We start from the raw sequence: 72,089 nt of genomic DNA, 5'->3' as shown, positions 1-72,089 counted from the left end.
GTACCAAGGAAGTGACACTTGTGGGCGTGGGGTGTCCCTTGTGTCCCCGACATTAGTGGAGGTCTAATGTTCTGATGGATGGTGTTGTTTCCTGATATCGGTCGAGGGCTAAGTTGGAACCCAGTAATAAAATATAAATTGTGTGTTAAGCTATCCTGGGAACCTACTTGACCTCGGAGATTATACCCGTTTGGTGTATCCGCGGGCCACGGTAATTAAAAAGAGGAATTTAAAGATGTGTGCATTTAATAGGGCATGCATATGAAAAGATGGAACTTAAATGAAAGATAACAAAAAAGGAATTATGCATTGCACATAATCATGCTTTTTTTTTTATGCATTAGATCATGCATGTTTGAATTATTCTTGATATCATGACATGATTTGTTGGTAGCATATGATATACTTCTTGAAATCACGCTGCAAGAATTGGCTATTTAGTTCCTGATATATGTGTATTGTTTTACTGTTCTTGACTGGTGAGCATATGTAATTATTGGTAGTTATGGATATTTGAATGTTGCAAATTTTATATCTGCACTCACTCAAATCACTACATAAAATCTTATCCATGTTCTTTCTCTCACCTGGTTTCTTTAGAAGTAGTTGTGCTCAGAATTTCGGTTCTGACACCCTACTTTGTTGGTTTTTCACAGGAAATGGTGAACAGTGAAGTTGGACATGCATCTGGGGATGGATAAGAGTCATACTTGAGCTTGACGGCTTCAGCAGAGGACATAGTGGCTCTATTTTTGCTTCTTTTAGTTCTTTTAATTTCTGTAATTGTTACTTTACTTTCAGTTGAAGAAAACCTTGTCTTTGAAATTTTCTTACTCATTAATAAAAGAGTTTTAGTTGGTTGATATGAATGATGATTGCAACTTCGTTTGTGGTGGTTGGGCTATCCAATGGAAAGTGGAACTGTGAGGAGCCCAGATCTCTGGGAAGGTTTCTGCAAATTTTAGAAAAAAAATAAATATATATATTTCGCATTTTTAAAGGGTCTGGATTGGGGTCGTTACAGGAAGGGTCATGGCCCTCCTACTATCATGTCAGATTATTGGGATGCAATGTGCGACAAGTGGGCGGGCCATGAATTTTGAAACTGCTCAGCAAAGGCTGCACAAAATCGAGCAAAGATGTCTGATGCCCATCTACACACAGGTGGATCTAGGACTTTTGGGAGCCACCAGAAGAAAATGGTAACTCATCAATATATATTGTCAAATTTATAAGTATTGTTGCATACTTTTTAATTGATTTTTTTATCATTTAACCTCGCAAGAACCAGAAAAAGGAGGCATTGTGCCTTACAAGGATGTGTTTGTTGAAACACATAATTGTAAGAGCACGAGAGAGTTTGTATCAGAAAATGCGAGAGCGACAGCAGTATGTATTTATTGTATTAATAAACATTATAATAGACAAGTTATCATGAACATTAAAATTCTTAATTATAAATTCATACTGTAATCATTACTTTGTAGGAGTCATACGAGCAGCAGATGGTAGAGCGATATGACGATGACTCCACTCAGCATCTGCCTTTTGATCCTGCAGCATGGGTCACTGCAATCGGTGAACCAAAAAAGAGTTGTGTTCAGGTTTGGGAGTAATATGAACACCACACCAGTCGTTGTGTCCTCCAGCTAGGGCTCTCAGAGTTCTCCCACCAACATCAACTCCCAGCGTCCGATTGACCCTGCTAATTCTTGGGATGGTGTCTGCCAGCTTGTTAAGGATACAGTGCGTGACTTTTTACATGAAGTCATTTCCAACATTGTCTGTAATGAGTTGTGCAGTTTTTTGGGGGACAGGGGAACTTCGTCTACAGATGCCCGTCAGGTATGAAAGTTTCATGTCATTTGTTTCATGTCGTTAGATTTCAAGCTAGTATATGCATAATTTCATCACATATGATCATGATTTCATCACTATGAAATTGTTTGACTATCTTATAACACATATATGCATGATTCAATCACTATGAGAGTTTTTTGACAACCTTAAAACACATATAAGCATGATTTCATCACTATGAAAGTTTTTTTACTGCCTTATAACACATATATACACGATTGAATCACTATGAAAGTTTTTTGACAACCTTAGAATATATATATGTATGATTGAATTACTATGAAAGTTTTTTGACAACCTTAGAACACATATATAAGCATGATTTCATCACTATGAAATTGTTTGACTGCCTTATAACACATATATGCATGATTGAATCACTATGGAAGTTTTTCGACAACCTTAGAACACATATAAGCATGATTTCATCACTATGAAAGTTTTTTTATTGTCTTATAACACCATATATGCATTATTGTGATACATAACACATTTATTTGACAGCCTTATAAACCATATATGCATACTTGAATCACTATGACATTTTTTTGACAACCTTAGAACACATATTTGCATGATTGAATCACTATGAATTTTTTTTGTCAGCCTTAAAACACATCTGAATTCTGTTAATGTCCTTCACTTTATTGTTAGTCTATGTGTCATTCATCTATGTTACTTTGCTTGCCTTAGATTAGGTGCATTGCATATAATTTATTTCATTATATTTTATTTATCAATACTAAACTTTCAGTTCTCTTGTAGGATGCTGGAGATAATCATCCTAGAAGAGCTGATGGGGGCATGGATGAAGGGGCAGATCGAGACAATGAAGAGGATGATTCTCTGAATCTTGGCGACGATTAGATTCATGTGTTGAATTTGTTGCACCTTCTTGTTGTTTCAAACGAAACTCTTTGTATATGTTCACTTGTAAATAATTAGAACTTGATGAGGATTATAGTGGATCGATAATTTTTTTCCCCTTGCAACTTGTGTTAAATTTGTTTCACCTGCTTTGTATATGTATTTTTTATGTGTACTTTGTTTTTTATACACAAGATATATAAATTGTATAACAAGGAAATTTTTCTCGATATTTATATTTCAAATAAAAATTTTTATTTATTTATTTTTGCGACGGATTAATGAGAGATAATATCTATCGCTAATTAGTATCGGCCTCCAATTTAGCGACGGATTAGGGATGGATATTTATTTGTCGCAAAACTGAATCGGACGGTGTTTTGCGACAGATTATAATCCATCGCAAATCCGTTGCTATAATAGCGATAAAATTAGCGGTGGATGTGTATTTGTCGCAAAACCAAATCTCTGCAGATTAACGATGGCTTCACGACGGATCATGGCATTCGCTAATCCATCATATTTTTGCGATGAAAGTAGCGACAGATATGTTTCGTCGCTAATTAGCGACTAAGAAATTACGATAAAAGTTATTTGTCGCTAGTCTGTCGCTAAACTATTCAGCAACAGATTTGCGATGGATTAGCGATAGATTTAATCCATCACTAATCCACATATTTCTTGTAGTGTGCACACAAGTCAGATTTTGAGGATTTAAATGTCAATCTTCACGAAATGAATGATGTAGATCATGTCTGTGGAGTCCAATTTGATCAAATCAACTTGGATCAATGAAATCCAATGAGGGGTATGAAGATAGGGATGACATAGGAAATGAGTAAAATCGATTTGTGATGGTGTGTGTGCATGCAAGAATGAGCTTCCCATTTTATTTTCAAAAAGTTGGAAAAACTCCCACATCACCGATGGCATATTGGCTGGCATTTGGTTGGTAAAAACCCTTGAGGTAGCCCCCACCCACCAGAGAGTACACCCATCTTTGACCTTGTAAGGGGGTGTGACCCGTGGGTTTCTAACTTGTGATGCTGCACTGCAAGATTGGTTGATGGTACATTCCTTACACCACCAGCTTACTAAAGGGTCCACTACCAATTGCAGACAATGGTGTGATCCAGATAAATCAGAATCAAAAAGTATTTTTTCTTGTTGTTACAACCTGGTCCAATTCCTACCTATTCATAATCAAATTAAAGTGCAGAGCATAGTTAGCACAACCCCTTTAAGAAACATGTATTTTTCAATAAAGCTTTGAAAACCAAATCAGAAAAAGATAAAATATCATTAAAATAAGCTCATTCTTAATAGAACCATTTAGAACATGAAAATTTATATTCAAAAAACTACTTTTCAGAAAACATTTGTAATGACTCAAATCGAGGTCTCTCTAGCCTGGGTTCGTGGATGTTAGTTCTCAAAGAAAAATAACCAAAGTAACCTCAAAACCATGCTATTTTTTTCTTTTCATAATAACTGAAAGTTTATACATCAATTAATAATACCCATTTTTATCCAAATAAAAGTGTCCAATTACATAAGCAGAATAAATAAAAATATAAAAATGAATCATACTTAAAATGCTGAGAAGTCTGGTGGTGGCTCAGTCAAAATCCTTGACTAATTCCTCTTATTGGCAACAGTTTCTGAACCTACAGTTGCAACCAAGAGAGTAAGTGAGTTTACAACTCAGTAAGTTTCCATTTACAAATAAACACAATCGTTACAACTATAGTGAGCTCTAAGATCTTAGTCTTAGTTTAGTTTGCTAACTAAACACACATGTTATTTATGAATTTTACCCTATTTTACCATAACTCTATCATCATATGCAAACTCATAATCTACTATAATCAGTTATTCCAGATATAGTCTCTTTGGGCGCAACAACCCATATAGACAACTCAGAGTCTACGGCGTTGGCAGACATATGAACCACTCATAACAACATAGTCCAAATCAACCCAAACTATAGATACAAGTGTTCTAGTTGCTCACCGGTTGCAAGCCAAGAGCCATAAAATGCTCATTGATAGCTAACTGAAGAGCTAGGGTGACTATACCTACCCCCAAGGTACTCAAGAAACTATACATGACCTTAAGGTGTTGAGAAGCTATATCTGCTTCAAAGGTTTTGTGGTTCATGCTACATCCTACATGTGACTAGTGGACAATATTTTAACCTCTAAGGGTCACCTACGAATGTCTCAGAAATTCTTAAGGTACATACGAGGTACACACCTTAACAATGCCTTAGATTATGCCTCCTAGTAGATTTTATTATCATGCTATGTGTGGTTATCCTATGCATATTATTCTTTTATTTATTAAAGTTAGTGTTTTATACAATCATCAATGTATGTCCACTAATTACAGTTAACACGTATTCACATGTTATATATTTAAGGATAATGACTCACTATAGAGTCAACTTATTAAATCACGACACTTACAATGTCCCTCCCAAGATATAAGCATGATATTCTCAAGAGAGATCCTATCCCAAAACTTTGAAACTCTACACTCAATTCTCAATATTATACATCAACCATTTACATATGGTAATCTCATAATATTTCAACATAGGATACATTCATAATTTAAATCATGTCATAAAGCAAAAAACATGTTGCATATATCATCTAATTTAAGCATCATACAGATTATCATGATTATAGATTCCTAAGCATACTAAATAGTTATTCTATTAACAATAAAATAGAATTATCATGCCTAAAACACATGGAATCATATTGCAAGATGCCTAAACTAATCAACATATATTTTATTTAACTAAAAAAGAATTTGCAATTATTCACTTACCTGAAATGCTTAAATTCTAACTCTAAGGAATACCCTTAGCCTTCTTGTAAGTTTTGATTTGAAATAAATGAATATTTTGTATCATCATTTAAAGTCTCACTTTTTATTAAAATTATAAAAATACCCTTGAGATTTAATGTCAAACTCTGACTCTATTTCTTTAGAGTTTGTCATCACATCTCTTGTTCATGACTTCTACTCGAAGAGAAGAATTCAAAGATCCAAAAATCACTTGAATTCGGCATTAGGGTACAAAATTATGCTTTGTTTACTAATCGGGCATACTAAGAGCAAAATAGTCTTTTTACTTTTCGACCACCCCTGGTTTCATGTAATGTCTACGATTTGTTTTGTCTTTACACCACAGCTTTTCACCATACTTAACAGTAGTTCAATTTTTAATTAAATTTTAGATCCATATCCACTCTTATTTCAAAGCGGATCATTTGAGTTTTCAACTACAATTTGGACTGGATCTTGAATCTGATATGCCTAATCTAAATCTTTTTGTGATGGTTTGGTATAAGTATGGTATCCACGCTGAAAAAGTCTTAGATTTGGATTAAACTCAACTGGATCCAATTAGTTTTGGATCCACTTTAGGTACACGCGATCTGATTTAAGTTTGTATCCAATTTGGATTCAAACCTGAATCCGGCTCATATTGAAAATTCGAGGTCTTCTTCATTTCAATTTTCACTCTGCTCTATGTACCAATCCAATTCCACTTACTCATATATATATTTCTAAAAATACAGTTGTCTCGGTCTAGATCGAGTCAGTCTAACCCAAATTGTGGGCCTAACTAGGTCTGGAACGAGTCAATCCACCGAAAGCATACTCGACTCGATCTGCCCTAAATATGGATCAGGCTCGGTCTATCCAGACTCAACCGATCTATCAAGAAAACATACCCGACTCGGTCTGGGTCATGCCCAAACCGAACGACATGACTGACTTAGTCTACCGTTATGTGCAGACTGAGTCTTCTGTCATACGGGGTCGAGACACTATCTCCCCGCTCTTCTCTTCTGTGCAACTGCTTTCGGCAACCTCACTATTGTCGAGGTTGTTGCAGTCCATGGTAAATGGGGCGGCACCGTTGGCAATCGTCGATTGTCAGTGGTTGCCTGCCTTTTTTTCATCACCAGCAATTTGTCGGTTGCCAGTAGTGATGGAAGAAAGAAACCACTCTATTTCATCACCCTTATGAGCGGCAGGGATAGGGTTCTCCTTGTCTCTGCGTCTTTGCAACTCGCCGGCAACCTTGCAGTTGCCGACGTCTTTTTTTTTTGAAAGGAAAAATGAGAGAGAGAGAGGGAACAACGCTTACCTGTGGCCAACGGTGGCATCTCTTGTTGTCGCTATGTGTCCTCCTCTCCTTCTCTCTTACTCTCTGAGTCTCTCTTTCTCACGGGTTGTGCTGAATCAAGTAGGGAAAGGAGGAGAACCCATGACTTTTATAGCCATGGGTGAGGGGCATTTATTATCCCCCTCACTCCTCTCCTTCCTTTAATGGGGAAGGGTCCCTCTCCCACTTTTCATTTTCGTTGGAGAGGGAGTGGGGTAACACTTCCCCCTCTTCCTGTAACCGCCTGGGTGGCTCCCCCTCTTCCTATAACCACCCCAGCCGAGCGGTGGCGTTACAACATCAGATGTGGATCCTCAAATCGCATTGAGTCTTGAATCCCATAGTTCCTATATAACTTAACTTGATTTCGAGGAAATTTCTTATATACATTTTTGTTTTTTGGCATTATTTTATAGATTTAAGATCGAATTAATTAACCCGCATATAATATTGGCTGTCTTTTTAGGTCTTTTTCGTTGACTCAGTTTTTCCATTCATCTCATTGAATGTAAAACTTTTTAAATCGTGTATTGGTTCTTTAACAAACTTTTTCTGCTTCACATATTGCTAGTTGTGTATCGTTAATCCCGTTTAGATTGTGTTTTAGAGAGTGAGAGAGTCATATGTTCAACCTAGAGAAACATGATGTATCCCATTTACTTGGTCCAATGGTTTTGTAATTGCATAAAATGGATCCAACCAATTGAGGGACTTAAGTTTAGTTTTGTTGACCTTAGGTCGCTAACCAACAATCAGAATCACATAAAATGGAATCTAGTCACCTAGGGCTCCATTATCATTTTCCTTCTTTTCTTTAAGAATCCAGAAGTGGGAAATTTTTATCTTCAAATCAAAGTAAACACGTTATCTAAGCTTTCTAATTGCATGCACTTAGCGTTCCATTAAACTTCAATCAGAGTCTGCAAGCCCAATATTTTAAATTGGTCTGAGTTCCAACATCTTCACCCAACTGGAGTTCTTTTCTTGTTCAAGTTCTTGTTTTTCTATTCTATTGCATATGCAGGCATAGGGAACTGAACCCATGTTCCCTACTTAAAAAAAAAATCCATCTAGGGCTTAAAATAAAAGGGTCAGTATATGGAAGAATCCAAGGGCATTGATGGTGTTTGACCCTGCAGATTTGTTCAACATAGTCTAGTTGCTAGGAAACGAGACTTGGATCGTATTTTTTTATGAAAAATATAAATTTTTGAGCTTGAATATGTATTAAAATTTTAAATTGTCGATTTTTAAATCTTATAAAAAAGGGATCGAACGTTCCAAAAAGACTATTCCTATAAAATCAAGCACGGAGAACACATGTATATGGTTAGATTTGATAAAAACATAAAAGAAACATTTTAGAAGCTTGGTATGCTGACAGTAGGCACATATCAGAATAGCAGGTACCTCTGCCCTTTTACACATACGAGTAAGATCCCTTGTTATGCATAAGATGGGATTAAAAAAATCATCAATGCCCTTTTACACATACCCCTGCGCACACACACACACACACACACACACACCGAGTTTGAGGTGTATTAGAGACATCCTGGCCAGCAGGGCCATTTTCCTCGGTTCCAAGCGGCTCCTCCAACCTATAGTTTCCTTCATTTGTCACTACTTGGATCTTCGGATCCCCTTCATTTTCAGAGTGACAATAGTAAATGGATCCCTTATCTGCCATGTTTTCCCTCTCCCACAGCTCCTCTTGATGAGTTAGGAAACTTTTCTTCTCGAAATAAGGTTTGAAGTCCCTAAAGGCCCCTCGCTTTTCTTTCCCGAGCAATTCTTTCTTATGTTTGTGCTTCTGCACTTCTGTTTGGGGCAGATTATTCTCTGGATTCAAATCTCTACCCGGACCGTTTGGAATTGATTGGGATACTTACAGAAGCCCAGGTTGAGTCATTTGACTGTTCCGCTTATCTTTCGAGCCTTCAGTCCAGTTAGTAGCTATAAGGACTCCTACCTATTTAAGTGATCATTTGAGATAGTCTACCTATTTGTTGGCCCGAACCACAAAGCTTAATAAGAACCCTAATCATTCAAAAATCAGGTCAAGGTCCAATTGAGCCTCCTCTCCTTTACCAAACTTAACAATCTTAGTGGACCCACTAGTGGGGACAAATTGGTATGCAACCCATTTGTTGACAGCCTTTTTTCTTACTCAAAAAAGCCTATTCATGGTACTACTCACTCAAAAGAAAATGTTGTAAGATTCCCTTTGCTTTAGTTTTACGGAATTCCCTTGTGCAAGAAAGCTTTAAAAAAAACAAAAGCTAGGGCTTCAAACCAAAGGTTGCATATGAGATATAACATGGCCCTCACTACACTCGCTTTTATAAAATCAAGAACTAAAAAAAAAATGCAAGTTTTTTGTAACCATTCATTGAGTCATCTGACTTTCAAAAATTCAATCATATGCAGCAACCTCAGTCAATGGCACAAGTGGAATTCAAAGCAAAACCTACACCAATAGTCTTAATGAGATATGCCTGTGATGTGCGGTCAGAATTTATATTCCCAACTATGCATAATGTGAACAAGACCTACGCCGTCCAATGTGAAAGTAAAAGGCCAGATCTTTGTCTTTTAATTTAGCCAGTTGGTTGGTTAGCCAAAAGTTTGGACTTTTGGACCATCAGTTTCATGGCCAGCTTGTTTTTGCACTACCATGTTGCACCATTGTCCAAGTATAATAATAACAAATAATAATGATGATGGTGATGGTGATGGTGGTGGTGGTGGTGGTGGGGCGTTGAGATATTAAATATAATAAAAATAAAAATGAAAATTTTAAAAGGTTGAGATGATGAAAACCAAAATAATCTTTCCTACCTTTACTTTCAAGCGGAACTACACCAAGAAAGATTGTTAATTGAATGGGGCCAAATTGGAAGGGTTCCCTTTCCATTTTATAGTTAACCTCCATGTTTATTAAAAGGTTATTTTAGGTAGGTTAAGTTATGATACGCATTGATGATGATGTTGTTGATGTTCTACCAAGGCACCACGAAAAGATGACGATGGTCAGAAGCTCCAAAAACTTAAAAAAATACTTTGTGGTTATGAGACTTAGGGAATGAGATGGGATTTGTAATGGGACTAGGTACTTGGACACCCACAATGAAACGAATGCATCAACATCTTTTAGATAAATTGCTAAATTGGTTAAAGAAAATCACTAAACAGAAAAAATGAAATGAAAAAAAATGATAAGCATACTCAATGATCATTTTAAGAAGCAAAGTTAACACAAACGGCGCACGGCACGGGCGAGTAAGGGGAGACGTGTTGCATTTTGGTTAGCTAAGTACCTTTCAAGATACTTAATCTGATTAAGAGATATCTTCTCTTGGAAAACTCACTTATGATCGAGTTCGAGCTAGACCTAGCCGTACTGTCTCTGCCTGTGGTACTTAGGTCACTGTCCTCACAGCGTAAAACTCCCGGGGCTTACCCCTTGCCCCTATGAAATCGCCACTCTTCGGCTTGCGCAAAGGGTAACAACACCCATGGCTCGCTTGATGTTAAACTTGTTTCGACCCAAAAAAAAAAAAATGACCAAATCTCGCTTGATTCTTCATGGACTCTAAGAAAGAAACTCTGCCACCTTTGGCCAATACATGTTGACTAAAACGCCATGAGTATTGTAGCTCGCCCTGCGCAGGCAACTCTTAGCTTACATTAAGTCATACTTATTCCATTGTGATTTGAGCTAAAAACACCACCTCGGGAATGGACATGTGAATATTAGTAACAACCACTGTTAGAGCCAACGTGTAGCATAGTCCCCCGGGGCAGGGTACTAGCCTCGGAGTTTTATGCTGTTGGCACGATGATGAGCGTAGGTATAGAAGGCTGAGCCAGCGCGATCAGGTCTTAGTGCCAGGTGCAGTTTCTTTCGGGTTATAAATCCAAAAAAAATAATACAATAGTGACAATGATTAATTCAATACATTTTGTTCTTTGTACAAGCTTAGCCACCATTGAGGGAACATAGTGAAGATGGGAAAGAAACACACAAAACCCAAAATTTGATCAGACCAGATGAGAGAAATCCCTCGGCCGACCCGCGAACCTCGCCGAGAACGAACGGCTAAGATTATCCGGTTCGTACGACGCGGACCCCTGATCGAAGTTCTGTGCATAGGTGAAGGGATCATAAGCAACAGTAACCGAGTTTGAGAGGTGGAAGATCCTGTTCCTTCCCTTCTTGATTCTCCTCCATAAGACCCTCCAACCCATCATCTTAGATGGTTTTGATGACTGAGATCTCGACAGGTTGGCCGGGAAATTCAAACAGTCGAAGCACATGTCGTGGCCGCCGAGCCGTACACTTTTCCGGCCATTCCGGGTGCTTCTCTGGCCATTTTGCCACCAGTTTAGGATTCCGTCGCCGGAGTTTTGCCTGTTTAGGGTGGGAGACCACTCCATATCCAGCATGAGAGAATTTTGGTCGAGTCCTTTCGCTGTGTATATATATATAGGCAGGGAAGGGTTATAGAGGGCAACTTCTTATGCCTTTTTATGACCTTAAGCTTTATTGCAAATGGCAGATATGTCCTAAAATATTTAGATTCGACTAATCTGAAAATTATGTTTAGTTAAACTTACGGTGTTGATTTATAAAAAATATTACCAGTTTGCCACTCGGTGATGCCACATAGAGAGACAAATATTGCAAGATTTTCTTAATTATCATAAGAGATATATCTTGGTAAAAGCTAGAAACAACAATCAAATCATGATTTTTGAAATATCATTATTTTGTCAATTAAATAAATTTTTTGAAAAATGGTGCCTAATTTTTTTGCATGATTAAAAAATGCAATTAATTGCCATTGGATAATAATTTAGTAGCTTTATGATTTGGATCCAGACATTTGTCAGAAACTGAATAAACCATTTTCAAAATATTGTGAAAAAACAACAAAACTTAGCCTTTAGAATAGATCATGACCTCACCTCTTAATTTAACATTTAAATGGATTGGGTCTTGTATGGATCCCATGACCCCACTAGGTCAGAAATAACAAGGACTTGAGGGCTAATCAGGTCATATTAAATATCATATAACCAATCATCAGCTATGCTCAATCCATACCACACATCTTACTTGGGAACCGTGGTTCGCTTGCAAACTATGTCACATGGACACGCCATTTTGGTGCCATGTCCTTGGTGACACGAGCATCTCAGACATGTGGACATAAACACTGACAGGCACAGATAATATTTTATTATTATTTTTAATGCTTTAAAGTTTTGTTTTAATAAAAATGCCTTTAGCATTAAAATATCCAAAATTAGTTTTATTGATTAAAATTAAAAAAAAAATTGTGTTCTCATGTCCTGTTTTTTCCAAAAAAAATGAACTTGTGAGTCGAGTCGAACCCGCATCACATGTCCTCGTGCTCACCGTGTCTTTGCAACATAGCTTGGAAACTGTGAGATTGGGGTGTTAAGGCGTTTGGGTCGGATCTAGGCAAACCAGTCTAGTTGGGTCGAGTCAGATCATTAGGAACCCTACCCATGCCCCTACTTTTTGCAACGGTCAATGGCATTATGGTGATTGATCCACTAACCACTGGCAAAAAATCTGTTGGTAATTATTTTAGGAGAATTTTCATGTTTTGAATATTTTTAATAAATAGATGGTTGCGATTTAGAGAGGTTTTAGATAGTCAGAATGTGGTCAAAATTCGAAAGCTTGACTAATCACTGGTCATCCATGTGCTACTGCACACCGCCCATACTTTCGCAGACTTATTTGAAAGAAAATTTATTAATTAGTTGTCTTTAGAGTGGTAGGTAGGGCTGGGAAACAAGACCAGCAGCTCGCAGTTCGGCTCGAAATTCGAGCTCGGCGACTCAAGCTAAAAGACAGCTTGTTTAGGTAAACCGTAAAAGAGACGAGCATGAACATGGCAAGCTTGGTTCGGCTAATATTGGCTCGTTTTACATATTATATATTTTATACATTATATCCTGAAAATCTATATTATATATATATATATATTTTTTTTTTTTTTATACATGTATTAATTACATATACCTTTTTTTTTTTTTTGAAGAAAGAGTGCATATCATTCAGATGTGGTGATAAGCAATCACCCACGAGAAAGATTATATATTTTATATGTTATCAAGCTTTAAAAAATACTTTTTTTTATATAACGAACCAGCTCATGATCGGCTCATAATGAGCTCAGGCTCGGCTCAGTTTCGTGATGAGCTCACGAGCTGAGCCAGAGCAGGAGTGTACCCTTAACGAGCAGAGCCCGAACAAACCAAGCTCCAACTTGTTCGACTCGTTTACCAGTAGGTAGGGTTACAAACGGGTCAGATTCAGCTTGGATCTGTGCTGAACCGGTACTGGATAAGTATTTCCATGAGAGTGCCTGGTTCTGGATCCAGATCCGACTCGGACAACATGATAGTGTTCCGGGTCCTCATGTGATCCAACCTACTTTGGATCGGCAAGAAACTGGTCAAATATATAGAGTTTTCTTGTAGAACATGCGAAACTGGTTGGGTTGGAATTGGGTCTGGCCTAGTTCTAACCTTATTTGTTCATCCAATTCTGACACAGATCCAACTGGACCCAAAATTACATGTTTCAAATCTCAACGTTTATAAAACACAGAGCCTGTTTCTTTATCCTCCCAATTTTCATTGTCAGCACAGAATCATATAGGGATCCAACCCATTTTCAACCCTAGTAGTAGGGGCACAAACAGGTCGGATACAGGCTGGATCATCGTATATCTAGATCTGAACCTGAACATATGCAACATATCCAAGTCCAGATCTAAAGCCAAAGTGGACCCGATATAACAGAGTTGAATCTGGGTCCCAAATGATATATTCAAACTGGATATGACAAAAAAGAGGGTTAAAACTAAGGGTGTGACCGGGTCGGGTTCAGGTCGGGTCTTATCAGGCCCAACTTTGAATTGGGTCTAAAAGTAAGACCCAAAACCGACCCACTTTAATTGAGGTTTGGGTTCGGGTTCAGATTCGGTTACAGCTAGAAACTGTGAACCCATATGGGTTAACGGGTTCAGGTATGTATCAGGTCGGGTCTTTAGTAGACCCGTTTTGATTCGGTAAGGTTTGGGTCTGGGAATGGCTGAAAAAACTAGACCCATAAGTCCCGTCGATCTGGATTCGAATATGGATCCTAGAGAAAAGGCTGATCTTAATCCAAGTAATTCGCATCCGCAGAAGTCCCATTGTGCAAGACCGAATCTGATCTGAATTTATATTTTGATGTTAATTTAGGATCTGAATCCTAGAATAATATGTCAGATCAGAAATCCAACCTAATCTGATCCATTCTCAACGCCACTCGAGAGCCCAAGGGCTAGGAAACGAACCAAGCAGATGGGTTTGGCTTGTCCAAAAGCTCATTCAGGCTCAGGCACAATAAGCTGAATATAATTAAGCCAGCTTGTTTTTAGTGTTTAGTTTCCACTGTTTTGTTAAATGTGAATGTTTAAAAAATAGTGCCGGCTGAGGTTGGCTTAGCTCGCCGCAAGCTGACCTCCGAGCCCGAGCCCCGAGCAGGGTGTCAGCCTCACAAGCCGAGCTTGAACAGTCTAAGCTTGGCTCGTTCAGCTTGTTTGCAAGTCTTTGACTTAGAGAGGCCGTGGTGTGCCTTCCTACTCAAAATATTTAGATGTGCCTTAACTTCAATTCGAAACCATACCAATCTTTTGTATTAGCCAACATTAATCCATAATTAAATCCATTAAGAACTTTTTTTTAACTTAATATTAAAATGCTTGAAAAAATTATTCAGTTCCACAAAATGGGCTTCATTTAAGAAATTAAAAAGGGATTGTTCTATATCATAGCATTGCATACAAGGCAGGAGTATCTCATCTACCGGATCGTTGTACGTGTCCATTTTAGTTAGGGATTCGTCATACAAATACAAGTGATCTACAAATTACAATAAGATTGCCAAATATTGCATTGGCATACATTTAAATACTATGAAGTATGTTTCCGCTCTCTAATGATTTAATATAAATCAATTAACAAACCAAATAATATAGGTTAATAAATACACATACACGTAACATAAAGAAGAACAAAACGCTAATCGCGTGTTTAATTGGAAAATGTGAATTTTTACTGTATTAAAAAGAAATAATAACTTTATTATTTTTTGTGAAAAAAAAAAAAAACATTTCACGATGTCATTTTGGAGGGGCTGGTTGTTTGAGAATAGGCAAGAGAGGACACGACCAATTTTGGGGTACGTTTTTTTCACTGATCAAATTGTGGGATAGCCCTAGCCATTAGATTCGCATTTGAGACAACTAAAAGTCAACAACATGACAAAATTGACCACTTTGGTCAAATGAGGGGTGCGTTGTCAGCATGTCTTACTATTATTTCAAGGAACAGATAATTCATGGATCGTTGGGAATTTTCAGTTAAGGCTTATGTCACAAGATACGGGTACAACCGGACACGATGACTCGATTTCGACGGGCATGTTTGAATTTTTTTTTCAGAAATAAGATAGAGCAACACAGTTTTTTTATATTTTAATCAATAAAGCCAATTCTTTTGATGTTTAACATATAAAAGTATATCTTTACTAAAATATTATAAAAATGTAATTAATTGATATTTAAATTATTAAATTAATTCTCATACATGTCATGGTGTGTCCGACTCGTGTCAACCACGACACTCCTCCTAAATGGTGTGTCGTTGTGACATAGGTTAGCGATCATCGTGACATATATATCTGACCGTTCAACTAAAGAAAGGTTCAGAATCTACAACCAACCACAATCAGATGGCTCTCCTTCTCCAATGCTTGAGCATCTCATCCATTGGACCTCATATATTTGTTTTTTATAATTTATTTAGTAAGAAATATGATTTACACAAAGACTTTACGTCATACAAACATGTTTTTCAAAATGTGACAAAGACATGACTCACAATGCATTTAAAACTTTATAATACAAAGTATTGTGGTTGTTGATTTTTAATACTTAAAAAAATGTGTCTAAACATTGAAAATTCATAATTTAAAACATGCCACCAATTAAATGAATGATAAAAATCCAATATGTAAAGTTCAATCGGTGTAGGACTCGATCGTTAGAAAAGGAACGTCGTCGATTATCTATCATGGACCTTTCTTTGGTTGAATGGGTCTCTCTCTCCATTATATATATATATATATAACATAAAGATTTTATATGGTTTTTCTTTGCCACGAGAGAGAGAGAGAGAGAGAGAGAGAGAGAGAGAGAGAGAGAGAGAGAGAGAGAGAGAGAGAGGATCAACATTATCACTCATGAAGATCAGCAAAATGTTGAACCCATGAACTGAACAAAAAAGAAAAACAAAACTAAAATATAGAAAAACAAAAGCAAAAGAAAAGAAAAAGAAACTACAGCCAACTAGCAACAAACAACAAAGCCAAGCTCAACCAGGATCCTCTGGATAAGAAGGAACCACCGATGAGTGAACGTTGTTCAGACGGAAGGAGAGGTCTCTAAGATGCATTTGTAGAATCGCGTATACATCAACCAAGATTTTATGGACAAGATTATTAAGGATGACCGGAATTTGACGGAAAGTAGCATCATTGTGTGTCATCCAAACAAACCACCAAGTAGTAAGCAACCATGTCTTCCAGATCAGTCTCCACCGCTTGCAACGTCTAATTTCAATAGGGCCTAGGAGCAGATCAAGCGCAAAAGACTCCTCTTTGACAATTACGTTCGGAGATCTCCACGTGCTATTAAATAGGGCCATGAAGATTGGGCAGGACCAGAATAAATGAAAAGTAGTTTCTTCAGCAGCTTGACACAACGCACACCAACTTGGAAACTGAAAGCCCAACTTCTTTAAATAACTGTGAGTCTGAACCCTATCATGCAAAATTAACCAAGCCAAGACCCGAGATCTTGGGGTAGGGCCCTTACCCCATAACGCACACTCAGGGAACCAATCTGCCCTTGGGGGGAGCAACGATCTATACACTTTGTGAGTGTGGAGCGCACCATTTGGTGCAATAGCCTAATGCAACCACTGATCATAATTATCTGCATCCCCAATTTGATCTTTGAAGGATGATAAGGCTCTCAGCCACATGCTTCGCAAGTGCGAGATCGCCAACCCCCGGGTTCCATGACGAAAAATAGATAAATCAGAAGCACCATATTTAGCATGAAGCAAACGAGCACAAGGAGAACCTGGTTGATGGGCCATTCAACATTGCTTGGCCACAAGAGCAATACTCCTCTGTCTTGGAGCAAAAACACCTAAGCCAGCCATACGCTTAGGTAACATCACCGTTCGTCAACCAACCAAATGACGCTTACTCTTAGGCTGACACCCAAACCAAAGAAAATCCGTCATTAAACAACAAATTTGCTTCTCCACGCCCACAGGCATCACGAACATTGACATGAAGAATTCAGGGATAGAAGAAAGAACATGTCTGATTAAAGTCAGACGGCCAGCAATGGAGAGATAAGATGTCTGCTACGAAAAAAGCTTGTTTTTCACTTTTTGAATAGTTGGAGCCTAAGCAGCAGAAGAGAGGCGCTTCACTTGTAACGGCAGACCCAAATACGTCATCGGCAACTCAGAGATTGCACAATTGAAAATTCTTTGACCCGCTGCAAGCATAGGATACTAAACATTGAACATAGAAATAGAGCATTTGCTATCATTTAGGGAAAGCCCAGAAAGAGAAAGAAAGAACTGGAGAATAAGCTTGAATCTAAGCATTTGCTGCACGTTTGCTCGCCCAAAAATAATCATATCATCAGCATAAATAAGAATATGGTTCAAAAAATTCAGAAGATCTAGAGGATCTATCAGGCGCTTCTCCGCAGTACGCTTGAACAACACCACGAGACCCTCAGCAATGACATTGAACAACAAAGGTGATAGAGGGCAGCCTTGCCTTAGTCCACACCCCAATTTGATCTGACCACCTCTAGTGTCGTTAATCTTAATCATGGCCTGAGCATTAGAGACCAATTCTCTCACCCACCCAGAAAAACGACGAACAATGCCAAAATTGGATAACATTTGAAATAAGAAGGGCCAATGCACAGAATCAAAGGCTTTATTAAAATCTAATTTAAGAGAAAAATAGGCTTGACCACTAAGATGTAAGGAGTGAATGACTTCAGAGGCCAAGATGAATGAATGTTGAATCCTCTTATTGTGGATAAAGGCGAACTGAGAGTTCAAAAAAATTTGGTGAGCCACAACCTTCAACCTATTAGCCAACACCTTGGCAATCATCCGATAAAGGGCACTCATAACAGAAATCGGGCGAAATCTAGAGATATCAGTTGCAGCATCATCTTTTGGAATTAAAGAAATAATTGTCAAGTGGGTTTGAATAGGCAATCTGTAGTTGCGATAGAACTCATCAAACATGTTAATAACATCAGGCTTCACACAAGACCAAAAAATTCTGAAGAAATCCACATGAAACCCATCATAACCTAGAGCTTTCCACATGAAACCCATCATAACCCAGACAAACCTTTGATTGCCCTAAAAATCTCATCTTCAGAGAACTTCATTTGGAGTTTATGAGCTTTTTTTAGTAGGTTTGCATGAAGGCTTTCAAACCTAGACGGGAATAAACTTTTTTTTTTTGAAAGTCAAGCTGGGGTTAGGCAGACCCCTACGAGTTACACTATACCATTGGGTTTTGAACCTGCAACGTCCCAACACAAGGTGACGTTCACTAGCATATCCTAACAAAGCGGAGCCCCCGTTGGTGACAGGAATATACTTGCTACAATAGTTTGTGCATAACATACTTGGGATCTCATGATTAGGGGTGTCAATGGGTCGGGTTTGGTTCGGACCCAGGTGGTACCAGACTTGGACCCAGCTTTTGGGTATGATATCGGATCTGGATTCGAGTCTAATTGGGTTCACTATAAGAAAAACAATACCCAGACCCGTTAAGAACTACATGAACCAGCCCTGGACCATACCCGGTAAAACCATATTTTTTTATTATTTTTACATTGAAAAATTACAGCTCTTAATCGGAATTAGGGTTGGGGGCGGGTATGGTATAAAATTTCACAAACTATAGGGTCCATGTATTAATCAGACCTTTGGGTCCAGACTCGGGTCTTAATCGGTTCTTATTATTTATCACCATACCAGAACCCTATAGGGTTTGGTTCGGGTCGGGACCGGGTAAACCAGGCCCGTTGACACCCCTACTCATGATGGTTCAATCCCACAGCACATATGTGTTTTTTTTTTTAATATTACTAATAATATTTAATAAATTTTCATAATATTTTCAATAATATATACGCTTTTTATATACTAAATATTAAAAATATACTTTTTATCAATAAAATTTAAAAATATGTGGCTTCATGATCAATCGAGTCCACGTATATTTCAGTGTCTGCATGACACGTTTTTTTTTGTGTGTGAAAGGCAAGCTGGAGTTAGGCAGACCCCTACCAGTTATACAACTATTGCCATTGGGTTTTGAACTTGCAACGTTCCAACATAAGGTGACGTACACTTACCAGACAACCGTCCCTTTGACATTTTTAGCGAAGTGCAATGCAATTACAGAACAGGGTATGTTCGGCAGATCCTTTCAAAAAACATGATTCAGAATCACTTTCTAATTTGCTTGAGATTCAGAATCAAGCAAATTAGAAAGTGACAGTCATTTGCAAAGGCAAAAGAGATTTACTTTCTCACAGCTTAACTTTTTATGTTCGGCTGATTATACAAATCAGATTCGGAATGATACAACCAAACGTGCCCCAACTTTCTTACTTTTTCCAAGGGCAACTGAAACCTTTTCTCCATAAAGAACTGATTACCACTTACCCACCACCCAGGTGATAAAATATCAGGAAAGAGAATTCTCAATTTCTGGATTTCCAGTGTTTGGATAACTTGGATGCACTACTGTTTTTTAGAATTCTTGTACTATTTATTTGGTTTCATGGAACTGATGTGAAAATCCTCATTCTTCTCGATTAGGGTAGTTAAAGAATGAGGCATTGCAGTAAGGATGTAAACGGATCAGAAACAGTTTGGGATATATGTTACTAAATATGACGATCTAATCTTGCCCAGTCAGATTTAGATTTGGATTAAAAAAAACATAAAATCAAATCCGGGTCTGCTTAGCTATATATATAATCAGGTTAGATTATGTATCATGTTCAAATTCATTTAATTGAATGGTGCCCACTTTATTGAATATGGTTAATTTCAAACCCAAACCATCATTCTTATATACTAATCAAAAAAAGGGCTCAGCCAAAGAACATGGCACACACTTGTTAGCAGCGGCAAAAATGGATTGGGTCTGGTGTGATATTTGGTCCAAGTTAGATATTTCTAAGTACGGATCCTTAACACAAGGTTCAACTGTGCATTTGTTATCCATTGGCATCTAAGAAGCTTGTTTTGGTCCTTTTTATGGATCCAATATGGCTGTTTATATTTTGGCTTTGTCTTTAAACCATCATATCAGGTATCATTCAGATGGAATTTTGAATCTAGCTTTATTGCATTGCATTGTGGATTTGGGTTCGGATTAAAGACGATCTAATCCACACACATATATGGGGTGGTGGAGGAAGAGGAGGAGAAGGAGAAGGAGAAGGTGGAATAGGAGAAGGAAGAGGTGGAAAAGAGAGGAGAGGAAGAGGAAGGGGGGAGAAGGTGGAGGAAGAGGGAAGGAGGGGGAAGAGGAGGATAAGGAGAAGAGGAAGGAGTGGAGACGAGACAGAGGTAGACAGTGGAGCAGGACCTCGATCGAATGGGTTTCAAGAACTAGAATTCTCATCTACAAAGGTGGGAATTCTAAACAGAGAAATTCATGACATGAGAATTCTTAACTATCATACCAAAAAATGGATCCAAATGCTAGAATTTGAGTAAGGAAATTGAATTCTCATTGTCTCAAATTCACTCAAATCCAGACAAACCCCTAGACTATTATACCGAATTCAAAATATTTTTTAAGAACCCTCGCTAAAAAATTCTTATTTGCCACCTAATTTCCCAAGTCAACCTCTTCTCCAAGGACACCCTTTGATTACTCAAACACATGACAAAAAACTAACAATTAAAATTGAAAACTGCTTTTTTAATAGTCCAAGCCAAATAAAATGAAAGACAAAACCCGATTGTTTAGCTCAGATCTGATAGGGATGACTAATGAACATTAAGCTGAAGAGATATTACGAGTTTGAAAATCACAGGTGCGTCACTTGCCGCAAGGTGAAGCTAGTTGTACTCCATAGTGGGCAAGGAGGACCGGGAGCAAACAGGGCCCTGCCCCACCTTGTTTGAACTGGGGATGGAGGACATGAAACGGGGATGGAGGCAGGGATGGACTTAGGCTTTTCCCCACCCACACCCGTCCCCATCTCCAATCCCAGCCTTGCCCCGCCCAGTCTCCGATCCTTCTTTAGGGATGGCAGTGGACCAAGGGGAAACGAGCCCTGACCCACTTCATCCTGTTTGGACCAGGGATGGAGGACATAAAACAGGGATGAAGGTCAAAATCAAAACCCGTGCAGGGATGGAGGGCAGGATTTTAAGATGGGGTGGGAGTGGAGACCTTGTCCCCCGCCCCCACCTTGGTCCACTGCCATCCCTAGAGGACCTAGGGTTTTTACACTAATGAACTCACAATGTTGAGGTGGTTCTCCCCAATTATTCTCACCCCCCCCCCAAAAAAAAAAAAAAACCTTTGTCCAGTCAAGTCATTGAGTGAGGAGGTGCATTCAAGCAAATCAAAAGGTCGGCTAGCACAGTTTTCTGACTGCTAATGTAGGATTGGTACAAAACACCTATGTGTGATAATATAGGGGTTACACAAGATTACTAGGCTGGTGATATGGGCAAGTAATAACACCCACACTTTCAATATGGGTAACCAAACACATACACATGAACATTACTAATGGCCAAACTCTGACTCTTTACGGGTGCATCAAAAGCTATGGCACAAGGCACAAAAGCTATGGCATAAGGCATAAGAGTGAACTTAAATAGGATTTTCACACCAACGTAGAGGTACTCAAGCGACCAACTTGTAGCCCACAAGGGCTCCGCATACCTGGTTAGGTGGGTTGGTTTACGGCATTCAAGCTGAAGGAAGCCACGAGTTCAATACCCAGGGTGTGCATCATTTACCGCAAAGTCAAAGCCAACAGAAAAGTATCTCTGATGGGCAGGGGGTGAATAGTCGTGAAATTTTAGACCGTGAACAGCAAAACAGGGTCATAGTCAATGTGGCACCTGTCGGCTCATAACAGGACGTATGAACCATTCTGGTGGTTTCTCATCATTATCCAAAATATTTAAAAGGAAAAAAAAGTTCTTGGAAATATGGAATGTAACATGACAATGCATCCAAGTATTTCCTTCAAAATACTTGGATGTCGGTGACCCCACCCAAGGTTTACCTTGCCGGGAGGCAGGCCCATTAAGTGACCCAGTTCTCAGTGAGGGTTCCTCGTCATAAAAAAAAAGTATTTCCTTCAAAATTCAAGCATGAGACATACCAAGTTTCCCTTGGCCTATTCAAACGAGGCAGGATCAGGTGCAATCACATAGCACAAATGCAATGTGTCGCTGCACCTGATCACCCTCCATCTTCTGTTGTACAGCCTGTCAGAGTGGGGCCCAACATCAAATGGATGGTGATCTGGTGCAGTAGCGCATTGCATTTGTGCAATGTGATTGACCTGATCCCATCACTATTCAAACTGACTGGGTTAAAAGTCCATGAATGAGACCTATCAATACAAAGCCTCAACATGGAACATAAGTTCTGGCACAGTAGCACCACTAAAACTACTACAATGATTAACTGAAATGTGCAAAAGATGGAATTGACTCGATACATGCAATATCTGGTCAATTTGTAAATGACACCTAAGGTTTCTTGACTGCGGATAAATGCTTAATGACTGAAGGATATAGGGGGGGGGGAAACCATGTAACAGGCATATGAGATGACAAATTCATACAATGATGATTTTTCTCTTTCATCTCTGTCTCCTATCCCTAGGGAGTATTCCTCCATTCGCAGGGTTTTCAAACAAACTTTGTCTACTCTGGTGTAGATACGAAAAACAATATGGATCATCTAATCTGCAAGGACCATGGTTAGGAATTGCTTGATTGTGTTTTTCCAAGGAAGAGGCGAAACATGAAAATTTGGGACAGCTAATCAAAATCTTCGTGAAATACTTGATTTGTTATTTCATGTCTGTTTTTCATGAAAAAAGACCAATTGAAGTGGATGATTTCCTCAAATCATTTTCCAGATTAACTGAAAATTTTTCCATTTTCCTGATTAACCCAATACATGGACACAATATAGAAAAGATGTGGCATTCATAACTAACAAAGATTCAACAATTTATGGTTTTCTTTGTGATCAATATGAAGTGACCAAAAAGAAAATCTGGTGCAACATTAAGATGCCATGAACCTTTACCACAATTGGCTATCAAATGGCCAACATCACTTTGAGCTATGCTTGGAGCAATGTGAATCCAGTAAACCAATCTTTCTAACAAAGATATTCCCAGGGAAGAACCTTCAAAAATAGGTAATGAACATGCCAATCAGAATCCAGCAGCCTGAGCTGGAAAGTTGTAGAGACATCATAGGTTTTGCTTGAGGTTATTTTTTGCCAGCATGCAAGACTGGTATGCAATGGACTATGGGTCATTATCTAATGTTTTAGTTTTCTTAGGCAAAGAGGCAGATGATCTGAATCTACCCAGATTACAAGAAGAATAAATTTATCAAATCAGTCTGGACGATAGTAGTATGCTAATAAACGAAATCCTAAAACCTGGTCTCTAACATAGAAAGGAAATGGTTGACGTGTTGCTATAACAATGCATGGATGAGCAAGAATTCTCTTGAACCAGATTATACCTTCTGTAAATATTATCAATCTTACATATTTACTTTAATTCAAAGCTGAGTTGTTCAAGAGGGCTATCTCACATAAACCCCTTAACGGCCCTTCAAAATGGATGGGCTTATGACAAAACAAGAGAACATATGCCAGAAGAACAGAGATCCCTTACCTGCTTCAATGTGGTGATAAAAATGGAGTTCAGGATACTGTTCTCCCATAGCAGACAGATGCAATGTAGAGATTTTTGGACCATTTCTCCTGGAAAAAATGGGAATATAAATAACCCATAATACAAATATCAAAAAGAAGAATCAACCTTTGCAATTTTTTCAAGCCATCATACCTTGACATGAGTACTAGGAAAAGCAGATGTTCGCAGGGTTTCTTGGGTCTCATCAACTATTCTCTTTTTGGGGACGCTTAGAATGAATGCAGACTGATCAGATGTTGCTGCAATAGCTGTTATCCGATAGCCATTCTCCCATCGTCTATGAATTCCTTCACTAGGGTACAAGAAGTCAAGTTCAACAACCTGAAACTTAAACAAGAATAAGTAAACATTTATCTTTCCAATGGGAAGCAAAAAAACTGGTAAGCTGAAAGCACCTGATCAGAATAGCCAGCATTACGAGACATAACAACAGCCCAGCGGTTGCCAGCAGTGGTCATGGAGGTAACATAGAACCCCTCTTTCCATTTCTTGCTGATCCATTTAAAAGGGAAAGAGTCACTAACTTTGTATGATTGTTGAGTATAGGGTGTTCCTTCAACAGCAAAAGCAGCAGGGTATTAGCACAATGAAAATTGCATTTACAGTTATAAACAAGGATGAGAAAAGCAGCATGGCATTAAACAATGACCATTTGTTCAGCTTAAGAAGAGAGAGAATTTAACATGCCGATTTTTGCCATTAGAATTTTCCATTAGCTTAGCAGTTGCTTGGAATAGAGGCGTTTACTTTCATAAGAAACCTTGATTTCACATGGCCAACATCCGCAGGCATAGTAAGCCAGTTTGTTTCCATTATCACATAATGAAAAGCCTTATGGGAGGTTGTACTTATTGCTTAGTTGACATCAAGTGTACAACATTTTTCTGTTGCTGCTACTTGATGCACATCAATGTATTGGAGAAGCAACCCCATGAACACGCAAATAAATTTTTGGTTAATTACAGTGTAGTGCAAACTCATAACATCTAAAGCTAAGTTGGTGTTCATTTCATAAACCCATACAACAAGACCAAGATGACAGGCATCTTGGATCAGGACAAGAAGGCACCTTAAGTTTCACAAACTTTGTTTGGATTGTAAGACAAACTATTAAAGGAAGAAATATAACTAATAGTACTTGTTAAATACACGAGTGATTTCAGAAAATTCTTCTTAGCTGGTAGGTGGCTTTAATTTTCCATTTAAAAGCTAGCTAAAAATGTATTCCTCAATAAAAATCCTCACTTCCTCAGTGAAACATATTAACTAGCTATGCTTGAACTTTGCCAACGCCATTAGATAGAAGTAGATTCATATCTTATTTTTACAAAGAAAATCTACTTTGGTTCTTGAATAATCCAAATCACTTCTGCTATTCTGTTTTTATGAGGAAATTAACCATATGAATAACTATGCTCTTACAGAGGGAGACCTTGATCACTTTGTGTTGTTTGCTTCAACAACAATGATGACAATCATCAAAGGATGGTTTTGGGAAAGACCCATATCAATAATATGTTCTCACCAATGAACCACTCTGTTAAAATATTATGTCTCTTTTAACTGTAAACTGAAATACCCATCAGGGGTATTTCAGTCCTTTTACTCAATAGGTGTCAGCCACCCTAATGAGCTAACATTTTTACTTTTTCTTTTTTTATTTACTTTTGCTTTTTACACTTTTTTTTCTTTTTGACTGTTGTGAAAGGGACAGCTCCATATAGCTGTTGGAGCTGCCCCAACAGTCACAAATGTGACCGTTGGGTGCAGCTCCAACAGTCATATTGAGCTGCACCTGTGGCTTCTTTTTGCATTATAAATAGGCCTTAGTGGCCCTTGTAAACATATTCTTTTTTGTGAGTGCATATGCAATATTGTAAAGCCCCTCTTGGGAACTTATGAATTGAAGTTCATTTTGTTTCATGCTGTTGTGCATGTGTATCCGTGCCTTCGTGCACTTGTGAGTGTTCTCCTTTGTGCACTCTTTGAATTTCTTGTATTGTGGTGTTACACACAATCTCTTTTTGTAGAGATTTTCACATGGTATCAGAGCAAGGTTGTTTGGAGAAAGAAATTGGTGTGATTCTTCTCAATATCAAGTGTCTCGAAAAACGTGCCTTCAACTTTTTGGTGATTGGAGTGGAGGCTCTTCTTCATTCAATATTTTAGAAGATTACTACAACAAGAAAGATTTAAAATCTTATTGTGGTACGTATTCTTTTCTTTCTTCTTTCCTCTCTAATGGGTGAGAAAGACTCCCATTTTTCTCTTGGTTTCAAGCTAAATGACTCAAATTATCATGTGTGGGCCGGAAATATGGAAGCTCACATCAAAGGGAAAGGGCTTTGGGGTTACATTCAAGGCTCGATTCCGGAACCCGAGCCTAAAATTACTTTGGTTAAAGAAGGAGAAATCAAAATCCTTGAGGGAGATGAAAGAACTAATGCTCTTGAGGAATATAGTAGGAAACATGAGCAATGGGAAATGAAGAATTTTAAGATCTTGTCTTGGATTTTCTCTTCCGTTGAGACAAGGATTAATGCCAACATTATAAAGTTTAAAAAGGCTTCTCAAGCGTGGGAGTATCTTGAGAAGATGTATACTTCTAGGGACTTGTCCCATAAGTATTATCTTCAAAAGAGAGCGTTAACTCTTGTTCAAGGTGATATGTCTATAAGAGAGTATTTTGTGGAACTCTCTTCAATTTGGGATAAGCTTGCCATGCTTGAACCCAAGTGGAGTGGAGAAGCCATAGAGCTTCGTCATAAGCAATTAGAAGAAGACCGATTCTTCAATTTTTTGAATGGGCTAAGGCCCGAGTTTGAGCAAATAAGATATTCTCTCCTATCCTCTTTTACCTCTCCTTCTCTTGAAGATGTCTTAACTAAATTAAGTGGAGAGGAAACCCGTATGGGCATTAGCAAGCAAAATCCTAGTGTGCTTGCAATGTCCACAAATCAAGAAGAATGTGATGGTGTTAATGCCGTTTCTAGACCCGATAACAATTTAAGAACATATAGACCTCCTCATTTTAAGAATCAAAATCAAGGAGGAAGAAGAGATTATAGCAAAATCTTGTGTCACTTTTGCAAAGAACCGGGTCATATCAAACCGGTTTGCCCAAAATGGAAGAAACTTCTAGCAATGGCAACTACATCTCAACCATCCAAAGAGGAATCTTCAAAAGAAGCTCTATCTCTCAATCAAATTGTGGAGGCTCTTCAACCTCTTCTAAAGGGAGCTCTTTCCGGTGCCGCCGTATCCACCTCTTCTCCTCCAGGTAAAACTTCTTGGCTCTTAGATTCGGGTGCATCCTTTCATATGACCCCAAACATTTCATCTCTTTCCGAGTATTCTAAAAATGTGTCACCTTCTTTTGTTTCGACCGCGGATGGTACTTCTCTAGAAATTAAGGGAATTGGAAATTTTAAAACCCAAAACTTCTTTATTCCAAAAATTAGACTTATACCAAAATTAAATTTAAACTTGCTTTCCGTTTCTCAACTCACGGACCTTGGGTGTAACATTCAATTCTCATCTAATAAATGTTTAATACAGGATCACCGGTCCGGGAGATTGATTGGGGAAGGCTCTAGGAAAGGAGACTTGTACTATGTGGACTTTCTTCAAATTCCTAAAAACACCTTTTGTAATGTGGCCCAACATAAAGACATAAATGTTTGGCACAAGAGACTTAGTCATCCCAACATTACCAAGTTATCCAATCTACATTTTGTTAAAGATTTTTGTAAAAATACTTTATCTTGTAATGATTGTATTCTTGGAAAAATGAGAAGTATACCTTTTGAACCAAGAACTATGTTTAGTACTAAACCTTTTGAAATTATTCACTCGGATGTTTGGGGACCGGCACCTGTCATATCCAAAGGTGGTTTTGCTTACTATGTGATTTTTGTAGATGATTTCTCACGATATTGTTGGATACATTTTCTTAAACATAAGCATGAAGTTTTTTCATGTTTTAAAACATATCATATGATGATTAAAAATCAATTTAATAGTAATTTAAAGATATTTAGGACCGATTCCGGAGGTGAATATCTCTCTAATGAGTTTAAGAAATATCTTGAGGATTGTGGCATTGTCCATCAAAGATCGTCTCCTAAGACCCCACAACAAAATGGTTTGGCCGAAAGAAAGCATAGGCATATCATTGAAACCACTAGAACCCTTCTCATTTCCCAAAATATTCCTAAAAATTTTTGGGCCGAAGCGGCTCTTGCTTCCGTCTATCTTATCAACCGACTTCCATCCAAAAATTTAGATAAAATTTCTCCCTTTGAGATTCTATATGAAAAAGAACCTGATTATAATAGGTTGAGAGTTTTTGGTTGTAAGTGCTTTGTTCTTACCGATAAAAATGATAAACTCTCACCAAAAGCCATTCCTTGTGCTTTCCTTGGCTATTCAGAAACTCAAAAAGGATTTCGATGTTATGACTCTAAGAATGATAAATTATATGTTTCAAGGAATGTAACTTTTTTGGAAAATGATAGTGGTTTTGAAAAAAATGAATCTCATTTAGAAAATGTCGATTACTCCTTTCTTTTTGACCTTTTATCTAAGGATGATGATATCTCTAGTGATGATGAATCAACATATAATAGTGAAAATGAAATGGTTGTGATCAACAATAACTCTAACCCTTCTACCCCTCAAGAAGAAAATGTATCTAGAGAACCCATCACTTATTCGCATAGAGATAGAAGCACCTTTAGGAGTGCTATTGAACTATATAGTGAACCTAGTGAGACTATTTCCACTCATGATTCTCATCCTAGGAGAACTGAAAGAACTAGAAGGACTCCCTCTAGATTCGTATCTTTTGATTCTTTCTCTCCTAAATATCGAGCTTGTTTGAGTGCCATTCACTCTTATTTTGAACCAAAAAATTTTGGAGAAGCCAAACAATGTACTGAATGGAGAGAAGCCATGGAGAGTGAACTCAAAGCTCTTAAGAAAGCTAACACTTGGGAATTTCAATCTCTTCTCAATGGCAAGAAAACTATAGGATGTCGATGGGTGTTCAAGGTCAAGACTAAGAGTGATGATTCTCTTGAAAGGTATAAGGCTCGTCTTGTAGCTAAAGGGTACAGTCAAGAATATGGGATTGACTATGAAGAGACATTTGCTCCAATAGCTCGTATGGTTACTGTCAGATGTCTTATCACCATTGCTTTAATTCGAAAATGGAATATTTACCAAATGGATGTCAAAAATGCCTTTTTAAATGGAGATCTTAATGAAGAAGTTTACATGGATGCTCCACCTGGTATGGAAATCCCTAAAAATAAAGTTCTTCGTCTTCGTAAAGCTCTTTATGGACTGAAACAAGCACCCAAGGCTTGGCACGATAGGTTTAACAATGTAATGACTGAAAATGGTTTCACTTCATGTTATACTGACACTGCATTGTTTGTTAAGAAATCTGATGCAGGGATTGTTATATGTTGATGATATGTTAATAACAGGTGATGATATCAAAGGAATCAAGAGCATTAAATCTATTTTGACTTCAAAATTTGAAATGTCAAACTTAGGATTTCTGACATATTTTTTGGGAATTGAGGTTGCCTATTCTCAGAGAGGTTATTTTTTGTCTCAAACTAAACTTGCTTGTGAGATTCTTGATAGATCAGGAATCACAGATGACAAGGTCTGCGAAACTCCTGAAATAGTAGGTTCGAAGATGAAGATTGATGATGGGATTCTCTTAAAAGATCTCACACCTTACCGGCAACTGGTTGGATCCCTAACGTATCTCAGCATTACCAGGCCTGATATTTCTCATGCAGTACATGTTGCTAGTCAATTTCAACATGCACCTACTACAGTCCATATGAGCGTCATCCTTCGCATCATCAGATACATAAAGGGTACAGTAAACAAGGGAGTATTTCTATCTTCTACGTCTGAATTAAGTTTAATTGCTTATACTGACTCTGATTGAGGAGGTGACACAAATAACCGTCACTCAACCACTAGTTTCTGTATTTTTTTAGGTGAATCATTAATCTCTTGGAGATGCAAGAAGCAGCAAAAAGTATCGCTTTCATCCACCGAAGCTGAGTATAGAGCCATGGCATCTACTACCATGGAGATTGTTTGGATTCGCAACTTGTTGGAAGATATGAATATTCAAGTCCAAGGGCCCACAAAATTATGTTGTGATAATAAAAGTGCAATCTACATTGCCAAAAATCACACATTTCATGAATGCACGAAGCATATCGAGATGGACTGCCACTATGTTCGTGAAGAATATTTAAGAAAAACCATTGACCTTCCTTATGTTACATCAGAATATCAACTGGCAGACTTCTTCACTAAGGCGCTGTGTTCTCCAAGATTTAACTTCCTTCTTGGCAAACTTTCGGTCGTGACACCCTAAGTTTGAGGAGGAGTGTTAAAATATTATGTCTCTTTTAACTGTAAACTGAAATACCCATCAGGGGCATTTCAGTCCTTTTACTCAATAGGTGTCAGCCACCCTAATGAGCTAACATTTTTACTTTTTCTTTTTTTATTTACTTTTGCTTTTTACACTTTTTTTTCTTTTTGACTGTTGTGAAAGGGACAGCTCCATATAGATGTTGGAGCTGCCCCAACAGTCACAAATGTGACCGTTGGGTGCAGCTCCAACAGTCATATTGAGCTGCACCTGTGGCTTCTTTTTGCATTATAAATAGGCCTTAGTGGCCCTTGTAAACATATTCTTTTTTGTGAGTGCATATGCAATATTGTAAAGCCCCTCTTGGGAACTTATGAATTGAAGTTCATTTTGTTTCATGCTGTTGTGCATGTGTATCCGTGCCTTCGTGCACTTGTGAGTGTTCTCCTTTGTGCCTTTGTGCACTCTTTGTATTTCTTGTATTGTGGTGTTACACACAATCTCTTTTTGTAGAGATTTTCACACCACTCCTCCATACATATGGACAATGATCACTTTGTTTTGCTTGCTTCAACAACAAATGACAATAATAAGGATGACAATCACCAGAAGGATGGATTCCTGAATAGACTTATGTTCTAATAAAGGGAAAAGTGATAGCGTGAGTGAAATTTATCAAGATGTTCACCTTCGTTTTTGTTAGTGAGTGCATACAATTTAAAAGATAATTGCAGACTAAGAAAATGGGTCAAAGTTCAGAATTTATGCTGACCTTTTGACATCACAACCAAGGAATTCCCATTGTTAGAACCTGCTATTGCACTGATATAGTAATTCTTTTCCCACTGTTCCATAATCCAATCCTAAGGACAAAGACCAGAACAATCAGAATGATCAGAAGCATCAAAAATACTATTTGCAGAATAAGAATGCCCAAATGTACAATATGAAAACCTTGTTCAAAAATACTGCTGACAGTTCATAAACTTGAGAAGAAAAGCCCGTTCCTGCTTCCATGATAAGGGCCCACAAATTAGATGAAGAAGCTGCACAGCTAATATACAAGCCATCTACGTTTCCTTTCTCCACATGTTGGTGAAGTCTTGAATCAGCGACATTATAGTGGTACCTGCATTATTCAATCAAATATATACTTCATGCTTGTCTAATATGTAAGGGCTGTTAACAAGACAAGCAGAGGCAAGCTTTGACTGTTAGAGCTTAGTAATGAAAAGCTGAAAAGCAATCATGAGCTCGAGGGTCAGAATTAGGAGTATTAAATGTTAAACCCTTCTCCTGAAACTCATAAAAAAAAATAAAGTAGAAGGACACACAAGTCATCAATCGGGCACCTCATAAATCCCTACTAACTGCATTATGAGTAATAGCTGTTAAAAAATATGCATTGTATTATATACCTAAGTATACTAAGGTATACTTATAGGTATTTTCCTTTGTATTTATTTTGTATTTCCTCTCATTGTAATTCCAAGTATACCAAAGTAAACTTATTGTGATTTAGATTTTAGTAAAAGGATAGTTTAGGATAAGTATACATATTGTATACTTTTAGGGTAGAATAGGGTTTTTTTATTATTATTAGTTATTATTTTATATGACTAAATTTTGTAATTTCATTTATTTATTTACTTTTCTTTTTGGTCAAATGAGATTGACCAACTACCCATTGGGGTTTGTAACAGCTAGTTCGCTAGTCTGATAGCCGTTAGGATTTGCTTTAATGGCTAGTTTGAATAGTCAAACTAGCCATTAGGACTAGCTCTAATGGGCGTTATGTCTTCCTCTATATATTGCTCATCCTTTTGTTGTGTAGGCGAGAGAGGATGAATATATAGTGTGCGTGTGTGTGTGTGTGTGCATGCATGTTGTAGTGAGGTTGACTTGTATATTTGTGTGAATATTTCTCATTAATAGAATATTTAATTTTTTATGCCTTGTTTTTCCTCATGGCTATGTATGGTTTATTGTATCTAGCAAATGCATTTGGATTTCATTTATGTTTGATAAAATTGTTGTTATTCTTTTGTTTTTCTTGTGTCTCGGATTCCGTGTCATTTCGTGACAGGGTATAAGAGCCAAGAAAAAAATTCTTGGTATGTTGTTTCTTTCGATCTTGGGATTCTTTGGTTCAAGTCTATGCTTCATGAAGGAGTCGTGATCGATGTATCGCTTGGATTCACGGAAAATCTTGATCTGGTGTAAATCTTAAATCTATATATATGTGGGTTTTTTTCTTGTGTTGTTTATTTCATGTCTTATGCATGAGAAATCACTTATTTATCATATCTTTGAAAATTTATTAAAATTGTTTGTTTTAAAAAAAATGGAACTTTCTTGTTTTATGCTTGTTAATAAGCAAATGTTTGAACTCTTTGAAATTGTTTTGGTATGTATTTTCTTGGGTGTTAATTTTAAAAGGTTTAAATGTTTCTTTTTCAAACTTATTTGAGTATTGTTCTTTTCTTGAATTTAATTGCATTCATATTGGTGTTGATTTAAAATCTTATTAAATGTATTGATATGATTTGCAATATTTATTTGTTTTTGTGAAATGATTTTGTGATATATACATGCGTGTTTCTAGTTTTAATTCTTATATTTTGAACTCTCTTTATTTAAGATGTACTTGAGTAATTTAGTATCCTTGAGCATGTATTTCTTATTGCTTTTGTGGAACTTAGATGTCTTATTCGAGTACCATGCCACTATATGTGCCAAAGCATGTCTTCTTTGTGTATGACTTCAAGTTCATGGATTTTTTGTTGAGAAGCTTAAGGCTAATTCTTTGTGAGCATGAGTATTTCTTGGTATTTCTTATAAACTTGTGGAATTTGCATGTATGCATTCTCTTAAATTATCTTGTGTGTGAGGTCTTTAGTGGCCTTATTTGATAATGTATGATGTTATTAGATTTTATAAGTTTTGTATATGCATATGAATATTTTCATACATGAGTACTTTATAGTACTTAGTGATATCATGAGATTTTAATATTAAAACATGCTTTCTTCATGCATGACATGTTTTTTTATGAAAAATCATACTCTTATCATAGTTGGATTTGTATTGATTATAAGGATTTAGGCACTTTTACTTGTATCTTAACATGCATTAAATCTATAGGATCATATTGTGGTGCATGTATTCTTAAGATATTATAATATGTTTCTCTTCATGCATATTTTGTGCATTTGTGAGATTTAATAAAATTAATATTTTAAGTGTGTGACAGTGTTGTGAAAGGCGTTGAGGCGTAGCGAGGTGCTCCACCAAAAACCGAGGCGAGGCGTAAAGCGTAAGCCTCAAAAAAAATTTGAAAACTTAAAAAAATTATTTAAAAATATCTAAAAATACAATAAAGAAAGAAATGTTTTATTGATTAAATAACAATCAATAAGAAATAGAAAATCTCAAATAAGTACTAAAAAATATGAAATTAACATATAAAAGTAACTAAAAACTGATTACATAACTGGAAATATATGAGATTAACCAAAAAAAGTTAAAATATACTAATAAACTGATTACATAACTGAAATAACTGGAAAATATATGAGATTAACCTACAAAAGTTAAAATATATGAGATTATTCTAAAAAATATGAGATTAACATATAAAAGTGACTAAAAAAATTATTACATAACTGGAAAACACATGAGATTAACCAACAAAAGATAAAATATACTAAGAAACCGATTACATCACTGAAATAACTGGAAAATATATGAGATTAACCAACAAAAGTTAAAATATATGAGATTATTCTAAAAAAATATGAGATTAACATATAAAAGTAACTAAAAAACTGATTACATAACTCAAAAATATATGAGATTAGCCGAAAAAAGTTTAAATATACTAAGAAACTGATTACATAATTGAAATAACTGGAAAATATATGAGATTAACCTACAAAAGTTAAAATATATGAGATTATTCTAAAAAATATGAGATTAACATATAAAAGTAACTAAAAACTGATTACATAACTGGAAAATATATGAGATTAACCAACAAAAGTTAAAATATACTAAGAAACTGATTACATAACTGAAATAACTGGAACATATATGAGATTAACCTACAAAAGTTAAAATATATGAGATTATTCTAAAAAATATGAGATTAACATATAAAAGTAACTTAAAAACTGATTACATAACTGGAAAATATATGAGATTAACCAACAAAAGTTAAAATATACTAAGAAACTAATTACATAACTGAAAAATATATGAGATTAACCAACAAAAGTAAAAATATACTAAGAAACTGATTACATAACTGAAATACTGGAAAATATATGAGATTAACCTACAAAACTCTTATTGATTGTCTCATAAGTCTTGTTGTAAAAAAAAAATTGCGCCTTGAGGCACAGAGGGCCGCGCCTCAAGGCGAGGCGTGCCTTTTGCGCCTCAAGGCGCGTTTTTTATAACACTGGTGTGTGATCTCTTGCCCTTAATGGGTTGTGATCTTTTGCCCTAGTGGCCTTGTGTTTGTGCCCTTAGTGACCTTGTGTGATTCCTTTACCCTTGTGTGGCTTGTGTGTTGTTGCACTAGTGGCATTGTGATTATTTCACTCTTAACAATTTCCCTCTTGCTTTGTCTTTCATTGCATAAGTTTTTTTGAGACTTATGAATGTCTTGTTTGTGGCCTCTCATAAGGATCTTAGTGACATGCTTGTATCTTGTTCTACATGTGATTGCACCCAATGTTGTATTGTGCGATATTGTATGATGTGTATCGTTACTATTTAGAATATCGATACGATACGCACTCGCATCATGATACGAGTGCATATCATAGTTGTATCATACGATACATGCCCGTACGATACGGAGTGTATAATACAATACAGGGTTAACACTTAAAAAATGGTCAAATCATAATTTTTCAGTTTTGGGTTTTAAAGACCTCTTAAAGGTCGACTCCCTCATTTGTGTAGAAGCCATTAGACAGGTATCCATGCATCCTAGGACTCGTAAGAGCAATTTGAGGGTCGATCCCTGCACAAGGAAGAGGGATTTTGCGGTTTGCTAAAGTAAAAGTGCATTTTTTCACTCAAGGAAGTGGGTTAAAGTAAAAGTCTTTATTATGAGTAAAATTGTAAATCTACCCTCCAAAAAAATTTGCTTCGAGGGGCATTGCCCCCCTACAACCCCGCCAACTTACTGCAAAGTTGGATCCGCAGAAATTAGAGATTTATATCAAGGTAGAAATCAGGCTTCACACTCCTCCAACAAAGATGGCATCGAATAATATGACATGGCAATGAAGCACTCAAGTAATGAGTGGAAACTGATTAAAAATCGAATGCAACTATTGCCATAATATTTTGTTTATTTAATATGAAAGTATAGGTCTTATGACATGTTCTTAATTGTAGTATATTTAATATTTTGCATTGTTCTTGTGAGATAGTTGATGTTTGATGATGTCTTATGCAGTTCATAGAGACATAAATGCTTCATATGTGCTTTTCTGGTTGTATTTTGTGCAATTCATCATTTTTCATGTGTTATAATTTTTTTAAAATTTTTGCTAATTTTTCTGAATTTTTACGATTTTTTTTAGAATTTTAAAGTTTTTTTTACGATATGTATCTTATTTTGGGCCCAATCGACACGGGTTATGATACGTACAACCTTGATTGCACCTTAATTCATTTGAGGTTCCAAACTTCCTTTGTTAGATTTGATTTGAATCAGCTCTTGTCTATAACCTCCTTTTGGAAAGTTTTTCCTGAGGTTTTCTTGTTGACTTTTTTTGGCTTTGGTTTGTTAAGATGTAACATAAGTATATATATATATATATATATATGTATGTATATTTACATATAAATATGTATGTTCATATAGTCATTTCACTGACATGTAAATAGGTTGTGTCCATTAGGAAAACATGTCATTTCATATTTTTCTTTTCTCTTATTTTTCTATTTTGTAAAATATATTTTTGTAATAGCCATTATCGTCATAAGCCCAATATAGTCGTTGGGAGCTCCCAGCGGCTATATTTATAGTCTCGGGGATGCTCCCAACGGCTCTATAGAGTCTCACTTGTATATATAAAGGGGTACTCCCCTTTAGTTGGGTATGCTTGTCTCAAGCACCCTCACTCACAATAATATTGATATTTTTACATGTATTTTTGCCCCATTAGTGGGTTGTGTGAATGTGTTTATATATTGACCCATAAGTGGTCCTTGTTCTTGAGCTCTTTTAAGCTCATAAGAGGCATTTTATTGGTTTGCTATTCACTCTTTCATTACATGGTATCAGAGCCTTGGTGCTCCTTGATTGTAATTTGTATTTGAAGATAGCATGATGGACCGTGAAGATCAGAGCGTCGGTTCATTGCTTCAAGAAGTGTGCCATCAATCTATTGAGATGTTATTTATAGATCTGGATCTAGATATGGATCCAGATCCAAAGTCTATCTAACGTCCCAGACTTATTGTAATGTATTATGTTCAGCTTGACCATATTACTTTTTTTAGTTGTATTGTCTCTTGTATATTAATTAAGGGTATTTTTGCCATGTAAAATACATAATGTTTTAAAGTAACCCACAATCCTAATGAGAGGTGTGGAGAATCATTTGCCACAGCCTCTTTCTTCCTTCTCTCTCTCTCTTCTTCTCTACAAAGTGATTTCCGATGCAAATCTTATATGGTATCAGAGCAGGTTGGAATCGAACTGTGCTCATCGGGATCGGCCTGAAGGTTGGTTGTTCTTTCCTTTCTCTATTCTTCTTGCTTTCTTCCTTTATCTCATGTCAGATCTGATTATACCATATCTGGGTTTCTGTTTTCTCAAATCCTGGATTTGATTTCTTGATAATTACTTTTTTCTTAATCACGACAGATCTGATTATATCATATCTGTTTTTTCACTATTTCTGTTATCTTATTGCTTTGTTTCCTTGACAGATCTGATCACATCGGATCTGGAAGCTTGTCCCTAAGTTAGATCATGTTGCTCCCTTTCTTCTCTTTTTCTTCCTCTTGTTCTTGCTTCTCTTTAATCTTGTAGTTGATTGATTATTCTGTCAAAAAAAATCTTTGTTCCTTTCAATAAAAAAAAGAGGAAAAACCATAGACTGTTTTTGGGTTTTCTTTCTTTTTCTTATTTGGAATATCGGGGTTCCTTTGCTTGACTGTTTTCTCAAACCAGATTTTATCTAGCAGATTTTTCAATCAGATCTGTATTGAATTTGATATACATTGAAATGTCTCTATGTATTTATTGCGATAATTAATTTCTTAATATTGCATTTCTTAGAATAATCATTCACTTATGATTATTGATCACTCGTGTCTTATTGTTGCATTCATCTAAAATTTTTGTGGGTTGCCCCTAATCTGCAATAAAACACAAACAGATTTTGTTATTGCAGTGTTTCTTTCTGATTCCTTTCATTCCTTTTTACCTGTCATGGATTCTTCTCCTTCCTCTTTGGTTCTTTTAGCAAGCTTTCTCAATCAGGTAGTTTCAAAAAAATAAATACCTCAAATTTTCTTAATTAAAAAAGATAGATTATTCCTTTTATTCAGAGCCAAGACATTTCTGGTCACTTGGATGGATCAATTCAGACCCCACAGGAATTCATATTAAGAGAAGAAAAGGATGAAAAAGGGGTTGTTCTTAAATCTTTACAGGCTCAAAATCCAAAATATATTTCTTGGATGAAACGTGATCAGGCGTTGGTGGCATATATCACATCTACATTGTTACAGAAGGTTTTGATAAGCATTCCAGATGATTGCACTGCTAAGGAGTTGGGGACCCAACTTATGCAAATATTTTCAGAGGTTTCTGAGGCCAGAGTTAGGTTCCTGAAGAGGAAGTTCCTCAATCTTAAAAAGGGTTCCATGTCTATCATGGAATACCTTAATAAGACAAAAGAAATCACATACCAACTTGTTGTAATTGGTTGCATAATTCTAGATAAAGACAAGATATAACAGGTTCTTAATGGATTGGGCTCCGACTACAGCGTTTTTATACTACCTTGTCTTGCTTTGATCAGTTGCCTACTTTTGAAGTTTTATGCCCTAAATTGCTGCAATTTGAGATGAATTTAGGAGGATGATCTGTTGAGAATCCTAAGGGGCAGCAAACAATCATAATGTACTTATTTCAAGTACATAGTTTGAGAGAGGAAGAGGAGACATGAGAGGACGAGGATATAATCAAGGAGGACATTTGTTACTCCCACTTCCTAATGTACCTCCCATCTCTTACCAGAGCAAGAGAATACCCACATGCTACATTTGCAAGAAACCTGGATATGTTAAAGCAAACTGCACTGCTGGTATAAGACGATCCCAGGTATGTTGGAGAGCAGAGTTCACAGAATAGAAGTGCATCAAATAAGACTGAAAAATCATGGACGGAACCAGTGGATAAACAACTTTTGTTGGCCGCCTTAGCAGGATTGAATCTAAAGCAGAATGATCAGGAAGTTTGGTATGTTGATTCCAGACCAACAAATCATATTATTGAAAATAAAGGTAAACTTAAAAATTTGTCTCCTTACTTTGGTAGAGATAGAGTTATTACCAAAGATGGCACTCGTGATCCCATCACATACACTGAAAATGCTTTCATTCTCATGTCCAATTCAAATCTAGAAATGATCACGCTAGACAAGAACAAATAAATAGAAGGTCTAGAAGGGTTCGGTATCCCATTGATAGATGGGTAAGTTATGAAAATTTTAGCATGGATCATCAAAGTTTTTTAGTTGTTGTATCTCAACATGAAGAGCCTCGATCATACAATTAGGCCTCAAAATCCAACAAATGGATTGAAGCTATGAATTAAGAAATACAAACTTTATATGAATGTAAGATATGAAATATTATAAAAAGACTTGTTGAAATATTAGAAGAAAGCTAAAAAAGTAGTTCGAAACGCGAGGGCTAAGGTATATAAGGAGGTTTATGACAAGTTGGATATCAAAGAAGGCAAGAAGGATATTTATAGGCTTGCAAAGATGAGAGATAGGAAATCGAGGGATTTGGGTATGGTTAGATGTATCAAAGATGAAACGCAAAGGGTTTTAGTCAAAGATGAGGAGATTAAGGAGAGATGGAAAGATTATTTTGATAAGCTATTTAATGATAGTCATGCTCAAGATCTTGGAGATTTCTTCATTCCTTTTCATGAGATAAATCGTGACTTCATGCGCAAGATTCAAAAGAAAGAAATTGCAGAGGCTTTGAAGAAAATGAAATCAAGAAGGGCAGTTGGCCCAGATGGTATACCTATCGAGGCTTGGAAATGCTTGGGAGAGAAAGGTTTAGACTGGTTGACAAATCTTTTTAACTTGATTTGGCGAACAAATAAGATGCCTAATGAGTGGAGGAAGAGTACTTTGGTGCCTTTATATAAGAATAAGGGTGATATACAAGATTGCACAAACTATCGTGGTATAAAACTCATGAGTCATACTATGAAACTTTGGGAGAGGGTGATTGAGTCTAGGTTGAAGAAGATTGTCATAATATCGGAGAATCGATTTGGTTTTATGCCTGGAAGATCAACTATGGAAGCTATACATCTCCTTAGACAACTTATTGAAAGATATAGAGAGAGGAACAAAAATTTGCATATGGTTTTTATTGATTTAGAGAAGGCATACGATAGAGTACCTAGAGACGTTCTCTGGTGGACAATGATGAAGAAAGGTGTTTCTCTCAAGTACATTAGTATAATTAAAGATATGTATGAAGGAGTAGTAACCAATGTCCGCACTTGTGGAGGGGTGACAACCAATTTTCCGATAACGGTTGGGTTACATCAAGGATCTGCTTTAAGCCCTTTCCTATTTGCGATAGTGATGGATGACCTTACGAGATCAATTCAAGAAAATGTACCGTGGTGTATGTTGTTTGCTGATGATATTGTTTTGATTGATGAGTCTAGAGCTGGGGTTAATGCTAAGTTAGAATTATGGAGACAGACATTGGACGCTAGAGGTTTTAAGTTGAGTAAGAGTAAGACTGAATATATGGAATGTCGGTTTAGTAAGCAACGAAGTAGTGATGGGAGTGTAGTGAAGTTTGGTGAGCAAGAAATACCGGTGAATGATTATTTCAAATATTTGGGATCCATCATTCAAAAGTATGGAGAAATTGATGGAGATGTAAATCATAGGATAAAGGTTGGGTGGATGAAATAGAAAAGTGCAACTGGAGAATGTTGGGCTGCCAAGAGACATCATATTCAAAAAATGAGTGTAGCTGAGATGCGGATGCTTAGATGGATGTGTGGAAATACAATAAAAGATAAGATTCGGAACGAGGAGATACGTAAGAAGGTAGGTGTTGCACCCATTGAAAATAAGATGCGAGAGAATCGTTTACAGTGGTTTGGACATATTCGGCGAAGGCCTAATGATGCTCCAGTTAGAAGGTTGGAGAAATGGGAAAATATATTAGTTAAAAGAGGTCGGGGTAGGCCTAGGAAGACTTGGATGGAGATGATAGGAAAGGATATGAATGCTTTGAACCTCACCGAGGACATGGCATTGGATAGAAATGATTGGAGGAAAAGGATTCATGTGGAAGACCCAAAATGAATTTCTTTTTTGGTTCATATCGTTGACCCAAATTGTTTTGGGATGAAGGCGTAGTTGTTGTTGTTGTTGTTGTTGTTGTTGTTGTTGTTGTTGTTGTTGTTGTTGTTGTTGTTGTAGACTTGTTGAAAAGAATGGAGTTGGATCAAAATGGGTTTTTAAAATAAAATATAAATCAGATGGCAGCATAGAGAGTAGGGATGGCAGTGGACCGGGGGAAAGCGGGGGCCCACCCCGCCTCGCCCCGTTTGGACCGGGGATGGAGGGTATGAAACGGGGATGGAGGCGGGGACGAAGGTTAAAATCCATCCCCGTCCGGGGGTGGAGGCGAGGATGGACTCGCACGTTCCCCCGCCCCGCCCCATCCCCGCCCCATCCCCGCCCCGGCCCATCCCCGCCCCGCCCCCGGCCCATCCTTGTCACGGCCCCGCCCCATCCCCGTCCCGGCCCCGCCCCATCCCCGCCCCCAACCCTTTATATTTTTCTACATGTTTACTAACCCTAACTCCCTTCCCTAATTTCCTAACCCTGGAGCCGCCGAGCCGGGTCGTCGCCTCTTCCCCTTCCCCATCCGCATTATCATTGGAGCCGGGCCGTCGCCGACCACCGTTGGTCGTCGCCGACCACCGTTGGCTGACACGATCTCTCCCTCCTTCCATCTCTGCCGCTGCCTTGTGCCACTGCCGTGAGCCTCCTCTGTGGTGCCATCTCCTCCCTCTTTTCTTTTTCCTTTCCCCGTCTGTAGCCTTGCATTGTCGGAGCAGCGTCGTCGCCGACAAACGGGGACGGGACGGGGACGGGGCGGGGGTGGGGATTAGAATGTTGAGACGGGGCGGGGGTGGAGCTCCAAAGTCTCCCCCGTCACGGGGGTGGACCGGGGATGAAGGTTACATTTTAGAGACGGGGCGGGGGTGGAGACCTTGTCCCCCGCCCCGCCCTAGTCCACTGCCATCCCTAATAGAGAAATACAAGGCAAGGCTGGTTGCAAAGGGGTTTACTCAGGAACATGGGCTGGACTATGAAGAGACATTCAGTCCAATAGTGAAGATGGAAACTATCAGAATAGTTCTTTCTCTAGCAGTGGATCATGGTTGGCATTTAAGTTAATTGGATGTTAAAAATGTGTTCTTGCATGGATACCTCAAAGAGGTGTATGTAGAGTTGCCGCAAAAGTATAATGAGAAAGACTCAGTCACCTATGTGTGTAGATTGAACAAATCTATATACGGGCTAAAACAAGCTTCTCGATCATGGTTTGAGAGTTTTTTAGTAGCATGGTTTTCGCAGATCTCATTTACATCATTCCTTGTTCATTTACAAAGGTGATAAATGGCTTACAGTATTGCTCATTTATGTTGATGATATCATAGTTGCAGGAAATTTCGAAGAACATATTGATGATGTCAAAGGTGTGCTAAATAAAATGTTCAAAATGAAAGACTTGGGAGATCTCAAATATTTTTTGGGCGTTGAAGTTGATAGCAGAAAAGACTCATTAGTATTGACACAACATAAGTATATCATTGATCTACTCAATCGAGCTGGGATGAAAGATTGCAAACTGATATTTACTCTAAGTGTCTTGCAATAAAAACTTGGACACGATGAACGAGACATTTTCAATGATCCTACAAGATATAGGAGTATTGTGAGTATGCTTCAATATCTCACTTTTACTCGTCCTAACATTTTTTATACAGTTAATCAAGTTTCTTAGTTAATGCATTGTCCTCGTGTGAATCATATTGAGGTAGACAAAAGAATCCTTAGATATCTGAAAGGTACTCTTGGTGATGGACTTTGTTATCAGAGAAATGATAGAGATAAAAATGTTTCAACAATTATGGCCTTTTCAGATGTTGATTGGGTAGGGGGTCCCAATGAAAGAAGGTATGTCTCTGGCTATTATGTTTTTATTGGAAAGAACTTGGTTTAATGGAGTAGTAAAAAACAGAAGGCAGTGGCTCGATCCAGTATTGAAGTTGAATACAGGTCAATGGTGGCAGCAGCATCTGAAATCATTTGGATTAGATATCTATTGTCTTATTTATATCAACAGATGTCAAGTTCTATCCCTATTTGTGATAATCAAAGTGCCATCAAGATATCTCTAAATCCTATTCAGCATGGAAGAATGAAGCATATAGAAATAGATCAACACTTTATTACAAGAAAAATTGAAAGTGGAAAGATTTTTACTAAATTTGTTGGGAAGCAGGATCAAGTTGTAGATTTGTTCACAAAAGGATTAAGTAAGGAACAATTTTGGTACTTAAAGAGCAAGTTGTTTATGGTTCTTACCATTCACAACTTGAGGGAGGGTATTAAGAGGTGATCTATTGGATCTAGATCCATATCCAAAGCATGTCTAACGTCCCAGACTTATTATAATGTATTATATTTAGCTTAACCATATTACCCCTTTTAGCTGTATTGTCTCTTGTATATTAATTAAGGGTATTTTTGTCATGTTGAATACATAATGTTTTAAAGTAACCCACAACCCTAATGAGAGGTGTGGAGAATCATTTTTTGCAGCCTCTTTCTTCCTCCTCTCTCTCACTTCTTCTCTATAAAGTGATTTTTGGTGCAGATCTTATACAATCATCTTTATCTCCTTCTCTTTTCCCTCCTATTTTCTTTGCTTGCATGGCCGACAAGGAAGTTGTAACCGTCATTCTCATCAAATTTGATGGGACCAACTATAATATGTGGGCCACCACAATGAAGAGAATCTTAGTTGGGAAATAATTGTGGCATTTGGTTTATGGTTCCACTCAGGAACATCAACATATTCTAATCAAAGTTGTGGTGGAAGAAGAAGATACATCTAAAAAGGAGACCCTCAAAGGAAATGAGAGAGATATAGCTCTCTTAGATTACAAAAATAGCTATAAAGCAAGGGAAGTAGGTCATGCTAAAGTGCACTCTCTCTTCATGGAAAGCATGTGTGAGGAGCCATGTAAGAGAAATATGTAACAAGATCCATAAGTGTATACAAGGTGACAAAAGTGTGTGTGAATACTATGGATCCTTAAAAAGACTTTAGGATCAAATGATTAAATTAGAGTCTATTTGGGACACACCCAATGATGTTCGTCTAAAAAAAAACAAATCTTAGAAGGGCAATTTTTTAAATTTATGCTAGGCCTATGACCCGAATTCGAACATATGAGGGTCACCATCACTCATCATGAGAAAGATGAGCCTTCACCTCTTCATGAAGTATTAGCCAAAGTATGTATAGAGGAGACTAGATTGAACACCATGACCGAGTCCAAGGAACCTAAAGATAATGTGTTGGCGGTCCAAAGACCCAGTGTCAACACTAATTCCTATAAGCCTCTTCACTTCACAAGACACGACTTTGAAAGGCAATGTAATGAAGGAAGAAAGAAGAATATATGACATAATTATGGTAAATTGGGTCACATTAAGCCTTATTGGCCTGAATTTAAAAAAAAGGATGGGTGAAGAGCGGGGAGCATAAACGCATCATATGAGGATGAGAATGAAACCAATGGGGATTCCAAAACCTTTGGAAACATGTCGTTATCCCAGTTAGTGGAGGCCCTACAACCGCTTCTCAAAAGTTCATCCTCCTCCTCTATCACGGGTGTTGCAGACTCCTCTTTTTGTCTTCCAGGTAAAGTTTATTGGCTTTTGGACTCTGGGGCTTCTTTCCATATGACTCTTCATAATCATTTAGTTTTTTAATGTAGAAATAGTTCAAGTAGATCTAATGTTTTTACCAACGATAAGTTCCTCTCTTGACATAAAAGGGACTGGTGATTTTAAAAATTCTTCAAATTTTTTTATACAAAAAATTAGATTTGTTTTAAAACTCAATTTAAATCTTCTTTTAGTTTTTTCAATCGTCGATCATGATTGTAGAATCTTTGTTTCATCAGAGCAATGTTTGGTGCAGGATCTTCAGTCCAGGATGCAGATTGGAAAAGGTCATAGAGAAGGAGATCTCTAATGCATGGATCCACTTATTATTCTCAAAAATACTTTTTGTTACAATATACAAAATTTGGATATTGTTTTGTGGCATCAAAAGTTAGGCCATCCTATCATATCTAAATTATCCAATGTACCTCATTTAAGAAAATTTTGTAATGAAAAATTTTATTGCGCTGATTGTATTCTTGAAAAAATGGTCATTCCCTTTCAAGAGAGAACATTTTTTGCTACCAAACCATTTGAATTAATACATTTGGATGTATGGGGTCCGACACCAATTGTATCTAAGGGTGGTTATGCTTATTATGTAATCTTTGTTGATGATTATTTTCGATACACTTGGATTTATTTTCTTAGGCACGAAAATGAAGTATTTGAAAATTTTAAATCATTTCATAACTTTAAGTCAAAAAATTATTTAAGTCTAATATAACTATTTTTTGCTCTGATTCAAGGGAAGAGTTTATGTCAAATGATTTGAAAAAGTATTTAGATCTACATAGAATTGTACATTAAACATCTTGTGTTTATACTCCTCAACAAAATGGTTTAACAAAAAGAAAACATAGGCATATCATATAAACTACTAAAACACTTTTTATTTCAAAAAAATGTCCCAAAGGAATTTTGGGTTGAAGCTGACCTTACTATTGTTTATCTCATAAATCATATTCCCTCTGTCAAAGTTCAAAATATTATCCCTATTGAAAAACTTAGAAAATCTTTACCGATTATTCTAGATTATGAACTTTTGGATGAAAATGTTTTGTTCTAATCAACAAAAATGACAAATGGTACCCTCATGCAATTTCTTGTGTTTTTCTCGGATACGGAGAAACCCAAAAAGGATTTAGATATTATGATCTTCATAATGATAGAGTCTATATCTCTAGAAATGTGACCTTGGAAAAGAAAAGTTTATTTGATCAAAATGTGCCTAAGAAAGCTAGTGATTACTCTTTCTTGTTTGAATTGCTTCCGAAAGATAAGGAATAATATTTTAAGCAATGATATCTTGAATGAATAACCTCAACTAAGCACTTTTTGTAATGAAATCCATGATGTAGATAGAAGTACCCATCTTATTCTTCAATATAGTAGAAGGAGCAATGATTGTCAACCCAATGCCTTAAACAAATATTCTAGCCTTGAGTCACAGGAATCCAGTACCCTTAGGAGATCCACTAGGGAATCTAGACTCTCAGATAGATTTGTATCCTATGAGTCATTTTCCATTCAATATAGAGCATGCTTAGCAAAAAAAAAATCTTATTTTGAACTCAATTCGTATAAACAAGTCAAAACCCATCTTGAATGGATAGAAGTCATGAACATAGAAGTTGATGCTTTAGAAAAATCCAACACATGGAAAATAGCATATTTACCTAAAGAGAAAAAGTTCATAAGTTGTAAATAGGTGTACAAGGTTAAAATCAATAATGATGACTCCCTTGAATGATATAAAGTCATGTTAGTTGCCAAGTGTTATGCCCAAGAATATAAAATAGATTACAATGAAACCTTTGCACCAGTAGCTAGGATCACCTCTGTTAGAACCCTTATAGTTGCAGCTGCCAGTAAGAATTGGCATATCTATCAGATCAATGTCAAAAATGAAGAAATATACATGGATCCTCCACTAAGATATGAAATTTCAGCAAAAAAAGTTCTTTATTACGTAAAGATTTGTATGGATTCAAACAGGCTCCTAAGGCTTGGTATGATAGATTTAGCTTTGTTATGGTTATACTTGGTTTTAAGTCTTGTTATACTGACACTGATGTTTGTTAAGCAATCTGATGCAATCACAAATACACAAGGACCACAAGTTAGAGATCAAACAAACGTTGTTTATTAAAGTGAAGGACTCCCATAAGAAATCATGCTCAATACCTTATGCACGAATAGATAATCTCATGCATTATGTAAGGCAATCACAAGTGTAATTTTTAATACTTCATAAGGTACTTTAAGTTTTACATAAGAATACTCCAAGAGTAAATAGAGAAAAATTAAACACAAGTTAAGCAAAATTTTATAAGAACTACTTGTGAAAGACATACAACACCATTTCAAATTATTTTAAAATATATGATGAATTTTCAAAAAGAAACAAAACCAAGTTCAATAAAAAATACAAACATGATTTGACATTTATAATCATGAATTGTTCAAATAAAGCATCTAAATGCTAACAATACATGCCCAAGAATAGTAGATCATACATTTACAAAGCAAATAAAGCAAGTTTTGAAAAGCTAAGATTCAAACTATTTCTTAGAAAAGCATACACATATATAATTTCATAAGATCTAATAAATATTATAAATCTTATAAAATATTTAATAAAAATAAATCCAACAATATATTTTTTTAAAACATTTAAAGTTTTTTATTTTTTCTATAAAAATAACAAATAATTTTTCAAAGATAAGAAAAATAAGTGTTTTCTCATGCATAATGCATGAGATAGATAACACAAGTAACACTTAAAGATATAAAATACATATCAGGTCAAGATTTCCCTTGAATCCAAGCCACACAACAATCATGAATCCTTCTAAAAGCACGAACTTAAACAAAAAAATCCCAAGACCTAAAAGAGACAAAATACCAAGAAGGATTTTTTTGGCTCTGATACCATATAATGACTAATAAAATATGCAAAATTACAACATGAGGGCCTCTAAAGGCTTACAAGATCGTAAACACAAAGTGCCCATGCACATACATAAGTTCAACTAAGGCACAACACAAGCACTAAGCGCATTAAAGACATTAAAGAACTAAAGAGAAGAACACACAACATAAAAAATATTCATCTTATTGAGCATGAATGCTTAAGAGAAACATTAAGAAATGAAAGGGGATAAATGTCCCTATTTATACACATAAGAGAGAGGTAGACCTCAATAGAGTTGTTTGACTGTTCCAACAGCTATAAATATAGTTGTTGGACTGTTCCAACAGCTCTATTGACTAGTCAAAAAAGAACCCAACAGCTCTATTTGGTATTTGACCAAATAGTCCATATAAAAACAAAAAATGACAAAAAGAAAAGAATAAAGTAAAAGTATTAATGTTCCCCTAATGGACACATCCTATTACAAGGACTGAAATAACCAAAATACCCCTAATGAGTATTTACATATTACATCATTATAAATAAAATATATATGTACAATATGAACCAAATATATATATATATATATATATATATATATATATATATATGTGAAAATACATATATATATATACATGTACAACTTAACACTCTTTGGTTTCACATCATAAGTTTGAGTGTTAAGATGTAACATAAGTATATATATATAGAGAGAGAGTAATCTGTTCCTTAGGCCCCCTTTTTCGTTAGCCCCCTTCAAAAATCGTAGTTTTAAGTATTTTTTATCATGTCTAACATCGTAGATGTGATCTATAGGTTTGCTTTAGTGGAAACCAGCTTTTGGATCACTGGAATCTGACTTGTATACAGATTTTTTCAATGATCCAAAATGAATGGCTATGAAGGTACCGATTTTTCTCTACTTAGAAAAATATGTTTTTCGTCGAAAAAACATGATCCAAGAGTCGATTCCCACTAAATTGAGCATGCTAAACACATCTAACGGTTCAAATCTATCATAAAACACTTAAAACCTATGGGAAAAAAATGGGGCAGAATGAGAAATGGGGCCTAATATGTTCAGCTCTCTCTCTCTCTCTCTCTCTCTCTCTCTCTCTCTCTCTCTCTATATATATATATATATATATATATATATATATATCACAAGGATTCGGCCAGCAGGGTGCCGCACTGACTCGGGTGCAGCACCCGGTGCGGTCAAGCTGACCCTGGGTGTGGTCAACACACCCAAGGTCGTAAATGTCCAAATCTGGACTTTAAAAAAAATAATGTTAAAAAGTAGTGTTACTGTTGTTAACTGTTAAAAATTATATATATATACCCTCCCGCACCCCTGCACCCAAGTTTTTTTTTAAGTGCCGCATCGCCGCACCCTCACCCACACCTATGTGACATTGATAAATATGTATGTTCATATCATTGTAATAGGTAATACCCATTAGAGGTATGTTAGTCATTTCACTGACATGTAATAGGTTATGTATGCCCATTAGGGCACATGTCATTTCATATTTTCTTTTATCTTATTTTTCTATTTTGTAAAATATAATTTTGTAATGGGCATTATTGCCATAAGCCCAATATAGTTGTTGGGATGCTCCCAATGGCTCTATAGAGCCTCTTGTATATATAAAGGAGTACTCCCCTTTAGTTGAGTAAGCTTGTCTCAAGCACCCTCACTCTCGATAATATAGATATTTTTAAGTGTTTTTGCCCCTTTAGTGGGTTGTGTGAATGTGTTTATGTATTGACCCATAAGTGGTCTTTGTTCTTGAGCTCTTGTAAGCCCATAAGTGGCATTCTATTGTTTTGTTATTCACTCTTTCATTACATGGTTTAGTCGATCACAATATTTTTTTTGATGCACCATCTCTTTCTTTTGGCCTTGAGGTGAGTTGTGTGCACCTTGTTGTTGTGGAACTAGAGATGTTTGATTGTTGAGGGTGAGTTATGAGTATAGTGTTGGTACCCGGTTTGGCTCTAAATGATGGTTGTTTGATCTCTGGTTCTATGAGTGTGTTGTATCACTCATTTGCTTATTTGTCCTTTGTTATTATATTGGATGCTTGTATTGATCTTCATTTGTGATAGTTAAACTATCATTTGCTTGTGACCATGGTGGTTCCTATGAATAATATTACAAAATTTATTGTTTTTGCTTTTATTTGAATATTATTTTCAAACCATCCTTCTTATCTTCTTGTTAACTTTAGTTTGCTTTCATTACAAGTTCTATTTAACCTCTCCTTGTTTTCCCTCTCCCCTCTTATTTGAGCAACTTTTTTTGTGGACAAGTGATCTTGTTTTATCAATTTGACAACCATGTGTGTGGTGAGTTGTGTGCACCCGTTATAGTTGATGACAGCTTTACAGCTATATGTGAGGTGAGGTGTGTGCATCTCTTGTGGTTGCAGTTGGGTTTAGTCAGTTTAGATAGTCGGTATTGCCGGTGCATGGTCACTGGTATGGTTATTACTGACATTTTTTTTATCTCTTGTCCTATGTACTTATACACTCGGATTTTGAAGATGTTGAGTTAGAGGTCAGTAAGGTGATTGTTTGTGGTGACCAAACTACTGTTTTTATAAAACCTTGCTGGAATTTGTTAAATTTCTTGTCGTTTCTCATGATGTTAAAATTTGTTGGTGTGGGATTTCTAAAATCTCTTCAGGTATTGTCTAAGCTTTTCCACTGCCCTTTTGTCCTTTTATGAGAAATGGTTATTTTTCGAGTATCCATTAGCATACGTGATGCATTATAATATGCCTTGTTTGCATAGATTGATATATATTTAATGTATTTATTTCATATTGATTGTTATTGTTATTGAAATGTGTATTTTATGATCCTTTGAGCTTTTGCATTTCTTTGAGACATTAAAGTTTTGCTCTTATATGATTCTTGTTGACAAATTGATATAGTTGTTTTGAATTGTTGATGATTTAAATTTTCGTATGAAATGTCTATCTAAGCTATTGAAATATTGTCTAGCATGCTTGCCTCTTGATAGTCTATATTGATATGTGATTATTTTCTGTCTCTAGTGTTTTAATATATTGTATCTATCTTTGGAAATGTGTTTTTTTGTGACTATGGATATTTTAGAATTACTGGAGATACAAAATTATGTTTAGTAACTCTTGTTTGAAAGGTCTATTGTATCTCTTACATGTATTTAGTAGTTGGTTCTTGTAATTGTTTTTGAATTTTTTTTAAATAGCTTTTCTCCTGATTGTTTAAATGATTGTAATTTATATTGTATTTTCTCATGTATTTGGTGTGTTTGTCCATCCTCTCTCTCTCTCTCTGTGTGTGTATATATATATATATATATATATATATATATATATATATATCTTTTCTTGTGTTTTCTTACTATATTTTGTGTTATAATCCTTTGGTTGTAGTTGTTGTCTTGTGTCGTTATGGATCTAATCAAAGTCATGGATTGGGATAAAACTCCTTAGAAATTTGAAATATTGGATTCCTAATAATGATCATGAGTTTCCTTTGGAAAATCTATTCTTGTTAAAGGACTCACCATAAATATTATTCTTTGAAGCCAATGAAGAACTATTATTGTCCCTTGTATTTTGTTTGCAAACTTTCGGTTGTCCACCGTAAGTTTGAGGTGGGGTGTTAAGAAATATGCATTGTATTACATACCTAAGTATATACTAAGGTATACTTATAGGCATTTTCCTTTGTATTTCTTTTGTATTTTCTTTCTCGTTGTAATTCAAAGTATACTAAAGTATACTTATTGTGATTTAGATTTTAGTAAAATGATAGTTTAAGATAAGTATACATATTGTATACTTTTACGATAGAATAGGGTTTTTATTTTTATTATTATTAGTCATCATTTAAGATGACTAAATTTTGTAATTTTATTTATTTAGTTACTTTTCTTTTTGGTCAAATAAGATTGACTAACTAGTCGTTGGGGTTTGTAACGGTCAAACTAACCGTTAGGATTTGCTTTAATGGCTAGTTTAAATAGTCAAACTAGTTGTTGGGATTTTCCCTAACAGCCAGTTTAACCATTCAAATTAGCCGTTAGGACTAGCTCTAACAGACGTTATGTCTTCCTCTATATATTGCTCATCCTTTTGTTGTATTGGTGAGAGCGGATGGATGTATACTATATATATATATATATATATAGTGTGTGTGTGTGTGTGTGTGTGTTGTAGTGAAGTTAACTTGTAGATTTGCGTGAATATTTTTCATTAATAAAATATTTTATGAGAATGCATTTGGATTTCATTTATGTTTGTTATTATTTTGTTTTTCTTGTGTCTCAGGTTCCGTGCCATTTCGTGACAATAGCATGGCATAACTGGTAACTGCATGTATATACCTCACGAGCCAACCAGAGCTAAACAAAGTTGAGAAGGGTTCTTTAAGTGCAACTGGTTCCCACCACCAACCTTTACAAACAAGCTCTACCTCAGCTCACAGCACTAGGTCATAGGTGTATGCTTGGGGTAGCATATAAGGCACCTGAGTAATAAACGTTCAGAAAAAAATATGTAACGAAATATTACAGTATACCACTCTAACTGGATGTCTCATCCTGCACATTGAATATTTTGATCTCTAATTTGAGACAATATAACATAAATCCAGTTTGAAATTGCCATATCTCTATGATCTTTCAAAATTATGATCCAAACTCTGTAACGCGTCCACAATCATCAATCTTGATCCATATTCACTAGTTTGCTGAACACTCAGATTAATCTAAGCCAATATCCTACTAATTATCAACTTGGACATTGTGTCTATGTATAAATTATAACCCCATTCAGTCCTTCTCATGCCTATAGAAGCTGTTTATGTAGAAGAAATAACCATTATAGTGGCATGCTCTGACAGAATGCCAACTCGTACCTCCTTGATCATGTAACATCAGTACTTTCACAAGGGTGTTGAAACCATCTTGACACGTTACTATACAGGTAGGGGCACTGGCGCTTTACAAGTGTGGGTCAGACTAGTTTCAGATCTGACCCAATCGAAATCCACATCATTATCTGTTATGTGGGGCATTTTCATTTATTTTTAAGGTGCATAAGAGTTTATTTTTATCCATTCCTGTATAGTGCTTTATATAGTCCACTAGAAACACTCATACTACATAGACTTTAAGATACTCTTTCTTAACTTGTCCTTAAACTGCTAATTCTTAAATCATTACAGAATGAGGCTTTTACATAAATAGCAACAGTACAAAATATCAGAGTGATCTGTACGCAAGATAATAAATTTACAGAAAAAATATGTTTCATCAACATTACTAATAATTAGGAATTAACAAATAAATGTGATCATAAAGTAATGTGGACACATCATTCATTGCAAAGAAATGCTAATAGGGCTACTTATGTAGAATAGAAAGCATTATAAATAATAATTAAACAAAAAAATAACAACATTTACATTGCAAATAATGATTAAAGAATAGTTTTGGGATAATTGCTAAAAAATTTAATTGCCAAATATATCCCAATGCTTCGCTTACATGAGAAATGTACTTCTCAAAACAAGAAAACATGTTTCCAGTGCCAATGGAAATGGAATGCAATTCTCATGCTAAGGAAACATGCCTCCCAGTTGAGGGGAAAACGTTTCCATAAACCAGGAAAGTGTGCGAACATATTATTTTTTGCAAAAAAAATGCTAATAGGGCTACTTAGAATAGAAAGCAATATAGTTGCAAACAATGATTAAAGAATAGGTTTGGAATAATCTCTACAAAATTTAATTGTCAAATATGTCCCTATGCTTCTCTTACATGAGAAATGTACTTCTCATAACAAGAAAACATATTTCACATGCTAATTGAAATGGAATGCATTTCTCATGCCCGTGTGAGGGGAAAACATTTCCATAAACCTGGCCAGCACTTTCCCGAAGCTCTTAAAATCCTTAGAAGCGCAATTCAGAAATGCATCTCCTCAAAAAACACATATCTAAAGGCAACTAGCATTTCTAGTAACCCTGTTTTAAACTTTTCAGTTCATGTGCTAAGCTTGCAACAGCAAAAGTTTCATCTTAAAAGGTCTATATTGTTCAAGTGATTTCTTAACTACTTTTTCAATGATTTGGAACATCATAATATTCAATAAGAAATACCATAGACAATTGGACCACAAATACAAACTGGAAAGGCTGTATAAAGAGGGGGATGTATCGAGGGAAGTCTTCTCTGGTGATTTTCTAATAAATCAATTGACATGTCTTCAGTTTTCATCCTTAAGTTATCAATATCTAGAGATGACGTACTACACCACTTGTCTAGTTGAGAGCATGTGATAAAACTTCCACATCATACTTAAAGATGTCCATTGCATACCTTTGTTTCATAGGGCGGCGAGCATTGTAAACTGAGATCCATTGAGTAGCTGGTGTGCCTAACCGGGTTTTCTTCTTTGGCTGGTCATCATCTTCTAGATCAACAAGTAATCGGCTCCTTTTCTGCCCTATCTATGTTCATAACAAGCACAAAAGGAAACTCAGGCAGTACTAAATGTGGAGAAGATTGAGTAAAAAGTAAAAACTATGCAGATTTTGAATCATAATGACTGTCTGTGTGTACTCAAATGTGCTTAAGCCAGAGGAGGATGCGTTCCTGCAACCTAATGATGACAGTTTAAGAGTAAAACTGCTATTGGCACAACTGATCAATAGTAGATGTTTCCCTCATCCTAATGATGAAAATTTCCGAGCAAGACTACTATTAGCACAACTAATCAATAGAATTTTTGCACTAACCAGAAGCATTTACAATGGTAGCAGTCTTATTGCCAGCAAGCTCTGTTACCTGGATGCTCCTAAAGGTCCAGCATATCACTGTCGTGTCCAGCACTGACACTCCTTGACACAGTTTGGGTATGGCTATTTTTAATCCTTAAAGTGTTTGGCTCTTTTGGACATGCTGAATACTGCATGTGAAGTGTCAAATACTCTATGTGTAGTGTATAGACACTTAAAACCTTAAAGTGTCCAATAAATTATAAACAATTTTTGTCTTCTGTCCTAATTGTTGATTATATCATGAATTGTTTCGACTCTAACACCAAAAAGGCTCTTGAGTTTTTTCTTCTAAAAGAACCAAGGAGTTTTGTTGACAACTGCCTCTTTTTACTTGACAATTCCAAGTATTGACAATTGCCTATTTTTCACTTTTTTCTTTTAATTATGTTCTGCTTTCTTTTTCCTTCTCTTGGGTCAAGGCGGATCTCTCTCTCTCTGGTTTAGGGAAGTACCATCAGAATGTGATACTGACGTAGCAAATGCACCAAATAGTGTCAATAATGATGATGACTAGGGCATCTGTGCTACCTTGCTGCAAATTGAGAAATTTGCTGATGGAACAAAGAGAAGTACAATATTATTCTTCACACAATAATGGATTTGTTCAGAAATGGCACAAAGTTTCACCTTCTGTGATTTTCTAGATAGGATCAATCAAGCACTCTTTTTCAAACTAAGGATTTGGTTTTTATTTTCTGCTCCATGTTTATGTGCATGTTGCTTCAAACTTTTCTGTCTGTTAAGGCTGCCAAACAGTAAAATCTAAATCGCCGCTCCTAAGTAGGCCCAACCACCATATGCAGATCTGGATACCGATCCCTATCAGTTTATATCATTGTTTCATAAGCAAAATCTGTCTAAGCTTATACAGTGTAAACTCATGCACTTATCAACCCCCAGGCAGCAATCCGGCAATAAAACCTATTTCGCAACACTAAGCTGACACGATTTTATATTGGGGCCAGGTTGGACTTGGATTAAAGTTGGTTAAATGCAACTTCAACCTATTATCTACCAATTGGCCATTCATAACTGGATCTAGGGATTGTTCCAGATTGGGTCAAAACTCCACCCCGATCCAATCAGTTGACATTAATAGCCCTACTAGCACGGGTTTACTATGCAAAGGAACATGCATGAATACAGGAACAACAATAAGCAAAACATATGCGCATACAGCTACATGGTTACCACATGTTTGCACACAAGTACATCTACAGGAATGACAGTAAGCAAATATTTGTGCATAACTTCACATGGTTACATGCACCTAATATGCATGAATGAGAGCACAAATAGATGTGGACATTATGTGTGATATTTTCATCTTTCCCACGATGTGATTATATCAGCAATTAAGAATGATAAAAACTGACCCTAAGAGCTCCATCAGTTCTGATAGGTCTCAACGATACGTCGGGTCCAATAATTTGTTCAAAAAGTGATATTAGCTTTTGGTAGTTCGGCTCTTCATCAAATCTCATATTTGTCACCATCTCAAGAAATTGCTTAAATGGGAATGGGCAAAAACAGCAAAGAATCTCTGGAGAGGTTGCCATCTTCTTCTTGCAAACAAGAAAGCTTTTGTTGTCACCCTGCAGTTTTAGAGGCAAAAAGGGAAAAAAATCAAGGCCACCACAAGAAAAAGAAGTGAAATTTCAAAATAGACCATAGTCATTGCTTACCATATAACCTTGCCAAGGTAACCTTCCTTTAAGAAGAAAAATAAGCGTGTAGGCTAATGATTCAAGGTCATCCCTTCTACTTCCCGTCCTACCTAAATGAGAGTGCACACTTGCATATCGTATTGTCCCTCTGTAAAATTTGGTTAAGTTGATGCAATTCATCAATCCAAAAGAACCACCAATACTGAAACCAATATACATACCTGAAAACATCAGGCCTTTGATCATAGTCAACATGATGACCAGATGATGCATCCTTCCATCTAGATGCTACATATCCACAGATGAACGCATGGAAGAAAGAAATTGGATTAATGCAAAAACACACCCAAAAGATAGGTCAATTATCTATGATAAAGTATATTCAGATGCATATCAGAAAATTGCATTCAGTTGGTTCAAGCAAATTTATGGCATACAGTAGGGAGACAAACTGATTAACATACCCAAACCAAGATCAACCAAAAACAGCCTCTTCTCATCAACTGTCCCAGGCTGACCAAGCAGAAAATTTTCTGGTTTAACATCTCCATGTACAAAGCTGCATGGCAGAAGAAATGAGCCTACAAAATATTGCATAATTAAATGAAAAAAAGAAAGTCATCAAATTCATCTACAAAGTCCATAGAGAATCATAATCAGAACACACCCTTTCAAGTGAAGCTTTTCTAATATGGATATTGCCTCAATAGCTATGCATGCAACCATCTCAGTCGACATCCTGATCAAATATTGGTGCACTTTCAGAACAACAAAAAACCGCACTTGCCAGAAAAGAGGTAAGGCGTATAGAAAAATTAGATGCTTCCTTACGCCTGATTGGAAGAATTCCAGACATCCCAAAGGCTAGGACCAAGCATGTCCATGACCTGCAGAAAAGCATTACAAACAATGAAGCAGATAGTGAACATGTGATCTATTTTCCAGAAGGGCCTCCAGTGACCAAATTAATATTGGCTCAGTTGATGGTTCATATATGTTTGTTTTGTCTTGCAGGTCACCGTGTAAAGGGGCTAATACATTGATGAGTTTCCGATGAAGTTATTTTCCATCTTTTCATTGTCATATCCCAAAGTTACTTGTGAAATGCAGTACAGTTTGTTGTATACAATGCAAACAATTAACCACGGCCATAAATCTATGGTAAACCAGACAACATGAGAGACACTTTTCTATTTTCTTTATGATGGTTTTGGCATTTGACAACCTCTAAACTAGCACAAAGTGAGTATGGGATTCATATAAAAACATTGGATCATAACTCACCAGAATATAGTAATCCCCTTGTCGCCCTTTATGATGGACCAAAGGTATTCCATAGCAGCCATTAATAGTGCTGGCAATAAAGAAATACATTAGATAAGATTCAGAAAGGGTGAGAAACAAAAAAGATAAAAAGCTTACAGACAAACTTTTCTATATAAAAATGAGACATCACCACTCCTTGACAAAGGAATAAGTATCATCATTCATCAACGAATAAAATCCATCTACCTGTAAACTTGCCACTCATAAGGAGGACCATAGTTACAGCCCTTGCTCTTGCAGTGTTCGAACTTCAAAGCAACCTTTTAAAGAATGATGAACAAAGAGTGAATATGCAAACAAGCCATTGTTAGAAAGAAAACAGCATTGCTCCAAAATTTACCTCATGGGCGTCTGGCCCTGTTCTGCCTGTGCCGCCACTTACCCTTCTGCCAACATAAACCTGACCAAACCCACCCTTCCCTAACTTCCTCTCTATCTTATAAATGGGAGAATTTCCAAATTGCACCTGAATAATAACAATCAAATATCCACAAGGCCAGATAAAGAGGAAAACCAACAACAGAGCAAAAATAACCAACACAAGAGGGATTGGAGGCTGTTGTGCAGTATGTCATGTTCATCATCTTGGTAAAAGGCACACTTGGACCATGAATGATGTGTAAAGACACACGATGTGACAATGAAGAAATTGTAAGCATGAAATAAGTGGCCAGTCTTGCCTAGACACATGTCCAAAAGAAGTTTTAATGGAATAACTAAAGTATGGCAGCACCTAGAATTCTTTGGGAGTGAAAAGAACATCAAACTATCCAAGGATGTCCAAACGCCAAACTCCATAAAAGAAAAAAGAGAATCCAACAACATAGAAAATTCATACACATGGAATAACCCAATAATCTAAAACATCTTAAAAGCAACAATTTACCCATTGAACTATGCGCAGCCAGCCTTCTAAATGAATAAATTGAGGAATTTTTTCATTGTCATAAATGTTCACAATCCTAAGCAGTTTCTGAAGATCAAGGGACACCACCTAATATGTGTTTCGGTCTTGGTCATAGAATTTTTTGAACTTCCTATCACCAGCCTTGGTCGTGGAGAATATAGAGATCCAGACCAATGCTTTGGCCAATGGACTCCACCACCCAAGCTGGTGCCAAGTTGCACCAAATTGGTCTATCATCAAGAAATTGAACTTCCATCAATTTTGCTGGAAGAAATTCACAGAAAGTAGATTTTCTAGAAAATTCATTACAAATTCACTTTATTGCCTAATGATGTTACTGCAGTGTTTTAGTTCTTTTTCCAATTTGTTTAAATATTAATTTTATACTCTTTTATTTTAGAATTTCTGGGATTTTTCGAATATATTTCCAAATCAAGTTTTCCTCTTGGCTAAAGAAACAAAAGAATGACATGTTTTACTTCAAATTAAACTATCAAGAAAACCTGAAGATGTTTTCCATTAACTGCCAAAGAAAAAGATCCATGTGAGAAGTTGCATATACTGATGCATGGAAATGAAAAAAAAAATGATACCCTTTCAGGTAGTGGAGTTGTGCTTCCTTCCTCCTCAGCACCTAGCTTGTCTGCACTACGCTCTGCCATTTTCTGATCCAGGTCAACTATTGGGACACGTTCAACTTCAGCACGAAAATCTTCAAAATGTTGGTCCTGATTTGCTAATTTAATTCCCCTTCCCCTTCCAGCAGCTCTTTGTCTTGTGCCAATGGGTTTAACAGAAGGGATCCTCCCTACGGCTGGAGAATTAGCATCGCAATTTTTCCCTCTTCCAGCAGTCCGCCTAACAGGTCTATTTGCCGCTGGAACAGAAGAAGGATCAACAGCACCCAAACCAGGAACTGGCTCAGCAACTCTTTTTTGTCTCATTACAGGCCTCCTTGCTCCACTGCGCAGTTTCCGCGTCATGTCCCCATGCAAAATTCCACCTAGTGCAGTCCGACCCTCAGCATTCAGGCTTCTAACAGTTCATGTCAACTTTTTTGCTGAACAAACAACATCACCAGCACCTGATCAAACAAAAAATATATGTTGCAGATCCCAATTAATATCACCAACAGGAAGCTGAAATAGAATATGAACTATTACAATACATCCACAGTTAGATAAATTTCCTTCCATTTTCTTCTTTTTAGTATGATAGGTTCAATTACACGTTACTGCCAAAAATCCCTAAATACAACCAAGGCCATCAAGAAGGCAAACAACATTTAAAAAACAAAAGACAAACACCCATCATCCTTGACTATCAGAAAAGGCAATGATGGCAATCCAAGATTGCAGCAGAAAAAACAATACAAAGGTTAGGGATTTATTGCAGTTATTGAATCTACATACAGATCATTGTATGTTAAATTCATATAGAAGCTAAAGCGAGGTAATTCCCAACCAACATAAATTTGAGATGTTTGCTCCGATCCGAGATAGAATGCATCACAATCTCTACTGAACTCGATTAAGATAACGAGGAAAGCACACAGACAAACACAAACAATCGGTAAATTTTATCACCTAGCCCACATTCATAACCATCATTTCCAAAGGAGCAATAAGAAAACGAAGAATATATGAATAAGAATAAAGCCAAAACTCACAAATAATGCAATAATCCACTCATGTAAAATTGTAAATGACAATCATCAGCATGCTCCAATACCATGAAAGATTTACATATTAGCCCCAATTCATGATTGCAGCAAACAACATTCTGCAGACTCAACTCAAACCATGATCATTAAAAACACATGAATATAGAATCAACAGATATCAATCAGCCAATCAAGAGCCAAAAGAACCAAACAAAGATGAATATTATTAAACAATTCAGAAAAAGCATGAAAAAAAGGAACAGAAAAGACGATCTTGCACTTTTTCCTTCTGATCCTTTCTATCAACACTAACAAAAACTAAATAAAAAACCCAACATAATTATTAAACAATACAAGAAACGTAACCATCCATTCAACCCAATTCAATAACAAACGAGATGAAGAATATCATTCTCAGAACCAATTGGTGATCGAGAAAACAACAGAAAAAATATCAGAATTTCACGTTAGATGCGTGCTTTGGATTGATGGGTACCTCAAAACAAGGCAATTGATGAGATGGGAAAGTGGTATAGGCGCAGAAAAATATGAGCGATGACGATCTAACGATTCTTACGAGATGGGGCTCGTCGAGGGGAGGGAAGGAAATGGAAGAGGAGGAGAAGACATGGGAATATACGTAGAAAAGATGATTGGTCGGAGCATGGATGGGACGAAAGCAATTCCTTTGTGCAATGAGGGAGGGCAGAGGCGGTTTTCTAGACCTCTGTGGTAAATCTTTGTAAGAGAGAGGATGGGATGGATGGAATGATGGAACAGGAGGGTAGGAAAAGCGAAGCACTTATACTTTCCCCTGAGTGTCCCCACAAATTCGGGAGTGCGGGGAGTCCTGGCTTGGATGGATGGTTGGATCTCTTTCTCCACACAAATATATATATATATATATATATATATATATATATATATATATATATATATATATATATATATATTAATGTGGTTCTTAGGCTCCTTTTTAGTTAGGTCTGGTTAGGCTCTTTTAAAAATCTTAGTTTTAAGTATTTTTCTCACATCTAACATTGTAGATGTGATACATGGGTTTTATTTAGTTGGAACCTGCTTTTGGATAGCCGAAATTTGACCTGTATATAGTTTTTTTCAGTGATCAAAAATGAATGGCTATGAAGTTTTTTCCAGCTCAAAAATATGTTTTTCGTTGAAAACCCATGATCCAAGGGTCGATTCCTACTAAATTGACCATGCTAAACACATCTAACGGTTCGTATCTATCATAAAATACTTTAAACCTATGGGGTTGAAGGAGAAATGAGGCCTAAAATATTCATTTCTTATTTTTATCTATATATGTATATATATATATAGGCCCTTCAAAAATCATAGTTTTAAGGGGGGGGGTCACATTTAATACTGTAGATGTGATCTATAGGTTTTGTTTTGTGTTAACCAGCTTTTAGATCGCCGAAATATGACCTGTGTTTTTTTGGTGATCCAAAATCAATGGTTATGAAGGTACCAATTTTTCTTGGCTTGTAAAAATATCTTTTTTATCAAAAAAAAATATGATTCAAGAGTCAATTCCCACTAAATTGAACATGCTAAACACATCTAATGGTTCAGATATATCATAAACCACTTAAATCCTATGGGGCAGAACGAGAAATAGGGCCTAATATATATATACACTCTTGGATCATCCAATTACGATGTATAAGAAGGATCTTTTATGTATTGAAAATCAATAGCTTAGAATTTTCATAAATATTCAAGCATGAAAAATCGCATTTCTTGATCCTATTATGATAATCCCATAGTCGATTCCTAGCAAATGTATTACATTGAATGCATCTGCAGGTTAGATTTGCAAAAATCCTATGAAAATCTTGATTCATACCATCAAACCTATTTTGTTGGTAAACATATTGCTAGGAATAGATTGTTGGATCATCATAATTGGATCAAGAAATGCAATTTTTTATGCTTGAATATTTATGAAAATTTTAAGACATTGATTTTCAATCCTTAAAAGATCCTTCTTATACATCGTAATTGGATGATCCAAGAGTCTGATTCTATAAAACCAATCATATACATCACATCTGTACGGTGGAGTTTTTAAAAAAAGTAAAAAAATCAATGAAAATCTTGGTTCATACCAGTAAACATATTTTAGTTACCCCCAGTTTCCCTATATATATATATATATATATATATATATATATATGTGTGTGTGTGTGTGTGTGTGTGTGTGTGTCTCACTCGAATATGAGAACTAAAAATGAGTATTTTTACATTTTTTCGTAAATCCAACCATGTGGATGTGCTCAGCATGGTGAATTTGTTAGGAATCAACCATTGAATTGTGTAATTCTTATGAAAAAAATGGATTTTTTAATGCTTGAATATATATAAAGATTATGAGTCATTGATTTTAAAGCCTTAAAAAAACTCGATTATGCATCAAAATCGGATGATTCAAGAACGAGTTCTTCTAAAACCAAACATGTATATCACATCCGTACAATTAGATTAAAGAGAAAAGAACAACAAATCCATGAAAATTGTGGTTCACACATTAGTTCACATATTTTTAGTTATCATATTCTAGTCTCTCTCTCTCTCTCTCTCTCTCTCTCTCTCTCTCTATATATATATATATATATATATATATATAAGGAAGGAGAACCGTCCAACCCTAAGGTCTAAAGTCTGCTATCGATGATAATTGACAAAATTCCTTCTTTAACGTTCAAGTTTTCTATCGACCATACATTATATATTGAATTTTTGTTTTTTATTTAGTGAGCAACATGTTTTGGATTATGAATTTTTGATGTTTAGATGTGTTTATGAAAACGCTAAAAATCAATGGCCCATAATACATTATATTATAAAGTTTTAAATGCATTGTGAGTAGGGGTGTCAAGGGGTCGGGTTTGGTTTGAACCCAGGTGGAACCAGACTTGGACTTTATTTTCGGGTATGGTATCAGGTCTGAACCTATGTATAATCATACACACCATAAGAGAAACCAAATCTAAGCTATATGTGATAAAATAATGTTTTTTATCATTTTTACATTGAAAATTTATAGGTATTAATCGGTACTCTGTTTGAGCCCATGTCTGGTATAAAATCTTGTAAACTATATCCTACTCTATGTATTAATCGGACCCTTCGGGTTTGGACTCGGGTCTTAATCGGATCTTTATATTTATCACCATACTGGGATCCTATAAGGTTTTGTATGGGGCATGTTCGGGTAAACCTGACCTACTGACATCCCTAATTGTGAACCACAATAGTTTGTATTGTAAAGTTTTAGATGCATTGTACGCCATGGATTTTTCATGTTAAAAAAGACATGACTATATATCGTAAAGTCTTCGTGTAAAGCATATTTCTTACTAAATAAACTATACAGAACAAATAAATGATGTTTGGCCAATGATATGCTCAAGCATTGGAGAAGAGGAGTCGCCTCATCATCATTGGTTATAGATTTTGGACTTTTCGTTGGTTAGATGGTCCCTCTTTTTCATACAACATATTGTCTATTTTTTCTTTTAACTTGTTTTGCCAAGTTGGTATCAGAGTCATCTCAATCTATTGGGATATAGATTGTATTTCATTTAGCATTTATCAGGTGTGAGGCTTTCTTGTTGTGGAAAGCTCAATTCTTTCATTTTGTCAGGTAAGTGTTTAGGGACTTTGTGTGATATTTGTTAACCATTGACAAGTTATTGATAAAATGACTAGATAATTAATGCAAGCCTTAAACAGTAGGATAGAAGAAAACTCTGGCAAGACTCCTTGCATAAAAACTACGTCAGTAAAAAATTCAACATCTATATGCTTTGGAAACATGAAAAAAGCTATCACCAATTGGAAAATTCTAGAGGTTAAGATAAAAGACACTTATCAACAAGGAACATTTAAGTTCCAATCAAATTACTATATCAAAACAATAGAAAAATTCTTCTCATAGCAGAAAAAACAAGTGTCCCTACAATTGTTTAATGATAAGAATATAAAATTTATGAAAACTAAATAGATATACAAATATATTCGTCTACGACTATTTCAAGTCATGGTTAAGCCACTAACCAAAAAAGGTCTAAACATCGTTGTATCGATCAAACTAATTGACTGTTGAAACCTAAAATATGTAGATCCTCTTATGGGTTTTGTTGAAGCTAGTCTAAGCCAAGGACCCATATTTTTCAATACCTTTCCATATTTCTCTAACACCTCGTCATATCATTATCTTCTGAATGTCTTGACCTTATACCTACAGATGAGTTTAACATGAAATCTGGAGCAATTAATATTTATGCATCCTACACGATATATTACAAAGTTACGACTACTTTGACCGCAGGGGCTAAACAATATGCCCAAAAGGATTTGACTACTTACTTCGAGACAAACCTTAATAATAATTTTATAGTTCTTAAATAAATAATATGAACTTCGTAAACAGGAAAAGAACAACCAACCTAAGATTCTAACATAGCTTATGCTACATATGAGCATAGTTATGAACTTTTGATATTTATGTATGATTTCAAAGTAAATACAGTTATAGAAGAAATTGAAATTGTTAAAAAGTTCTTAAAAAAAGACATGGAAAAAGAGGAAAATGAAGAAAACACAAGGTAGTTTTTTAATACTTATAACGAGAAAATAAGGTCTCAAGTTAGGATGTTATGGTATAGAAAGATACAAGAAGAAATGAAAAATATTAAGTTTTTTGAATGGTACAAACAATACTATATTCCTCTCATAACATAAAAGACAATAGAATCTAAGTATGTTGACCTCCTAACAATACAAGGCAAAAAAAATGGAAAATAGATGAACTAAAATGGAGTCCTCATAACCTCTCTTAGAAATGATGGAAGAATGTGAAATTTGGGCATGTCCTTTTAAAATCATTCTCAAATAAGACTCTTCCCAAGTTAAAATAGAAAATATTCAACATCTAATGGAATAACAAAACTATACCAATTTTCGACTGCACTCCATAGGAAAACAAACGAATATGATATAAAATACTTTATCCGACCTTGTTCAAGTAAAAAATAAATCAATAGTAGCAACACCTACTGCAACCATTTATGTTAAAACTCTGGTATCCAAGAAACTCAATATCTCTTTATTCAACCCAAAAGAAATAGATCCTAAAATAAAATTAGGGTCAAAATACTAAGAAGAAGTTATAACAGAGTTAATGGCTAGGTTGCCTAGAATCACAATTAAAGAATATACTTTATGATCGATAAATAATCTCTTTGAAGTAGATTAATTATCCAGCTATGAAAAAAAAAACTCTGAGACTGCAGAGGAATCTTCTTTAGGAAATTCATAATCACCCTCAAAACAAATAAATAAAATTTATTCTTATAGAAAGCCACAAAAAGACTATTAGAAACAACAAAATAAAAATTTATTATAAAAGGCCAATGTATGTTGACCTTCAAATCAAGGAAAGCATCAGACAATCCATTGCCAACACATTTTGATAGAAAGCCTATAATAGAATGAAACTTAGACAAAATGATTAAATACCAAGTCTTTATTCTCTATCGTCATATATTCATGTACTTTAATGTTTGTAGAGACCATGGGCATATCGATGCCCAATTAGCATACCTGATAATTGCAGGATTTTCATGATAACTTAGGGGATGGTGGGACAATTATCTCACCAATGATCAGAAGATTCCCATACTAACTAAGGTAAAAAATGATCTTAAGGGAAACCCTTTACCTGATAATCCAACATATGTCACCTTTACCCTTGTTCACAACATACTATTTCACTTCGTAGGGAAAATAAGAGATGTATGATAAAATAAGAATTCAACTTGTTAATTCAAGATGTAAAACACTTTCATATTTTATTTGATACAAAGATACATTTTTGTCCAAATTATATCAACTTTCATATCCAACTAATGATTTATGGAAAGAAATCTTTATATTAGGGTCATTGCCTCTTTTTGCTAAAGAGGTTATAACTAAATTAAGAAGTGAAGTCGACAATAGAACCATTCCTTATTCAACATACCATATAGGTTACCCAATTAAAAAAGACTATATTAGTGGAGCTCAGTTATGTAATGATCTAAAAATTAAAAATCATATCAAACTGAATAAAATGTTAGAGAGGCAGGAGCCAACGGACTACAGTGAGCAATTTGGATTCTTATATGAAAACCTTAGATTCATAATTAAAAGAAGGGTACTAGATATTTAAAAAAAAACATATGAACAAGAGAGTATAAGCCAAGATAAATGTAGGAAAAAGAAAATTAGACAAAAAATACAGGAAAGAACATTTTATTTGGGCAACAAATGACATTTTAGTATAATTTTTGTTTCCTCATTTTTATAAAATCTTGATGTTGATCTAAATTTCTATATTACCATAATGGATCTGCAATCGGATCGGATGTGGTTGGATATCTTATCCGAGTCCAACATGTTATTCTAGGATATGGATTCTTTAAGTAAAATTACAATGTAAATTTGGATTGGATGTGAAACTGTTTAATTCGATTACATTTGGATCTAGATCAACATTTTAAAGGAGTATATGTGGTATTAAGGATTCAGTGTCTTCGAGAGATCGGTCGAGTAACATGGGACTTCATTGTTGTGGGCATGAAGTCTCAAAATGAGGTTGAGGTAGTGGAGATCATAGTTGTGCAAAATGAGCATTGGAAGGAGTAGAGGCAACAATGCCCCTAGAGATCATGAATGTCAGTTTGCAGATCTATGTACTTCAGTTGATTACTTAAACAAAATAACTAAGGATGAAAGAATTGTCTTAGATTTGCAAGCGATGTTGGATATACTCAAACACACATTTCAAGAACTAGTGCCTACCACCAATCAGGGGATGTGAGCATCTGATAGAAACCTTACCAATATCGCAACCAATAAATACTCAACCTTATTGTTATATGCATGCTAAAAGAATAAGATAGAGAAGCATATTGTTGAAATGCTTGAGGCAGGCATCATCCGACATAGTTGAAGTCCCTATTCTTCCCCATGATTATAGCCAAGAAAAAGATGGAATATGGCATTTTTGTGTAGATTATCGAGCTTTGAACGTCGTTACAGTAAATGATAAAATTTTGATTCCTGTGGTGGATGAGTTGTTGGAAGAATTAAATAGATACAAGTATTGTTTGAAGTTGGACTTGTGGTCAAGTTATCATCAGGTTTGGATGCATCCTAAGGACATTTTTAAAAACAACCTTTTTGAACACGATGGCCATTATGCATATGTGGTTATGCTCTTTAAGTTGACCAAAGCTCTAACAACTTTTCAAAATCTCATGGACACTATTTTTAGGCTTTATATTTGAAAGTTTGTATTAGTGTTCTTTGACAATATTTTAATATACAACTGGACATAGGATAGTCACTTGCAATATCTCCGTATTGAAACTAATGGCCTCACGTCAGTTGTTTGTGAAGCTCAAAAAATGCCAATTTGGGGAGCGACATGTATCATATAAAAGCAGTATCATCTCTGAACAAGGCATAGTTGTTGTCCTTGATAAGGTTACAATAATGTATATGTGACCCAAACATGCTTGAGTTGGTGCACTGAGGGGGGGTTAGGTTTAACTGGCTACTACTTCATGAAAAAATCAATGCTTACAACCTTAAAAAATCAATTCATAATCTAGACAAATCACAACAACTGCTTAATCAAAAGATTACAACTTCACAACAACAAATGTGGATTTCAAAATTAACAGGTTATGATTTCAAAATTCGCTATCGAAAAGAGAAAGCTAATGTAGTGACTAATGCTTTATCAAGGCAAACAAAAGAATTAGAGTATGGTGCCATCATCGTCCCAGAATATCTAGTTCTCAAGGAATTACAAGAAAAAGCCAATACGTTAGAAGATATTTGCATAATTAACTAACAAATACAACAAAATCTGGATTTGTTAGAAGACTACAAGTGGGGAATTGGTATTGTACAGAGGTTGAATTTTGGTGTCTGCAAATTAGACTTGGATTCTTGCTATATTTCCCTTATTCCATGTGTCACCAAAGACCGAACACGAGGGCTATCATCTCACACTTCAGAGATCATGTCATAATTTTTATTGGACAATACTGATATAAGCCATGTCTAACTATGTTAGCAAATGTCAAATCTTTTTTTGTTTGAAAGCAGATTGAGGTTAGGCAGACCCCTACAAGTTATATAACAATACCATTGGGATTTGAACTTGCAACGTCCCAATACAAGGAGACGTTCAGTGACGACTCCTACCAGACAAGCAGAGCCCCCTTGGTTAGCAAATGTCAAATCTGCCAACAAGTAAAGAATGAATCTATGAAACCACCATACTCATTGCAACCCCACTCATATCAGAAAGAGTGTGGGAGAATATTTTCTTTGATTTCATTGATGGGTTGCCTAGTGTGAAAGGGAAGTCAGTGGTGGCGGTTGACAAATTGAGTAGATATTTGCACTTTACTACATTATCACAAATTTTTTTCCTTTCGACAAATAAAGCTCGTGTTAGGCATACCGCTACCAGTTATACAACCATACCATTTGGGGTTCAAACTTGCAACTTTACAACACAAGGTGAAATGCACTAACTGATCCTGCTAGACAAGTGGAGCCCTCCGTTGGCACATTATCACATTCTTATTCAATGATAATTGTGACCATATTTTTTATACAGAAAGTAGCGCACCTACATGAAATGCTCTAATTGATTGTAAGTGACGATCATTTTTGGTATGTTACAACTAGATGGCCTGCACAAATAGGTGTAACAATATCATGGATACCTTGCACAACCTGGCAGAGGTCGTAGGTCAACAAGTGACGACTATGCAACAGATGGGCAATAACCTTCATCAAGTAGCCCAAGAGAAAGCAACAAATGACAGAGGCATATCCTACAAGAAATTTATGGACATGAACCCTCTTGCCTTCTCTGGTAAGACAAACCCAGAAGCAATAAAAAACTGAATAAGGGAGATTGAACAGATTTTTTGAATGCTTGATGTCCTAGAAGAACCAAACCGGGGTACAGAAACCCGAGTTCAAAAGAAGATTCGGAGGAAAAAAGTTCAACCCGCAGGCCAATTGGCAAAGGCACGATGGGGGGACAAGATAAAGGCCTATGCGAAACCAGAGATGCCAGAATTGCAATCGCTTTCACTCTGGGCAACAATGTCCTCGTGAGATAGGAGCTTGTCTCTATTGTTGAAAGATGAGACACTACACCAAGGAGTGTCGGAAGAAGCAAGGAGATGATGCAAGGCGTGAGTCTGGGGGACAACAACAACAACAACGACATCTACCACAACAACCGCAAGCATCAAAAAAGAGGGTAGCAGGTCGAGTCTACACTACCTCAAACTTTTTGATTGTGGAGCATCACATTCATTCATAACTTTGATAATATGATGCACCTATTGCACCATTTATACAGAAAGTAGCACACCATTTGGGGTTTATCATCAGTTCTTTTTGACAAGAGTTCTTTGCCCAACAAGGCACTATCTTCAATATGAATTCAATTCCCCATCCACAAACAGATGGCCGAACAGACGTAGTGAACAAAGTGTTGAATTGGAAATTATCTCAAGTGTTTTGTGGTAGAACAACCAACTCAATGGTTGCAATTCCTGCCATGGACCGAATGGTCATCTAATACAACCTATAATTCTTTAATCAAAATGACTTGTTTTAAAGTTGTTATGGGCGAGTGAGCCCAACTATATAGTCATATATATGCAAGGTTAACATAAGCTGGATGAAATCAATGCTATGTCGTTAGACAGTAACCAACTTCTTAAGGAACTCGAACACAATCTGAAGCTGTCCCCATAATCGGATGAGACAAATTTTAAATTTATGTGGATGACTATGAGGATTATTTTACCATGAATGTGGATGGCTATGCAAATTTTTAGCTAAAAAAAGTTGAGAAATTTGCATGTACATTGCAAAATTCTTTTCTAGTTAAAAAAAATGAACAAAAATTTGAATGTATCTTGTGAAATTCCTTTGTGGTGCAAAAAATCACATGAATGTGACATATATATAGGTTTTTAAGATCTTAAAAAATCGATGACACAATGTACCAAAATTTCAAGACTTAAAAAAACTTATTTTTGTCTCCAAAAACCATAATCAAAAGCCGATCAAATAAACTATGTTGAATGCATCTATCAAGTTTGATTGATAAGATATGACTTATGCATATGGTTTCTGCTAGATGGGAGCAGGTGCTCCCAAAGCATCACACCATTATATATATATATATATATATATATGTGTGTGTGAGAGAGAGAGAGAGAGAGAGAGTTTGTGTTGTTTTTTCGGTTTCTTTAACACTCACCACTTGAATGTTACTTAGTTGGGGACCAAGGGGGGGGCTCCACTTGTCCGAGCAGTCCCGTCACCTTGTGTTGGGACATTGCAAGTTCAAATCCAAATGGTATAGTTGTATAACTGGTAGGAGTCTGCCTAACCCCAGCTTTCTCTGTCAAAAAAATGTTACTTAGTTGAGAGTCAAAACTGAAATTTTATTTTTTTAGTTATGATAAGGTTCGTAGTTGGATCGTTAATATGGACCGGGGACCCAACCCTGAAGTAGGTGTCAATTTTCAATAAAGGTATTGTAAAGGGTTGTCAAGGGCATTGTCAGTTTTGATCATAGTTGTAAGGAGGAGCCTCCCCTTTAAGAGAGGAAAGTTTATGAGTAATGAAACCCTAAATGTCCTATTTCACATATCTTCTCTCTCTGATTTTCCATTCCTTCATTCTTTCGAGTGACAAGTGCCCTGCGTTAATCCTCTTACGGTCGTGTTTGCTCATTAAGAGAATCATCCATTGCATATTGCCCTTTGGAATGGAAAAAGTTAAATATATTAAACATTTGATTATGAAGGTTGTTAATATAATTCCACTTATTCTTTAACCCTAGAACAGAGGTCGAAATTCAGAATCCTAAGGCACATTTTTTGAATAAAGGCAAAAGATCCGTAAATGGATTTCCCCAAAAAGAAAAAAAATTTAAGTTCCGGGAGCACCTACTCCCACCTACTAGAAATCATAGTTGTAGGTTGCATCTTCTCAATCAGACCAGATAGATGTAATCAGCATAGATTATTCGATAGGAATCATGTTTTTTGAACATAAAAGTAACATTTTTTAAGTCACAAAATTTTGATACATTGTAAGCCATTGATTTTTGAAGATCATGGAAAATTTGCATGTATGTCATAATCACATTATCTAAAACTTTTTTCAAACTAAATAATTATTGTAGATCATATGAAGGGTTTGATCAACAAAAATGCTTGAAAATTTAAAGCTTTTATTAGGTGGGAGTAGGTGCTCCGGGAGCACCTCTATCATTAGTGATTATTATAACTCTACTTATACTTTTAACCCTACAACAGAGGTCCACATCAGGAAATTCAGAAGCCTAAGGCACATTTTTGGAATAGAGGCAGAAGGTAGGCCTTAAAATGGATTTACCGAAAAAATGAAAAAGTTTTAAGTTCGGGTCAGTCCCGTAGACATTGCACGGAATCGATTGAGTTGGACCTAAAAGTAGGGCTACAAATGGATCGGATGTGGTCAGATATCCGATCCGAGTCCAACACATTTTTTCGGATATGAATCTTTTAAGTAAGATTCAAATGAACATTAAAATCGGATTGGGATCTGTTCAATTGGATTACTTTCGGATTTAGATCAGCATTTTAAGTTGGATCTTGAATTGATCCGATCCAAAATCCAACCCGATTACATTTTTCAGAAGTAAACAGCTTGTTTTTATTCTATTTTGTTTCTGGATCAATATTACCACATGTATTTTGGATTCAGATTCAAAATATCTTTTCGAATCAGATTCGAATTCGGATCTAGAAAGATCCAACCCGAGTCCGACCAGTTTGCGCCTCCACACAAGAGAGTCACGGATACACAAATCGC

The 72,089-nt window shown here is 36.0% G+C and overlaps 1 protein-coding gene across 1 annotated transcript; it reads right to left on the bottom strand.

The window, feature by feature from the left end:
- Window positions 1–23,878: 23,878 nt before the first annotated feature.
- LOC149815243 (casein kinase 1-like protein HD16) lies at window positions 23,879–60,736 on the bottom strand. Its single transcript, XM_089989437.1, has 17 exons — window positions 60,601–60,736; window positions 59,035–59,525; window positions 57,875–58,000; window positions 57,721–57,794; window positions 57,493–57,562; window positions 57,040–57,095; window positions 56,876–56,947; window positions 56,673–56,767; window positions 56,430–56,496; window positions 56,227–56,356; window positions 55,918–56,136; window positions 54,081–54,211; window positions 31,454–31,628; window positions 31,272–31,362; window positions 24,483–24,640; window positions 24,220–24,408; window positions 23,879–24,134 (listed from the first exon to the last, which is right to left on the bottom strand). Exons 2-17 carry the CDS (start codon window positions 59,422–59,424, stop codon window positions 24,075–24,077), a joined length of 2,103 nt encoding a protein of 700 aa, XP_089845563.1. The 5' UTR covers window positions 59,425–59,525; window positions 60,601–60,736; the 3' UTR covers window positions 23,879–24,074.
- Window positions 60,737–72,089: the final 11,353 nt, after the last annotated feature.

This window comes from Nuphar pumila, chromosome 15 (assembly GCF_984573655.1).
Source record: "Nuphar pumila chromosome 15, dmNupPumi1.hap1.1, whole genome shotgun sequence".
NCBI classification, from domain to species: Eukaryota; Viridiplantae; Streptophyta; class Magnoliopsida; order Nymphaeales; family Nymphaeaceae; genus Nuphar; species Nuphar pumila.
The sequence above is the reverse complement of the archived record's forward strand: the minus strand, read 5'-3'. Positions and strand labels throughout refer to the sequence as shown.

Coding starts and splice junctions, on each gene's coding strand:
- LOC149815243 (XM_089989437.1), bottom strand. CDS start 59,424: ATGACGCGGAAACTGCGCAGTGGAGCAAGGAGGCCTGTAATGAGACAA. Junction 31,629..54,080: donor CGCCGCCCTATGAAACAAAG/GTATGCAATGGA, acceptor TGAATAATGCAG/GTACCACTATAATGTCGCTG. Junction 31,363..31,453: donor CAGCAGTATTTTTGAACAAG/GTTTTCATATTG, acceptor CTTTGTCCTTAG/GATTGGATTATGGAACAGTG.